We start from the raw sequence: 72,089 nt of genomic DNA, 5'->3' as shown, positions 1-72,089 counted from the left end.
CTATCAACTAGACACATACCCAGCCCTAGCATCATACTGTGATATGTTTAGTTTTAACCCTAGGTCCAGCTCCAGCTCTCTTCTTCCTCTAGGTCAGGCTGATTCGACACCTGGAAGGCTGACAACCTGACAGGCAGGTCTTGTTCTGACAGATACAGAGTTGTAGCTCCCAGGACAGCTGCTTACAGACTCTGGGCGTGTGAATAGTGGACAGTGTGTCTGTGTCAGGGTGCCAGTCTGTGAGTCACACAGGAAGGTGGAGGAAAGCCAGAGACTGCACCTTCTCAGACCCCATCAGATACAGACTCTGTCTGTTCTTACGTCACAGATGCTTCTGGGACAGGCAGGAGAATGGAGAAGGCAGCAGGAGTCTTTAAATCCTCCTCCAAAGGCCTGCTTTGGTCCAAGTTCACCAACACCAGGCTCTGAGGCTGTGCAGGGCTCCAGCACCAGTGCAAACTCTGCCCTTAATGTGCCCTAAGTCACGTATGTTACGTGTGTGCGCGCGCATGCACACGCGCACACATTCACTGCCTATCTTTTTTTAATACAGCCTCTTTCTTGCCTGGGGAACACTATGTGGGAGAGGCTGGCTGATCAGTGAGTCCGAAGATCTGTGCGTCTGTCTCCCCAGTACTGGGATCATGAACACTCTCTATCATACTTTTCGTTTTGTTATGGATTGATGTCAAGGTTGTTGAGCTTGCAAAACAAGCACGCTATCCATCGAGCCATCCCCTCAGACTGGGATCTTGAGTGAGTCTGTCACCCATGATTCAGATTCTGCATCCTCAAAGGAAGGAAGAAAATCACAGTATTCCTTAGGGAATATGAATGTCCCCACATAGATAGCACGAGGGTGGTGTGTGGGTCACTGTGTTTTTCTTTATTTTTATGAAATGAAGTCACGTTTGTTGTGCTGGTCACCAGGATGGTAACGCCACTGACTCTGACATTTTGATAGGCCTAATCAGGTCTTTGCTGAGTTAAGGCTCTCTTATCAGCAAATCCAGTAAAAGGCCTTCTGTCTTTACAGAGTATTTATCATATGTCACCATCTCCTAAGGCTTTTCTCAAAAGGCAAAGCCTCCATTCCTGAAAATGCCTAATTCTCATTTATTTGGTGTGTGTGTGTATGTGTGTGTGTGTGTGTGCACGCATGTGTGTGTATGTATGTGTGTGTCCATGTGGTGTGTGGTGTGTGTGTGTGGTATGTGTGGTGTGTGTGTATGTGTATGGTGTGTGTATGTGTGTGTGTGGTGTGTGTGCATATGTGTGTGTATGTGTATGGTATGTGTATGTGTGTGTGGTGTGTGTACATATGTGTGTATATGTGTATGTGTGGTGTGTGTGTGTGTGGTGTGTGTATGGTGTGGGTGTGTGTGTGGTGTGGTGTGTGTGTGTGGTGTGTGTGTATGTGGTGTGTGTGTATATGTATGTGTGTGTATGTGTATGGTGTGTGTGTGTGTGTGGTGTGTGTGTATGTGTGTTTGTATGTGTGTGGTATGTGTGTATGTATGCTGTGTGTGTGTATGCTGTGTGTATGTGTGTGGTGTGTATGTGTGTACAGCTGTGGGTGCACACCATTTCTTACAAGTGTTGGTGAGAGGACAGCTTGTATTCTCTCCTTTTACCATGTGGGTTCTGGGGACCCAACTCAGGTTCTTAGGCTTGGTGGCAGGCTCCTTTCCCCACTGAGCCATCATGCCTGATTGAAAATGCCAAAGTAGAGAGTGCTATGTATAAATATAGGGCACATTCCCTAAGGAACCAACTGACACGTCCCATTTCATTGTCAAGATGTTGAGAAAATGTCTTTTTTAGTTAGACAACTTCTCTTGGCTATGCATGATAAAAAATAACTAATGAAAAGAAATTCTCTATGTCTATATATTGAAGTCACCTCAGTAAATTTCATTTGAGTTTATTCTTATATAGTTTGCCTCTAGTACCTGGTAATAAGTATTAGTTATTATCTACACAGGCATCATATTCTCTCACTGCTGGTAAAGTGACTCAAAAGCAATTGAAATGTGTACGTTTTCTTATCACTCATTCTATTGAACTCTTTCTTAAAATGTATTTCATTGACTCCTACTAGAATAATACATTAAAAACAATGATATAGAAACAGACTTAGAAGCATGAAAAGTGTTGAGTCTCACTCATTTCACACAAGAATTTCAGGTATAAAAATAATCCACAAAAACTAGACAACAAATCCGTATAAAAAGGAAAATCTAGCTGGGTGAGGTAGCATTAAGTCTCCCATCCTAGCATTCAGGAAGCAGAGGCAGGAGGGTCAGAGGTTCAAGGCCATCTTTGGCTTCACAGTGAATTTGAGACCACCCTGGGTTAAATGAGACTCTGTAACAACAGAGGAAAAGAAAAATAGAAAGAAAGAGAGAGGAGGGAAGGAAGGAAGGAAGGAAGGAGAGAGAAAGAAAGAAAAGAAAGAAAAAGAAAATTAAAAATTTAAGCTAACACTATATCTTCAATTCCTATGCAATTATTACATAGGATTTATTTCTTGTGTTTGTTTAAGCCTGAGTTATGTCTTGGTTGGCAGGGGCTTCTTTGGCTTCCTGTGATCTGTACACTATGGGCAGCAACATCAAACATCATGGCACCTGAGCTGTTCCTAGGCACAGGAACACAGATTATATTTAACCACCATTCAGGGGCTGCTGAAATGGGAGGTGACTTGATGAGGATTCTACCTTGGAACAGGTCTGAGAAATTTCAACTGTGAAGTTTGGATTGTTCTGAAATGAACATTTGCAAGTCAGGCAGAGTTGGAAACTGATCTTCTAGTAGAAATTGAGAATATGAACTCAGCCCAAGATAAAGACATATGGACCTCAGGCTGAAATTCAAGTTCTGTTCTTGCTTTGTCCACTGTCCTGACATTTTCACAGGCATTCCACTAACAGGTTTTGGTAAAAAGCTACATATTTTTATTTACTGCTTTAAAAAGTTAAACAGAGCTGAAGATATGGCTCGGTGGTTAAGAACACTAACCACTCTTACAGAGGACCTGGGTTTTGTTCCCAGCACCACCTGTAATTCTAGCTACAAGGGATCAGACACCTCCTTGGGTACCTGCACACGTGTGACATTTATTCACATAGGCACACACACTTTATTTTTAAATCTTAAAAAGATAAAATACAACGATCAGTTAACTCCATAGGCAGTAACAAAATATCATCAAGTTTGTGCTGTTTGTAGAACTGCAGGCTGGAGATTGGTGTAAGTGTGTGTGCTGCTGCTGTGCTGATCGGCTGTGGTTAGAATGACAGTCATCATCCCAGGGAAAGGCCTAATCTGTGCTCTCCACAAGAGAAGATACTTCAATTCAGAGACAGACCCACTGGGAGCAAGAAAAGGGTAAAGAAACTCGAAGAAACAGAGTGAAAATGCCAGTGCTTTAGATGCATCTGACAGAGTGGTTTGCAGGACGAAGAGATGATGTGGAAGTGTGTGTGGGAAACCTGGAGCCTCGGTTCACAGTGAGGATGCTGGAGACAGCAGTGAGTGAAGCCCTCCACAGGGCAGGCGCACTGAGTACAGAGCACAGTTAGCAAACCCTGCTGTGTGACCAACCTCCTCTTCTCAAGTGACCAGGAGGGACAATCCTACCTGTCATCCAAGAGTTACCCTTCCTTCTGTCCCTTAGATTTGCCTTTTCCTCAACAATCACTGTAATGTGATTACACCACATTATAAAATGTTCATCCCCACATTTTACCTCCTGTTTATCTTAAAGCTTATTGGGCACATGATCCTACAGACACACTTGACTGTTAGTCATTTACTTTTCTAGTTTTTTCACTTTCTAGTTTTGTGGAGGGCAGCATTCATAGTTGGACTGTCAGAGGGGGTCCAGTGTTTCCTGTTTATCTGTGGCTAGAGTTGAGCTGACTCAAGACACTTTTATTTTGAAAATGAACCATCAGATTTTCTTTCTCATAGTTAAAGGGTCAGCTGAACAAGCACATATAACCACAAGTGACATTAAAATGCAAGAAGAAAAACTAGCCAGAATTCAAAGAAAGAATAAATAAATGCATCATTCTAACTAGAGGTTTCCTGACTTCTTTCTCATTAATCAAGAAAAAAATACAGATTTGAATGATGCTATCTTGACTTGATTGTTGTTGTAAAAGTGCATCTAGCACTGTAAGATCTGCATGGTAGGTTATTCGTTACTTTTTACAGAGTTCTGCTTTATTCACTAAGGTAGAGACACCATAGGCTGTAAGAGCAGTTATCCACATGATTTCAGTTAATCATTAGCACAGATGCCAGCTGATCCCCTTTATGATTCCAGAACTTCTATATATATCCACCTGAACTCTCCTTACAGGCTTGGGGGCTTCTCTACAAATAGACACTTAGATAAAAGTATAATTTTTAAATACAAGTTAATTGTCTCTATTCCTACTAATCTCCTGTTGCTGGGTCCTAATGGCTCCCTCGTTGGAGGGGGTGAGAAGGCACAGCATCAATGACACAGACACCGGGAGTCAGGTGAAAGGCAAACAGTGGACTTGTTTATTCAGTAACGGGGAAAGCCTTATATACCCTCCTCCCTGCACCCAAGCTGTGTCCTGATCTGGTGACATTTCATGGTTGTCCCTCATTGGCTAGACATGATCAGGATATCTGACAGTGCCTGTTGCTAGACCCTCAGGCAGACTCCAAGTTGGCTCATAAGGAAGTATGTTATATGAATGCCTTGGTAACTGGTTTGAGCCTTATCTTCCTGCAATCTCTAATGCTGTTTTTTGTTTGTTTGTTTGTTTTTGTTTATTCTTTTACTTTATTAAGCAATGGCTAAAATACTATGGTTGTGTATTTATGACTGTGGATGGTGGAAAAGAATACCCCTCCTGATAACCATGCTACTGTGTATGACTATGGGTGGCAGAGAAGGATACCCTCTTCTGATAACTGTGGTACTGTGTATGACTGTGGGTAGTAGAGAAGGGTACCCCCTTCTGATAACTGTGGTACTGTGTGATTAAGGAGAAAAGAGCAGAAAGTTCTAGGAACCAGAGAAAAACAATTACATACTAATGTGAAATAGGCAAGTCATGTGGAAATAATCTAGAATGAATGAACATATGTCTTACTTTTGCCACTACTGAGCTGGCAAAGGGCACACAAAGACCTTCATGTTCTACTTTTTCACTGGATTTAAATCCATATCCTTGAAAGAAATATGTAAAGAATCCAGCTAAAGGTCAAGTTCTTAGAAAATTCATTAAAAATGTCTATAGATGAAGCCACCCAGCCCTTTCTTGATGCCATACATTTTTCCCATAATGGTTTAAGCTAAAAACAAATACATTCTCCATGTGAAGCCACTGTAGGCCATTAGGTTGCAAGCACATAAAAAGAAATTGCTTGGCTAATGACTCAAGGTATTTCCTTATAAAATTTCTCATGAAGTTTTCCATTTTATTCAAATCATAAAATAAAAGCATGAAGTTGAGGAAGATAAGCCAGCTAGGTCACATGGGATCCAAACAACTGAGAGAAGAAACTGACAAGTTGGGAAAATTTCAAACTCAAGAGGGAAAGCTACTATAAGAGGGAGAATGACGAACACTATACCAAATGTGCCTCAGAGGATTCTAATGGCCACTCAGCTAGAGACAGGCAGAGCAGAATCAAGACAACCCTCCAAATGCCATGCACTGAGGACAGAATGTTGAAACTTACCCCATGACCTGCAGTGTCGGTAAGGTGGCAAATATGGGACTTCCCCTTGTGTCTCCTATCGTCAGAAGAATTTGGAAGTGAATTGTGGCTCAGGTGCTTTAGTGAGAGCTCTAGGGTCAGATGTATGATTCATAAGACAGACATTCTGCTTTGAGAGGGCAAGCTCATGCTTCCTGCCAGATGCCCTGACTCCAACCTCAGACACAGCCTTGTAGTTCTTCTGTGAACTTCTCCATCACCCCATCTGTCTTTGGTGTTACCCCAAGCAGGGTTCACTTACATATTTGGAAGAAGACAAGAGCTTCACGGCTCACATGACTACCCTGTGAACATCACATCTGCATGTAGAGGTAGAAGAGCCCTTCATTCAGCTCCATTCTACCCCAGTTATGGGCTGACAAGAGTCTAACTAGCCCAGGTCCTGCTGAGGAAGGCCATGCTCCCAGAGGCAACTCAATAATGTTTATCTCTCATGGGTCCTGAAGTGATCCTGCAGCTCTAGGTTTCTCAGGGGCAGTCTGTTAACAGTCTTGCCTGCCAATCTCCTGGGAGACACATCCATTTGTCACCTCAGAGACAAGTTCATTAACTTCTTGATAATGCCACCAGGCATTCACAGGTGTGATACTAGTCAGCCCCACTCACACGGCATTCCCATAGAAGCTTGCACACCTGTTCCCTACAATGAGCCTGTAGCTCTCAGCTTTGGCTCTGGACTCAGAAGCATACCAGCCAGTGCTGCTCATTGTGCAGTCCAAGTCCGTCCTCGCTCCCCAGTGTGTGATCTCCCTTTAGAGCAGAAGCCTTACAGGGACCCCAGGCACCATCTCTTGCGTGTGCCTCCTGACAGGCTCACCAACCACAGCCTGCACTGTGGACACCACAGCAGCTACATGACAAGTCTCCAAGCTCATTTGTTGAGCTGGTGGGACAAAGTCATCATGCTGAAACCAGTCTGCAAATACCGACAGAGCACATTGCTCTTGTAAGTGCGTGGAGAACAATTCAAGGTGGCCCCAAAATGAATAAACAAGCAAACCACACTACCACCAAAGAGCACCAATAGCCAACAATAAAGAAATGGTGATCTTGACATCTCTGGAGAAAGATGTGAACTCTTAATTTTAAAGAAGCTCCATAAGACACAGGAGTATAGAGATAGTTCACTAGAAGAAATCTAGAGGATGCATGAGCTGAAGGAGAGATTCCACACAGAACAGAAGCCACATTGAGAGTCAGACAAATTCCAAAGCTGAACAATTCAACCCCAGAGCTTCAGAGCACAACAGAGTGCTGGGTGTTTATGAAAATGGAAAGGCTGACAGACAGACATTCTTAGAGCCAAGAGGTGCAAAGACAACCTTTGGACGTTATCCGATTAGAGTAAGGATATTAAAAAAGAATGAAGAAATGGAGGTGGGGAGGGTCAAAGGGAGAGAGAAGAGGTAAAGAGCTGGCCTGAAGAAATCCTAGTGACAGGGTTGGGGAGAATGCTCAGAAGGGGAGAATGCCTGCTGAGCGAGCATGTGGACCGCAGTCTGGATCTCCAGCACCCGTGTTAAAAGCTGGGCACAACCTGAGCTTCTGTCATCCACAGGCTGTGAGGGTAGAGACAGGCAGATCTCGGGGGCTTGCTGGCCAGCCTGGCTGGTCAAAATGGTGAGGTCTAGGTTCAGTGAGAGACTGCTTCAAGAAAACAAGGTGACGAAGTGAGAAAGTCATCTAGAGGTCAATCTCTGGCTAACACACATGTGCACACACACTTGCATGTGCACGTGCACTCACATGCACAGGCACATGCACACACCCACACACACTATCAGTGAATGAATAAACACTGGTATGCCAATAGAATGGAATATTGTTTGAACATACAGGAAGAAAGAAAACCTGCCGTTGGCTGCAACACAGATGAACCTGCGCTAAGTGAAATGAGGCTGGCAGGAAAAGACAAATGTTGGACCCCACTTGCTTCAAATTCAAAGCACAGAACCTGGAACTCACACACACAAATGGTGCAGTGCCAACTGCTGAGGGCGGGAAGTGATGTGGGGAGAGGAGCAGATAGCTTCTAAGGTGGGTCACAGGGACTCTGATATACAGCACAGACACTGGTAACTGACTGTGCTGTTCACTTGCAATACAGGAGGCCAGGTATACAGTCTTCTTAACATGTGCCACCTCACAGAAATCATAACTACGGTGTGACAAATAAACTTAATTTGATTTTGGTAGTTACACAATGTGTGAGAAATGGTCACATCCTATACCTTGAATACCTACTTTTTCATTTGTTAATTAGACTTCAATAATGTTTCTAAATACTTATACCTCCTTCTTGCTGTGCCCAACTCCAATTTTTAGGATTCTTATCTGTGTTCCTGTATGTGTATATGTGTGTATGAGAAAAGCAATTTACTCATTGTGTCTATGAAATATGATTGCATTTGGAATATGACTTTGCAGGAGCTCAAGATTCTAATTTTGATGACGTTAATTTTCTGGTGTTCACACTGCAAGTCCCCACTTGTACAGAGTCACACTGAATCCACTCACTCTTGGATCTTTCTGTAAGTCCTTTATATCTCTGAGGATTTCTTCTGCGGTCTATAACTTCTCCACGTGGGCGGGTCTTTCCCCCACTGCCAGCACTGTGGAAAGCAGGAATGCCTTCTGTCTGCTCTCACCCTGCCCTTGGCAGCTCAGATAGCAGCTGGTGTATAGAAAGCACTGAAAAGCAAACAGTGGGTGAGTGAATGGGTCCATAGCAGAAATGGGTTGAGATGTGTGTAACCTTCAGGGAGTCTTTGAAGATGTCTCTCTAGAGATAACAATGTCACTGAGCTAAGACTGGGAGCTGGGAGCAGTCACTACATACAGTTCCTTACCTATGTGTGTTCCGTACATGGACAACTTGAGTAGCTCTTAAATTTCAAAGAAAGAATGAGGATACACTGTAGACTCCATTTATGTCAAGAATATTCAGGATACAAAGGGCAACATGCTGTGTGTGTCGGGTGCACGTTAATACCACCAGTGGTCCCCAACTTAATCTCAAGGTCACAGTGCGGTTCTTGAAGGCTGTCTGTCAACAAGCTCCTTCATACCAGATATTTAAATGGAATCCAGCAACTCAGCCCCTCAACTGAAAGCAGGAGGTCCCATTACTGTGAACAAAGGCCAGAGGAGAATAGTAAGAGCACATGCTTCCTTCAGAGAGCTCCCACTTCCAATGCCCTCTTGAAACCTCATCCTTGGGATGGCTTGATCTCTATAGCCTATTGAAAACATGTACAGAAGTGTTGTTCCCCAAAAGCTAATGAAATCATAAATACCACAAAATATAAAACTCCATAAATAGTTCATCTTATCTGACTGCATAGGGCAGCTATTTCAACTGATAGGTTTGTGGATGTGAAACTTTGGTTGGAAAACTAACTAGATAATCATAACAGTGGGTTTATGATGGAAGGTATCAGCAGTTATTTGTCAGAGAAAGGAAGAGAAACAGAGAGAGAGAGAGAGAGAGAGAGAGAGAGAGAGAGAGAGAGAGAGAGAGACTGAATTTTCCCAGTGATTGTCAGTTTAGATACTAAATAGGATGCCTAAATTTTTAATACACCTTTCAAAAAATTTCATTCAAAAAAGGAATATATTTTTAAGTTTTCTCCCCAAACAAGAGGTGCCTCTGGGTGTCCTCTCCTCTCCTCCACTCCCCTCCCCTCCATTCCTCTTCTTTCTCCTTTCCTTTCCTATTTTAAACCCAGGAAAAACAGCCCTTCAGTCTTCCCAAAACAAAGAATGTACACAGATCAACAAATTCTCCTCAGTCCCAGGAAAGAAAATGATAGCCCTCCTCCAAGGAGGCTGCTCACAGAAACAGCCACAATGGTGGCCATGAGTCATTCCCTCCTGCTGGGATGCCCAGGATGTTCATAGCAACTTGCCTGCTCACATGCTGAAGGATGCCTAGTCTTAGTAGAGACTCTGGAAGCTGCTTAGCAGATATCCTTGACCAGTGTGAGCAACCCTTATGAGAAGAACCATCTTACTAAGAACCAATGTTGTTTTTTCAGTTCAGCATCTAATGGGGCAACTGGGACAGGGCCAGGAAACTTGTATACTGTTGAGCCTCAGACAGGGGAGAGGCCACTTCCCCCTTATTTGGAGAGGTAGGGGGTGTATCAGGTTGTAGGTCTTAGCCAAGCTGTGCTGATGAGTCCTCCTCTTACTTCTATGGTTGGAAACTGATGATCTCAAAGTCTGAAGGATGGAGCAATGGCCACTCAGCTGGGGACATGTTTCTTTAAATGGTTTCTGTTGACTGTGAGGCAACCTTGCCAGGAGAGAGGCTCAGTAGGTAAAAGGCCTTGCCCACAAGAGTTTGATTTCTAGAACCTCCATAGATGTGGAGGGAAGAAATGAACTCAGAGATGTCCTCTGACCTTCATGCTGCTGTGGCACACCTGCCCACACAAACACAAACGAGACAGAGACAGAGACAGAGAGAGAGCACTGCCTGAGAATCCCTTACTGAAAGTGCTAGGGATCACAAGCGCTTCTAGTTTGGGGAAGTTTTAGATCATGGGGTATCTGAATGTACAATAGGAGATAACTTAGAAGTGGGAGTTGAGTCTAAACATCACATTATTCGTGTTTCATATGTGGCCTACCCACAATTCAGGAAGGCGATTTGATACAAAATGTTTTCCACACCTGCATTTGATTCTTGATGTCACAAGAATTTTCCACTTGTGGCATCATGTCCACACTCAAAGACATTGAAGTTTTGGAGTATTTCAGATTTGAAATTTTCAGAGTAGGGACACCAGGCCTGTAGATAGTGCACAGCCAGAGCTGCAGGCAAGTGATGAGCCCTCCAGGACCAGCTGCTGCAGGTCCAGGCTGCCTGTGGATCATACTCTACACTCCTTATGTACAGATGTATGTAAGGATACCTCAGCAGGCCCAGACTGCCTGTGGAACATATTCTACACTCTGTATGCAAGTATATATGTAAGAATGTGAGCCTCCTGGGGGCAAAGGAGAATTCACCTCAGTGTCGGTAATGTTTTCTCAAAGTGGCCATCCCATGGAGTTGGGTGATGTAAAATTGGTGTGGTGTGGGTGGGGTCAGGGTCAAGCTAGCGGGGGCTGAGAGCCTCATTCTCTCATGGAGCAGTAGCAGCAGGGAAGCAGACACGAATGCTTTTGCCAAGCAGCCACAGGCTTCCACACACCCTGGAGAGCATTCCCTTCTCACTACTTTTTTCTCTGTGAGCATTTTAAACCCGGAGTGAAACTTTTACTATCTTCCAGTAACTCACTGAAACTTTGGATTAAAAAAGAACCTGGACCCCAGAAACCAAAGGAAGCAGATCCTGGGGACAGAAGGCTCATGCCAGGGGTACTGCCTCCAATTTTGTGTGAGTGACTCCTGAAGGACTTTTCTGAGTAATTTGCTCCTTTGTCACACTGGGCCTGATGGTTCCGGGGTCCCAGGATGCTCACTTGGCACTTAGAAGAATACCTTTAGAATGTTGTCATCTTAATAAAAGCTTCTCTCTAACATACTGCCATCTGGTTGCACATGGAAAAGAGGTGGTGGGCCAGCATACTGTGGAAAGATTCTCTGAGTGCCTGGGTGTCAGCCAGAGCAGAGAGAAACGTGACACCCCACTGTAGCTTGGGCTGCTGTTGTTCCACACTCTGGCAGTGAGTATTCCCAAGTCAGAATTCTAATAATAAATCCAAAATTTTATCTTCTGTGAAAGGAATGTCCTGAGCCTGCTGACAGGTGGGGAAACAGATTTGGAATGAGCCAGGGGGAGCGGGGGTGGGGTGGGGGAGGAGAGTTGGGGTGAAGGGGGTGGGGGGAGGAGTTGGGAGGGGCACTTCTGAGAACCGTGGCACTCAGCAGCTGTGGTTCTAAATAGACACTGAGAACACACGTGGGACGTGAGCTAATGTTCAGCAAAGGGAAAAACTCCCACAAGTTCAGAATGGCGTCGCGCCTCGCGCAGATGGTATGTGTTTCAGCTTAAGTGGTACCTGGCCTACTCTGAAGCAGACAAGGTTCATCACCCAGTCTAGGAAGCAAGCCTGCCTGGCACCGTCACACAAGCCTGTGGCCCAGGAGTCTGTGCTGGGCCTTCAGAAACTAGCAATCCTGGCTTCTTGGGCTTAGCTTCTGAGATATCCAAGGACAAGTCCTCTCTTCTTTCTTGTCATTGTGTTGACATTATGTTCATGCATTTGATACACAGACTCAAAAAGGGGCAAGCTGTCACATACCTTCTTTAATTTTACTTTGTAGCAAATGATGAGTAGTTGGAGAGCCTCAAATTCTATTACATTTCGTGAACTTCAATGCTGGCTTAGCTCTGCTGAATCATTTAATGGTGCTTTGCTTTCATAGAAATCATAGGAACATATATATATTATAATATTAGTCTGTGATGATCATTAATGGATCTGCTACCACATAATTTTATGATTATAACAAACTGATGATTTGAGTTTTGTTCTTAAACATTTCAAGGCTAATTTGTTTTGGTTTTTTTGTTTTATTTTGGTTTAGTTTGTTTTTTTGAGACAGGGTTCCTGTGTAACAGCTCTGGCTGTCCTGGAACTCACTTTGTAGACCAGGCTGGCCTCGAACTAACAGAGATCTGCCTGCCTCTGTCTCCTGATTGCTGAGATTAAAAGTATGTGCTGCCACCGCCTGACGCAAGGCTAATTCTTGTGTCTATTACAAGAAGAAATCCAAAGACCAATGACATGCCTTTTATCTCCCATGCTGAGTCAATTAATTCAACCTGGAAATAATGGGCTGCAGTGAACATTGGCTCAATATAAGCTGACGATTACAAAGATATATATATATATTGAAGCAGGGCAGTCCATGTAAGACCAGGGTAAGATCCATCAAATTCTCTTTGGAAATTAAATCACAAATGACTTCTTTCCAATCAGGCTCACTGAATTATCATCAGGGCTAGCTGTCAATTCCATCCACCTCAGATGTTGTGGGTCCACAATGTTGTTTTCTGTCGGCAGAGGAGGCAGAAAGCTTTAACCTACACACTGATTTTCAAAGGACTTCACTATCCTAACCAGAATGGTGAACGTGAGATCACAGAACTTGAGATCATTAAATATTGAGGAGGCAGGCCTCTAGGCAGCAAAGACAAATGTACCAATTACCTCATTTCATCTTAGGAATGTCTCACCTGCTTTACAAGATGAATAGCGCCTACCCCTTCGGACATGTGAGCACAAAGTGGGAGATAAAATGCCAGCTCCTAGCCCCCACATCATGACCCTCAATGGAGTGGTATGTACTCCTGTGCAGGGAATGGGGCTCCTGGTAGCAACTCCGTAGTGCTGTAAACATTTCTCCAACCATCTCAGGCAGCTGTGTTGATAACAAGTGTTTGAAGCAAGTAAATACAAGCTCTGAGCTATGGATGGTCCACCTGAATACTCTTAACATCGGTTTGGCAAACAAGAGCCCTTTTTCCAATCTGCCTTCAAATGCTGCGGGGAAGTGTGAGGGCCCCAGTGTGTCCACACACAGCGCTGGCCTTGAAACTGTTTGTTATTCTGCTGTGTAACCAAGCAGCAGGGCTGATTAGCCCCTGACCTTTGGCAGACGGCTGAACCTGGGACACAAGAGACAGATGCTCAGGGTCCTCGCAACTAATTTACTGCCAACAACAGTGCATCTTCCTTAGAAACAGAGAGCGGCTTTTTGACGTTGAAAAGGGAAGGTTTATTCAGCTGCCTGAAACTCAACAAGGCCTCATAGCTTGATGGTGGACAAGGCTGCTAACTAAATCCAGCCTAAGACTGGCCCCTGGACCAATGTGCCTGCTTGGTTTTATGTTCACATCCACAGTCTCAGTGGGAAAAGACAGGAAACCTTTGAAAATATGCTGTTTCTCCACACATTGCTATTTTATCAACTAAGAAAAAATTTAAATTATATTCATAAGCCAATTCAGCATCTCTTTATGTCTCTAATTCATATACATATAAACTATAGAAAATGAGGAAACACTGCTTCCAGATGATTCTGAGACTTCCAGACTTACACTGAGAAAACAACTGAATGGCCACCTTTCCCAGAAGTCTGTCTTGGTGCTTCTAGTGTATTCATTGAGGAGACTTTAGTTAGCTCTCCAGTAAATGGTTCAGAAGCAGTCAGCCATCAAAAGATGCCAGTATCCTCCGCTCAGGCTCAGGGAAGAGGGCTTGACTAGTGTGTACCAAAACTTAAGAACTTCTCTAGTGCTGGTTCCTTAGGATGTGACTGACAGGATTATTTCACCTGCTTCCAAGTGTGAGAATTAGGTGGTCAGTGAGTGTGGTAATTTGAAAGAAAGTGGCCCCCAAAGGGAGTGGCACTATTAAGTGGTGTGGCCTTGTTGGAGGAAGTGTGTCACTGTGAGGGCAGCCTTTGAGGTCTCTTTTGCTCAAGCTTCCCTCAGTGTGACAGTCAGTTGACTTCCTGTTGCCTGCAAGATGTAGCACTCTCAGCTCCCGCACCATGCTCCTCATCGTGATGATAATGAACTGAACCTCTGAAACTGTAAGTGAGCCACCCCAATTAAATGTTTTCTTTATAAGAATTGCTGTGGTCATGGTGTCTCTTCACACACACACAAAAAAAAAAAAGCCCTAACTGAGACAGAAGTTGGTACCAGGAATGGGGTATTGCTGTGATAGGCCTGACCATGCTTTTGTCTGAAGGAATATGGACCTTGAAACTGTGGATTAGGAAAGCAGCTGAACACGTTAAGCACTGCTTAATGGGCCATCCAAGTAGGAATATGGAAGACAGTGGTGCTGAGCCTGATTTGATGAACTGTGGGGTGCTACTTCAAGAAGTTTCAGGGGAGAAGAATTTTAGCATGTTGCCTAGAAATTGTTCTTATGATATTTTGGTGTCTGCTTTTTGCTTTTGTCCAAAAAGTTTGCCCGAGGCTAAAGTAAAACATTTTGGATTAATTTCATTGGCAGAAGAAATCTCAAAACAGCCTAGTATAGACTCTGTCCTATAGGTTTTATTGGTAACTCTAATAAAGATTTATACTGAAAAGGAACTAAAGAAAAACTTAGAGCCGGGTGCAGTGGTGCACACCTTTAATCCCAGCACTGGGAAAGCAGAGACTGGTGAATCTCTGAGTTTGAGGCCAGCCTGGGACAGTCAAGCTTAAGCAATGAAGGAGAGAAAGCTAATGAAGCTGTAATTGAACAAGGGGGCCATGTTTGGGCCCCAGTAAGCAGCAGAATTTGGCAGCTTCGGCCCCATGGTTCTGGCATTAGAGTTAAGGATAGAAGAAATGGGTTATGGAATTTGTCTCTGTACCTGAAGAAAGCAGCTGAGGCCAGGCATGTGTCAGGGGTGTCCCTAAATGGAGGTCTAGAGAGGCCACTGCTTGAAGCTGTGAAGTTGAAGCCTGGATTGCCTGCTGAGGAGAGCTGCTATTAGGGAGTGGAACCAGTCCAAGAAAGAAGTGTATTGCCATCAACAAAGCTGAACAGAGTTGGAGATCTGAAGAGTTTTTTGTCATCATTCGTGGAGCTGCAGAGTTTTGCATTTGCCCAACTGGTTTTTGGTCTTGCTTTTGTCCAGTATTTCCTCACTATGCCCCCTTCCCTGTGTTTTAGAATGGTAATGTATATCCTCTGCCATTATATGCTGAAAGTATGTGATCTGCTTTTTGATTTTGGTTTTTCCAGAGGAATCACAGTTAAGAGATTGCCATGCCTTTCAGAAGAGACTTTGACTTTGGAACAAGTTGGAGACTGTTATAGACTATGGGGACTTTTGAAGTTGGACTGAATGCATTTTTTGTTTTTTTTTTTTTTGCATTATGATATGGCTATAAGCCTTTGGGGGCCAGGGAGTGGAATGTAGTGGTTTGAAAGAAAATGGCCCCCAAAGAGAGTGGCACTATTAGGAGGTGTGGCCTTGTTGGAGGAAATGTGTCATGTTGGGAGCAGGCTTTGAGGTCTCTTTGCTTAAGCTTCCCTCAGTGTGACAGTCAGTTGACTTCCTGCTGCCTGCAAGATGTAGCACTCTCAGCTCCAGCCCCATGTCTGCCTGCAGGCCACCATGCTCCCTGTCATGATGATAATGGACTGAACCTCTGAAACTGTAAGTGAGCCACCCCAATTAAATGTTTTCATTTACAAGAATTGCTGTGGTCATGGTGTCTCTTTACATGATTAAAAAAAAAAAAAAAAAAAAAAAAAAAAAAAAAAAAGCCCAACTAAGACAGGGACCGAGAGGCAAGAAGCACAGTCCAGCACACGGGCAGGGGCAGGTTCTTGGCACCTTTAGCCACACCTTGATCTCAACACACAAGTTTTCTCAGTGTAAGTCTGGAAGTTTCAGAATCATCTAGAAGCAGTGTTTCCTCCTCATTTCCTATAGTATATATGTATATGAATTAGAGACATAAAGATGCTGAATTGGCTTATGAATATAATTTAATTTTTTTTCTTAGTTTTAAAGCAAAGGCACCAGAGTCCAGTTCATCAGGGGCTTCATAGAAACAGACCAACAAAACTGGATCCTTATACCTGAACTAAGCTTCTTTGAACATGGTAGCCAAGGATATCAACATGAATGCACCTGGTGCCTTCAATGCCATCACTAAATTAAGCCAGGTGATGAATCAGATCAGAAGATGTGGTCAAATGAGGCATGGGAAACTATGGATGCCAAGCCAATCCCGGCATTTTACACCATCGTTCCCTGAGCTTTGAGAAAGAGCCACTAAGATTAGGCAGATTTCAAACTAGAAGAAGCAACTGTCTGCTTCAAACCATTTAAAGTGCTGCCTTCCGTACTGAAGTATCAATGAACTATGCTCTCAGCCCTGTTCACACTCAGTGCTGATCACACTTGCCTTAAACTCAAATAGCTACTTATGGTTTCTTTTTTCTGCAGGGAGACCTCCATGACCTTCAGGCCTTCATGCAGACCAGGAAGACTCAAAAAGTACTTTTTCAATCCACTAAAGAGAGAGAGATACCAGAAACTTCAAAGTGTGAGTTGAGAACCTGTGAAGTCAAAAGTAGCAATTGACCAAAGGCTCCCAACAGAGGCCCAGGCCATCTCCACAATACCTTTAGGGCTGGTGAGAAGGGCTCAGCAGGTAAAGGTGCTTTCCACTGAGCTGGAAATTGCTCTGAAGTATATGCTGAATGTTGGGGACGCTGTGAATGAGGAAACCTGCTTCCAATTAGTTCTCTCTTGAGAACAGCCTTGCTTCAGATATAGTGGCATCAAAATCAGCCATTGCTGTAGAACAAACTTGGCTCTCTCCCTTCTCTGTCTCCTTGGGCATTTTTCCCCAGGTGAAGTCCAGGTCTTGATAAGCCCATGTTGATAAAAAACTAACTGTAACAGAAAGAAGGGCAGCTATTGGCTACAGTATGTTTATGGTTGTTAGTGTGGCATGCTATCATATATAAATAAAATCATTGTTAAATACTTACAAATGCCTAAAGATGAGAAATTATGAGCCATAAAGCCAGACTCCAAATTCCCCCACGTCTTCCTGGCCTTCCAGAACCTTAAGAATTTGCTTCGCATTTTTAAAAGGCTTGTTAGACCTTTGTGAGGGTGCCAGGGAGTACTTCTGTAGCTAGTGGTGGGGGGCCGCGGGAAGGGGTCTTTGAGGGAGGTGCACTGACCCCTGGCATCACCTCTAATAGAGAGACCTTGAGAGAGTGTGGAAGTTTTATTTTCATTAATTAAAAGAAAAGGCTACCTTAAATGTTGTACAATGTTAAATGCTGTACAATGGAATGTAGGAATTGCTTTTGTAGTTAACCTACTTTCTTTATAAGACCCAGGCTACCAGCACTTCATACAGCTTTCTAAATAAAAGAGGGAGATGGTGTTGCCCATGAATACAAGGGTCTACCACGCTACAGCCATCCTGGAAGGAACGAGGGCATTCTAAAGAGACACTGTATCCCTCCCTTTGGCTCTCAGATGACTGAAACAGTGGACCCAAAGAAGTTTTCATTTCCCCAGGAATCCCACACTGGGAGGAGAAAAGGACTGGCCTGGTGCCAAACAGAGGAGAAGCTTGTCACTCTGAAAGAGATTGCATACCGTTCTGACAATCTGTCCTTGAAGGAAAGTATAGCCAGTCATGTACCTATGATGCAATGATGTGCAGGATCACACCTTGAAGAGCTTAGGGTGCTGGGCCAGTCACCGGAGCCACCTCTAGCCAGAGGTGTCTAAGTTAATTTTCTTCATTGTCTTGTGCCCTAAAGGAATCAGGAAAAAACAGAATGGGCATAGGTTTACTAAGGACAAGTGAGAAAGGATACCTGAGATCCTTGGGCTCCCGATTGAAAAGAATTTCATGAGGAGACAATGGGAAGCATTGATGGCGTTCATTAAAAGACATTTTAAACATAGAATTTAACCATAAGAGCTAAGAGAAACAAATACTCAAGAAGACAGTAAGAGACACCTGAGAGCCTGGGTGTGGGCTTCTGGAAGGAGAGTCCCACTTCATTGTCCTTACAACCATCATCTGCAGGATTTTAGTGATTTTAAAGTTACTGTATGAAAAGATGATTAAGGAATTTAAATGAGATCAGTGGGTGGTTCCTGGCAAGATTATGACTGATGAGGTAGGAATTCCTTGAGTTAGGATGTCTTTACTGTAAATAAGGCTAATAGTTTTATTAGTGAGACTACAGAAAACATCTGTCAGAGGTGTGAAACTCTAGCCACAGTTGCATTCATTCAAGTCTGCAGCCTGGTTCACTGTTCCTTCCATATAAAATACTTGTATGTAAAAGGCATGTCTACTCTATGTTGCCAACCTCCAAAGCAAATGTAACTGTGCTAAAATTCTTGCTTCTCATCTCAGAAGATTCTACCAGTGTGGTGGTTTAAACAAGACATTTCCCACTTAGGCTCATGTGTTTGAACACTTGGAACCAAGCCCAGTGGTGCTGTTTGGGAAGGTTAAGGAATCTTTAGGAGGTGAGGCCTTGATGGAGGATACATACCACTGGGGAGGGCCTTGAGGGTTAATAGCCTGGCCCTGCTTCCTGCGCCCTCCCTTTCTCCCTCCATCCTTCTCCCCCTCCTTCCCTCCATTTCTCCCTCCCTTCTCCCTCCTCCCTCCCCCATCCATCCACCCACCTATCCATCCATCCATCCATTCATTCACCAGTCCACCTCTCTCTCTCTCTCCCCTTCCCATGTGGGGATGAAATGTAATCTCTCGGCTTCCAGGTCAGCTTCACACCCCTGCTATTGTGCCACCTCTGTCATGATGGACTGTGTCCTCCAAGGAACTTCAAGCCAGAATAGAGCCTTCTCCAGGTTGCTTTTCCATCAGGGTATTCTATAACAGAAGAGTAGCTGATACAACCAGACTATGGAGTGAGGTGCTCTGGATATCGCTCTGTATAAATAAACACTGATTGGCCCGTAGCTAGACAGGAAGTATAGGTGGGACTAACAGAGAGGAGAATTGAGGGAACAGGAAGGCAGAGGGGGAGACTGCCTGTAGCCTCTGCCAGGACAAGGCAAAGTATAGATTAATAGAAATGGGCTAAATAGAAGAGCAAGAGCTAGACAATGATAGGCCTGAGCTAATGGCCAAGCAGTTTAAATAATATAAGTGTCTGTATGTTTATTTTATAAGTGGGCTAAGGGACTGCCAGGGCTTGGCGGAACCTGGAGAGAAAACTCTCCAGCTACAGTGAGGGGCTCTTTTTCCTTGTGCCCATGATTTATTTCTGTCTTTCTGCCCTGCCTCAACTCTGATGTAGTGTCTGTTCAGGTCTCCAAGGAAATCTACAATTTCTAATAGATAACTTTTTCATGTAGTGGTAAGTGGCACGCATGCATGATTAAGTGAGAATCCAATTTCTCTAGAGACAATGGTGAGTTAGCTCTGTATTAGGGCAGAGCAAAGTTCTTCCCAGCCATCAAGTGTTCAGGCCTATATTGGCCAAGCTCCCCAGCTGTACCAAGTCTGTTTTGTCAACGTGGACAAACATGCTAAACCTGGCTGTTACAGGTGACAAGAGATGCTCAGGTCTGCTTCAACCAACCTCAACGTACAGGGCAGCATAAGCCTGCTCAGAGTCAGGGAGACATGACAGGAGAACATACTTCACTTGTTTTCCTGATGGAATTCTCTGTTAAGTGGGTGGGAAAGGCCTGGAAGGGACCTTACTGAAGAGCTGGTGACTCAGGTCAGCTCACCTATAGGGACACATCTGTTGTTGACAGAATCCCCTAAACTCTGTCTTGAAGCAACAGATAAAATATTCCAGCAATCCCAGCAATCCCTGGAGTGATTTAAAGAACCAAAAACTCTGGTGTGTGTGTGTGTGTGTGTGTGTGTGTGTGTGTGTGTGTGTGTGTGTATGTGTGTGCATGTGTAGCGCCAAAAGAGGTCAGAAGGGGACAAAAGATCCCCCAGGACTGGAGTTACTAGTGAGCCTTCCAGCATGGGTGCTGGGAAGTGACCTCAGGTCTTCTGTAAGAGCAACAAGTGTCTGAACTGCTGAGCCATCTGCCAGTCTCATTCATATAGAACTTTTTATGGTTTGTGCCTTTAAAAATTATAGTAAGCACTGAGCAAACAGTTTCAGAATGAATACTGTTGGGCCTGGGTAGTTAGTTATTCTGCAGAGGTATGCTTGTGTTCTGCAGGGGCCTGAGAGGTTTTCCGTAAAGTGTAAAATGACCCTTCCTTTTCAAAAAATTTAAAAAAATCTGCCTTTTAAAATTTTATCCCCTATGTAGTTATCTTTGAAAAATCAATTTTTTTCTTTATACTGACTGAAAATAAAAGGAAAAAATAAAACTCAAGGTATTATTTCCCTAGGATTTTAAAGGCAGAATCCTGATATATTAAAAGGAGAGGAAAAAATAGAAGATCTCCCTTGGATGCACAAATATACCAAGGGGTAAATAAACCTCCAGAAAATGATTTTCTTTCCCCTACGCAGATGTTGCCAACGGACCATTTTTGGTATCCAAGAACAGACTCTCACCTGTGCTAGATTCCCATCCACCAGTCTCAATCCATCCCTTGAAAATGAAATCACTTCTCTCTAACTGTACCTAAGGTGTTTGCAGTGGGAAATGGACTCATTCACCAGCACTGTAGCAAAGCACACCAGGCTGACACACTTATGCAACATAAAGGTTTATTACACAACACTGAAGGCTGCAGTCAGGATTTTGGCTGTGTCAACAGCATTGTTTATGCTGAACTGTTTTATTTCTGAAGGCAACCCTGTGGCTCCTGGTTGGCCATCCACATATGGTCTTCATCTAGGCATACCTGCTTCCCAGTACCTTCTCATAAGGACACCAGTCATATCAGGCTAGAGCTCACCAAAATCATCTCACTTTCTCTTCCTTAAGGGCGCCATCTCCAGATACAGACACAGTCTGAGGCACTGCAGTGTAAGACTTCAGCACCCAGGTTTCAGGCAACACAATTCAGTCTGCTCAGGATATACCCTTGAGAGGTCAGAGCAGCAGTTATACTGGGCATTGCTCCCCAAGCTGCCTCTCCGCCTGTCCTTGCCTGGCACACTGGCTTCCTCTGCTGTTGTTACCAGCTGTGTGTGTGGCCCCTCTGGATAGCACAGTTTCAGACAGCTCTGTGCTTTGTCCATCTGGTCCAAGCTCTAGAGTGCCTAACCACTCAAGGCCTCATTGACATGGTCTTAACCACACATTGTAAATCCCCAAACTGCCTCCATCTCTCCCCCTGAACACACCAGGCCCTTGAGCATCACTAAAAAGAATCCCACTCAACGAAAAGAGAGCTTGCATTTTATTGCAGAGTTAACATGAGAAAAATTACACACTGCATCTTTCAGATGCTATGCTGCAAGGCTCTGATCCCTGATAGTCTCCTAAATTCAAATTAAATTCTCTCTCTCTCTGTCTGTCTCTGTCTCTCTGTCTGTCTCTCTGTCTCTCTGTCTCTGTCTCTCTCTGTCTCTCTCTCTCTCTCTCTCTCTCTCTCTCTCTCTCTCTCTGTGTGTGTGTGTGTGTGTGTGTGTGTGTGTGTGTGTGTGTCTGTTCTCTCATACCCATCCTAGGGGAAGGCTCTTCGAGTAAGACTCTTCCTATTGTAAGTTCTTCAGCTTTGCTGACTTAGATATATTAATAGCACATTGTATTAACACTTGCTTAAGGGTGGGTGGGGGCAGTTGCTAATGTTTTCGGCAAGCTGCCTGTCACAAGGTATTTATAAGCCCAGGACTTTCTATTCTTTTCTATTTGTGTGGTCCCCAATGCCACCATGTTTCTCTAATTTTAACGTATGGGTTTCCTCAGCAACTTCATCTGCTATCCATGGACGCTGTGTCGAGAGTCTGCAGGGAGCACAGTAACATCTGCACAGGGAAACCAGGGAAGTAGTTGTCTGACCTACAGCTATGTGTGCATGCCCTGTCCTCCTAAGAGTCCCGCCCACACTGCCTGCAAGGGGGAGCACTATTGAGGATGCACACTCACTGCAGAATTATGATCTCAGTGTCCACTCTAGATATGCAAGATCATTTGTGTTTCAACAGAGAATTTTTCATTGGATGAGCTTGAGCTTTGTTGCTATATTTTTATTTGGTATATGTGTGTGCATGTTTGTGGTTATGTGTGTCAAAGCACTGGGGAATTGGTTTTTTACTTCCACCATGTGGGTCCAGGGGATTGAGCTCAGATCATCAGGCTTAGTAGCATGTGTCCTTCCCTGCTAAGCCATCTCAGCAGCCCCGTGGTTTCTCTTCAGTCTCTTGAGCTCTCAACTAAGCTATTTTGACCACCCACTAATGGTTTATTTTTATATCCTGAAATAAACATGCTCTGGATCTCCCAGGAAATGCCTCGGAAGTTGGTACATATGTCAGCTCCCTTCATTCAGTTCCAAAGGGAGAAAAGATCTTGTCTGAGCATGCTTGAGAAGATCCACTGGGTGAGGAGGACAGAGTCATGGCCATGTTGGAGCTATGCAGCCTCTGCTGTGTAGAACAGTCCTACAGACATGCCAAGGCATGGGGCTGTGACCTAAGTTGAATCCACAGTCACCACCTCACAGAGCATGGCTTGGCCAAGCCCACCTTGAACATGCTCAGTGTGTCACTGACTTCTTGTCACTGCAATAAGGTACTGACGAAGCAGCTGCAGGAGGGCAGGGTCTATGTGGGCTCTCAGTCACTCTGAAGCCCCAGTTGGCTGGGAGAGGTGAATGCTGCTGCTCAACTCCCTCTCTCCTTTTGCTTCAGTCTGGGACTTGGGCCTATGTCATGGTGCTACCCACATTCAGGGTTTGTCTTCTCACCTCAATTAACCCAATCTAGAAAGTCCCTAACAGACATGTGTGGAAGCTGTCCCCAAGGTGATTCCAGATCCTCTCAAGTTAACACTTAGACTCTTACCCTTGAAGTTGTACAAAACCATCAATACAGTGACCACTTCATAATAATCTGTTGAACACTCCATATGATTCACCAAATGTTCTACTGAGTCTACACCACTGTAAAGTCCAAAAGTCACAAGTCAACCTCTACATTACACACATCAACACAACTGTGGCATTACACACTCATCAGCATGCTTGGCTTCCTGGAGTTATGGCTGCAGAGTGATGCATGTGTCACTCACCTGACACATGAGACAATATTCACGAGACAGCTTTCTCTCACTCATCGCCAGTTTTACAGACAATTGCTCAATCTAGAGAGACTTTCAAAGCAGTCACACTGATGACTTCACATACAACATGAAAGCTGAGAGCTTGGTAGAGTCCAGAAAGTTGAAAATAATTTTACTTTCTGGTTAGAATCCAAGGGCCTCAAAGGTTCAGACTATAGTTCCTGGAACCAAAGGACTCATGAGTAGAGTTGAGGACTAGTGTATGATTGCTGTGGTTAGTGGACCAGAAAATGTATTTATCATTAATTACTTAAGTTCTTCAAAACTGAAAAAACAAACACATACACAAGAACACACCAAAACACATACCTCCTTCTATATGCTTGTATGATTTCAGGATGAACTTTCAGTTGGACTGATTTCTTTCTCCTTGTAGATATCACCATTGTGACTTCTTAGGAAGACTTGCCGTATTCCCAGCCATCTTGGATGAGCAATGAAAACAAAGAAGGCCATTCCAGTTTCCAAATTAAGCAAAAATTGAAAAATATTTCACAAAACTAAGCAGGGTGAGCAGGCACATTAGTGGGGACACTAGCGACTGTCACTACACTGCTGTGGCTGCTTCAGAGGGACAGGACACATATTGTTAGTTAGGACTGTGAGTCAGGTGTGGGGTGCACACTACAACCCCAGCACTCAGGAGGCTGAGTCAGGACAATCATGAGTTTGAAACCTATGCTATGAGATGATGTCTTGGTGACTTTTCTTGTGGCTGTGATAAAGTATCCTGACAGAAGCAACTTAAGGGAGACAGGTTTTATCTTGGCCCATAGTTCTGGGTTGCAGTCCCTCAGAACTTGGAAGTTACAGTACAGAAGCTTGAGGAGTGCTGGTCTCATTGAATCTGCAGTCAGGAAGCAGAGGGAGATGATGCTGGTGCTCAGCTCGACCTCTCCTTTTCACGCAGTTTGTAGCCGGGAGAATGATGCTGCCCTCCTTTAGGGTCTTCCCACATCAGTTAATCTAGTGAAGACAGTCCCATGGATGCCTAAAGAATTCTACAGAATTCCTCCTAGATGTCCCTGGAGGCTTTTCTCCTGGGTGATTGTAGATCCATTCAAACTGACCATTCATATATTAACGTCATAGCAAAGCTCTAGATGGGAGCCTTGGCATTCTGTACATTAAGAATTTAGGGGCATGTTCTGCTTATAGCATTTTCAAAGTGGCAGATTTATTGAGACACATCCCACTGAGAGGAGAACCTGCCATGGCATTGCCATTTCTTAAACACCTGAACTAAGTAAGCTATTTTCTAGAGTAGTAGACTTCCTCTCTCCAAAGCAGGGACCCTAAAAGTCCCTAATGACTGGGGTTGCTATGGCTTAACATTTTAAGGAACTTACACAGAGCAGTGGACATACAGCTGAAAGAGTAAATCATGATTTAGCCATGGTGACCTGGCTTCCAACTTCCAAGATGTGAGTCCTGGCAAGCAGGCCCCGGTCCTCATAGCAAGCAGCAGTGCTCCAGCTCTGCACCTGCAGCTTTCAGCCCAGCAACAGAGTCAGGTGATGCCGCCATAGTTGTTAATATTCTGATCCACCCCTTGAAATCCCACCCCTTGATGCCGCCCTGCATCCTGATTCTCATTCTAAGGAAAAACTCCTCCCCTTCCTCTCTCTCCCTCTCTTCTGCTTTTCCTCCCACGAGGTGCAGGTGCGCACCCTCCCTCCTCTCTCTCTCTCTCTCTCTCTCTCTCTCTCTCTCTCTCTCTCTCTCTTATCTTTCTCTTCATCTCTCTATTATAATAAACTCTCCATGTGGATACAGTGTCTGGGTTATGAATTACTGGCCGCCGATGCTGACACTATGCCCACATGGTGTGCATGTGCCCAGCATGTTTCCCTGAACTTGCTGGATACCCTCAGGGGTCTCCCCCCACCACATAATAATTCATAACAATAGTCAGCAGCTTCTCTGCTGGTGTTACCACTCAGAAATGGGGGAGATCATGAAGCAGACATATGGGTTCAAGATGTCCACAGTAATATTATTGGAATGACATTCTGACACTGATCTGGTGGAGAGCACTGGCTGCTCTCGAAGAGGACCCAGGTTCACTTCCACCCTGTGGCTCACAAACCACCTATAATTCCGGTTCCAGGTGATCTGGTTGCCTTTTGTGCCCTCTGTGGGCAACAAGCACATGCATACAGACACATCCATGCACATAAAACAAACAAACAAACAAAAAACATTTAAACATTCGGGAATTATCATCTTGGCCAAAGTTAAAGCTGAGCTCTGATTTTACCTTCAATGATGGTGACTGATGATCTCTCTTGGGGTGTGGCCAGTTCTGGAGAAACGGAGCTTCTTAAGCTCCTTACTCTGCTCAGCTAAGGAGATATGTTTGCTTTCTTTGTCATATTTTTTAGTATTAGTGGGGGTAGGTTTTTGTTTTCTACTTTGGAAAATGTTTCCTTTGCTCTGTGAGGGTAGGAAAACAATTCCACACTGCTGTTGTGTTCCTGTGGAAATCGGTGCTTCACAGGTTCAGATGCTCTAGCCAGTGATGCTGCATTGAGCTTATTTTGTAGGTTTCCACCCTGTACTGCACATAAAGAATCCTCCCACAAATGATGAGAAACTGGCCATTGGTGTTTTGTGTAGGCAGAAGTTTCTCTCCTGCTTGCCTGTTCCCAAATATCCAGCAGCAGCTTCTTAATTAATTGACTCTGAGTCTTAATATTACTTATAAATGCTCAGCAAGTAGCTCAGGCTTATTACTATCTAGCTCTTACATTTAAATTAACCCATAATTCTTATCTACATTTAGCCACATGGCTTGTTACCTTTTCTCAATATGACATTCTCATCTTGCTTCCTCCATGTCTGGCTGGTCACTCCTTGACTCTGCACTTCCTCTTCCCAGAATTCTCCTGGTCTGTTTGCTCCACCTATACTTCCTGCCTGGCTACTGGCTGATCAGTGTTTTATTAAACCAATTTGAGTGACAAATCTTTACAGTGTGCAAGAGCATTGTCCCACAGCAGTTTTGTTTATGCATCTGCTTTCAGACAAGCTTTAAATGCTTGTTTCTTAATCATTTAAAAGTTTCTAAACACTTCCAGATTGTGTAAGAATCAGATTGTTCCTAAAGGATTATTTCTTTTTATTTGATGTGTATGGGTGTGTAGCTAGTGTTTTCCTGCCTGGCCCACAGTCAGGACAAATCTTTCTCACTTGCCAGTCCCACAGCCGCTCAGACCCAACCAAGTAAACACAGAGACTTATATTGGTTACAAACTGTATGGCCGTGGCAGGCTTCTTGCTAACTGTCCTTACAGCTTAAATTAATCCATTTCTATAAATCTATACCTTGCCACATGGCTCGTGGCTTACCGGCATCTTCACATGCTGTTTGTCCTGGTGGCGGCTGGCAGTGTCTCTCTGACTCAGCCTTCCACTTCCCAGCTTTATTCTCCTCCTTGTCCCGCCTATACTTCCTGCCTAGGCACTGACCAATCAGTGATTTATTTATTGACCAATCAGCAACACACTTGACATACAGACCATCCCACAGCATGGGTGTTTCACCAGCATGTATGTATGTATATGAACCATGTGTGTGTGTAACATTCTTCAGGGCCAGAAGAGGGTGCCAGATCCCCTGGAATTGGGGTTATAGACAATAGTGAACAGTCCTCTACAAGAGCAACATATGCTCTTAACCACTGAGCCATCTCTCCAGCCTCAGTCACATTGCCTCTTAACTATTTTAATGGCTCACTATAAATTTGTTAAGAAAATAAAGAGGAAATATGGCTGTCAGTACGTTTGCACCATAAAGAGGCTATCAGCAATAAGACAAAAATATCTTTTTGGCATCTTGTATAATTTCAGCATTGTAAAAACTCAGTAAAATGTTTAAATTAAAAAATATAAGTACTTGGATCACAAACAGCTGATTTATTTTGTTGTATTTTATACCTCATAAGAATTTCCTCTTTGCCAACTTTAATAATTTTATCAGAAGTGATTTCTTTTACAAACATAAGGTTAATATGCATATAGCCAGGAGGGCATGATCAAAGTCTTAGCTTAAACGCTATTGGCATTCATGTGATTTTTGCCTTCAGCATAGCAATCCTAAAGACCCTATAGTCTTAATGCCAGAATTGCCTTGTGTTTGAACCCCAAATTTTATGAAAATTATTTTAGTATTTCCTTGTATGGGTGTGAGAAACCATGCAACAGTCAGTTGCTTGCTTCTTAGTTTCGTGCCACCAAGTTCACATGGAAGCACTCTAACCCTGCTATAGCTGAAGAGATGGCTCAGTATCTTTATCATTATTGTTATTTTTAAGAGATTTTTCTACTCATTTTACATACCAATCACAGATTCCCCTGTCCTCCCTCCTCCTGCCCCCCAGCTCTCCCCACAAACCCACCCTCCATTCCCACCCCCTTCAAGGCAAGGTCTCCCATGGGGAGTCGGCAAAGCCTGGTACATTCAGTTGAGGCAGGTCCAAGCTCCTCCTCCCTGCACCAAGGCTGTACAAAGTGTCTCACCCTAGGAACTAGGCTCCAAAAATCCGGCTCATACACTAGCGACAGGTCCTGATCCCACTGCCTGGGGGCCCCCTAAACAGTTCAAGCTAAACAGCTGTCTCACCTATCCAGAGGACCTAGTCCAGTACCATGGGGACTCCACAGCTATTGGTCTACAATTCATGCTTTTCCACTAGTTTGGCTAGTCATCTCTGTACGTTTTCCCATCATGGTCTCAATGTCCCTTGCCCATAGCATCCCTCCTCTCTCTTATCGATTGGACTCTTGGAGCTCGGCCTGAAACCTGGTCATGGATCTCTGTATCTGCTTCCATCAGTCACTGTGATGATGAGGGTTCTATGATGACAGTTAGGGTATTCAGCCATCTGATCACCAGAGTAGGCCAGTTCAGGCACCCTCTCGACTACGATGGCTCAGTATCTTAAAAGCACTTTCTGCTTGCACAGGACCTGTGTTTGTTTGCAGCACCCACTTGATGTGGCTCAAAACCACCTGTAACTCTAGAACCAGGGAAATTGACATCCTCTCCTGGTCTCTATGATCACTGCACACATGGGATGAAAACACACACACACACACACACACACACACACACACACACACATACACTGCCATTCTGTTGTTGCTGTTTTTAAAGCTTCTAACAATAGCAATGAAAGTAGGAAATGCTGTAACCTGAATGAAATCTTCATCTTTTCAACATTTGTGTCTAAACTCAAATATAAATTTGTTTAGCTCAATCTACTTTTGGAAAATCATCGTAATTATGCATCTATTCTTGAATTAAAACGAATCGAGAGTTTTCCAAAGCAGAGCTTCAGTGGCTGGATCCGTGGTGCTCACACATAACCGGACACCTACAGGAGCTAATCCCACAGAAGGCCTCCCACAGCCTCCCCTATTTGCTTTCACAATAACCTGCATCCAAGTCTGTAGCTGGAAGCCAGGCTCCTTACAGCTTGGTAAGAGTGCTAAGTCCAGCTGTAAAATGTCCAAGTACTTTAGCAATCTCCTCCATTTCCACACTCAACAGTCATTTTCATGTTTAAGTATCAAAACCTTAGAGGCTGCTGAGGACGAGTCAGACAGTGACAATGTGACCTCTCTCTTGTCTTTGTTAGACACCACACTTAAGGAACTCGGAGCTGCGGCTTATTGTCCAGGGACTAAAAGGAGCCAACAAGCCAGTGGAATAAATGGAATAATTTGAAAATGAGCCGCCAACATCCTGAGTCCCACCCACCCATACGAGCCACAGGCTATCGCTATTTTTGTAGACACACTCCCACCGCTAAAACCTGCAATCAAATGAGTCTTCTTCTCTTGCACATCCGTCTCCCCTTCTGCCCACTCTGTGAGTGACCTTGATTCATTTTCTTTAGCTTGTGTCTCTGGAATTACCTTGTGTGTATCAAAACATCCTATTAGTACTTGCTTAGTCGCTTGCCAGTTTCTGTCTGTGCTGTTCTTTCAACCCCCAACTACACCCTGTATCTCACACTTCCTGTAGTGTCTGGCTACACCCTATATCTCACATTTCCTGTAGTATCTGGCTACACCCTGTATCTCACACTTCCTGTAGTGTCTGGCTATGCCCTGTATCTCACACTTCCTGTAGTGTCTGGCTCATTTTCTACATCCAAAACAATCTTAAACAGAACCACTAGAATAAACACTAGCTTAAAAGCAAGAAACCAAAGTTCATTGTGGCATTTACCTCCTAGAGAATCTCAGGTAACCTCAAGAGGGGCAGATGGCAGCTTATTAAACATGAGACAAACGCCTGATTAACTTGGTGCTCTTGCCTGTGGTAATGAGCACCTTCTTGAATCTTCCAGGAAATTTTCTCTCCAACTGATCTTCATCTCCACAGCCAATCAAAATATTCTTAGTTGTGCTAGGTTGTCAACACATTATGCTAGCTCCTTCCTCCTCTCTGTCCCTCAGAGGATTCGAAGTCTTCTACCCTGATCATCAAAGAAGTGACAGCCATCATCCCCTCTTAATGACAAACCATCAGGAAAGTGAGGTTGTTCAAGACTATTGTTTGTCAGAGGGAGGCAGCCTGGAAACACGGAAGTGTTTAGGGAGGGATGCTGTTATTTCTCTTTTCCCACACACTTCTTGCTCCACGTAATGTTCTTTAGTCTATTGCCCCAGGCCTTATCAAAAAGTCTCAGGATGTGACCAAATCTGAGCCATTGACTGTCTTAGTTAGGATTTATATTGCTCTGAAAAGACACCATGACCATGGCAATTCTTATAAAGGAAAACATCTCACTAGGGCTGACTTACAGTTCAGAGGTTTAGTCCATTATCATAATGGCAGGAAGCATGGTGGCATTTAGGCAGACAAGGTGATGGAGAAGGAGCTGAGAGTTCTACATCTGGATCAGTCAGCAGGCAGCAAGAAGAAAGGGAGAGATTTGGCCTGGCTTGAGCTTCTGAACCTCCCTAACCAAACCACCCCCAGTGACACACTTTCTCTAGTTAGGCCACACCTACTCCAACCAGACCATATGTCCTAATCTTTTCAAATAATGCCACTGCTCTGCTGCCTCGTCATGAATTTAGCTCTGGCTACCTGCTGGGCATAGAAAGCTTTTGATTCCCCCAGAGTGGAGCACTATCTGACCTTGTTTGTGTTAGAGCTAGGATCGTATGAGCAAAAGCTACAGTCATGTGTTCCTATTCTGCTCCTGGCCCATAAACAAGTAATGTATTTGTGGAAACATCTTTTGATGTTTTATGGTTGATATTTTATCTTATTTGTCATGGCTGCTTAGTATGGACAGTGTGTTTTAAAATAGTCTTTCAGGGTGCCACCTTCTCCCATGATGGTGTTTATGATGACAAATTCTCACATCCAGTCACACATTCTCAAAAACTGAGAAAGAATAAGATCTACTCAAGTTCAAGGTCACAGTTTATCCCTTCAAGAGCATCACTGAAAAAATTGAAGGCATAACAGTATCTGCTGTGGGTGTGTGGCTCAGCATCGTGTCTCAGTCTAGGTCTAGTAGCCTCCCCCAGCTCAGCACACATGGCTGTACACTGTCTCCAGACATAGATAAATGTCTTTTCAGGGAAGAGAAGTCAGCAGTATCACCTGAGAATCAGTGACCCAAAGTAACTCCAAAGGAAGAGAAATGTCTGGAAAAAAGCACCCTGGATTGGGGTTGGAGGATAGGGACATGACCCCAGGGCAAAGCCCAGCCTAGAAATGTGAAGCTCCCTGGGTAAATTCCCAATGTCATCAAGCCAAACCATGAAATGCACTCAGTGATTATCAGATTTGTTAGACAGAATGTCTCTTTGTGTATATAGATTTATATTTTGCATAAAAATAGCATTTTTGACCAAAAAAGTTGCATTGCTGTTTTAACACATTTTTTTAAGTGTGATCAGTAACAATTGAACATAGTGTGTCCTGGTTACCATCTGTGAGGGAGAGGCTGCCTCTCATATAGAAGTGTCAACTAACCTGGCACATACAGTGGAGAAACCCAGAGACACTGCCTTAAACAAGGTGAAAGACAGGACACATGGACACACACACACACACACACACACACACACACACACACACACACAATTGTTGGGTAATTTACAAAGTATGGTGACATAGAGTAGCAACACTTCCACATATTATGTCAGCAATTACACTCCCTCTGAGAACTCATTCCCAAATGATGTTTTTATTCATAAACCTAAAATACATTTAATTCCTTCATGCAAGAAATCATGTTTTCATTTATTAGTCTTAAACTAACAGAAAATAAATTATATTGGAATGACTATTCTTTTCAATGAGTTAATGGTTGTACCATCAGAAAACTTACACTCCCTTTCAGTTCGTTAAAAATATATTATGTCAAGCATACAAACAAAACATAACAAAACGATCTTGAATTTTATTGTGTTCTCCTTGGAAATAAGTAATTGCTTTTTCTAGGAGACACAACACAAATAAGATATTTCCAGGAGGATGCTCAAGACACTGCAACTGGTGTGCTCCTAAACACTTGTGGATGATATTTAGGAGCATGTGAGATGTTCAGAGCTCATGCAGAAAGCAGTTGACTCCTTGCCCTGCACATAAACCCAACCATCTTTGGAAAACTTGTCAGCAGACTGTGACATTGTTTGTGGGCGTGGGTTACTGGGGTGAGTGTCAAAGTGGGAAGCACTTTTGTGTTTATGGTAGTTTGAAAGAGAATGACCCCCACAGGCTCATATGTTTGAATGCTTGGTCCCCAGTTAGTGGAATTATTTGGAAAGGTGTGGCCCTGTTGGAGGAGGTATGTCACTGGAGGCAGGCTTTAAAGTTTCAAAATCCCACACCATGCCAAGTCTCTCTTTCTGCCTGCTGCCTGTGAATGTAAAACTCTCAGCTACTGCTCTAGTGCCGTGCCTGTCTGCTTCCAGCCGTGATGATCACAGACTAACCCTCTAAAACTATAAGCAAGAACTAAATTGAATGTTTTCTTTTATAAGAGTTTCCTTGGTCATGTCGTCTCTTCACAGCAACAGAACAGTGGCTAAGACAGTCTTACCACACACAAACAGCAAGAACAAGTGGTTGGCTTTGTTTTGCTGTAACTCTCCTTCTACTTCTTGTCTGTTTTTCTATTTCTTGTTTATTTAGTTACATGCACAATTTTGAGAGAGGTCTCCAGAAATACCACACTCATGCTGTAGTGGAGTGCTTTGAAGCTTCCAGTATTTCTCATCTTACTGTGACCATTTTTTCCCTTACAATAAACAAAGCAATAAAGTAAAAATGTAATACAGCGTGATGCATTTGCAAGGTGACCAAGGTCAGCCTTTATCTTTGTTCTATATCCTTTAAATACAAACTCAATAATAAATTTCAACTCTGGCCAAATTCAGTTGGGAATGAGAACAACATGACCCCAATGTCACTGAGCTGTACAGAAATTATCATAAAGTACAATCATCAATTCACTCTAATGGATAAAAGAGAGAATGAAAAAATTCCATTACTTTTCTAATAAAAATCACCTCAGATTTGCATTAAATCATAGCCAATGTTCATAAACATATGTGCCCAAATTGGTGGAGATATTCAATATATGTAATTGGTACATTTCCTGTGTAGGTCCAACTAACATTTGTACAATTGAGGCCATAAGAATTGTCCTGAATATTAGCAGAATTTCTTCCTTAGCCAACTCATGCTCAAGATGGAATTTCCCTTTAGTCATTTACCCTCTAAGAGTACACAGACCCATTTCATTGCTATTTCTGAAGTGTCGTTTCTTAGGAGACAAAATTGCCTTGCTGAATCATCTGCCCCCACACTGACAGGACAAGATGCAGGCATTTCCATGAGGGCCCGACTCACCCCAACATCTCCTCCAGTTTTTCTTTCCTGGGCCATACAAGCATCTTCAAGTTGCATCCTGCCATTAATGGAAGATGGACATTAGCAACTGTGAAAGGCAATACACGTAGAGAAGACAGAAGGGAGAGGGCAGGAAGAGAAAGGGGAGGAGGGAGGAGGGAGGGAAGGTTGAGGAGGAGGCAATAAAAGAGAATGAATGCAACATTCATTCCTATAATCATCAGTCTTGCAGCCCACACTGACTGGTTGGTTCCTGCATCGGTTCCAACAATCCCCACACTCAGGCAACTGTGATGAGTTTCCTAGCTTGGATTGTCTGAGCTTCTGGCTATAGTGAATTAATAACTACAACCTGACTGGCTGTCTCAGATAAAGACTTCTCCTAGAGATGAGTGCTGAGCTGATCCCACAGAATGAGATACCTAGTGAGGCAGCGGTGTGAATGAGGAAACCCACAGTACCCACTATCAGTGAGGAGGAGACATGAGAGGGAGAATGGCTTATGGGCATCTCTAATAGACTTCATGAGAAATTCCCTACGGATCTGTACTCGGGGAGAGGATGGCAAAGCTGGAGCGGGCAGAGCAACAGGGCTAATGTCATGTCTCATTTACCTCCTGAAGACCTTTGAACTGGAGTGGGGGCCTTGAGTGGGTCAAAATGGGCAGCTTTGATTCTCCCATTTGAAGCTTCCACTGCACTCGGGCTCTGGGAGGAGGACTGAAGCTCCCTTCTCTGCAAGTGTGGGAATTCCCAAAGATCTGAGAATGGAAACTGTCCAGAGGACACCAGCAGAGCAAGCCTTTCACCAATGGGACCTGAGAATGGCAACTTCTGCCCTAACGGTAAACTGTGCCCTCTGTGGCCCTCAGTCCATGAGGATATTGGGCTTCCATAGAGACCCGAGATCCCCGTGTCTCTTCTAACATGGGGAACAGGGGTTGCTGTGGTTGATACTTCTCTCAAGTTAGACTAACACAGAGTAAATCCTTCTTCCTTAACCTGTGTTAAGTTGCTCTCCAACTCCAGAGAGCAAAGTCAAGCCACATCATCATTTAACGTTTTGAAAAAATAAAGTTTGAGGCTAGTAGCTAAGTGACAGTTATGTGACATCACCCTCCCTCATACCAATAAAACAAACAAAAATAGCTTCAATTGAGAAAGAGAGAAAAAATCATTTATAAGCAGCAACCAAATAAGGAAATGAGCAAGGGTGGACATGACAGGCAGTTGGAAGACCTCCAGTCAGCATGATTGTTCCAGAACCAACACTAACAAAAGAGATGACTGCAAAATCTCCTGGCTTCTCACTAACATCTTCCATCCAGAAACTTCTAGACCAAGGTGTAGGCAGGGTGTTTCATCAAGCCCACTGTCCAATTCCCAAATAACCACACAGAGACTATTAATTATGAATGATCGGCTGATAGCTTAGGCTCACTACTAACTAGCTCTTACAACTTAAATTAACTCCTATTTCTTATCTAAATTCTACCATGTGGTTCATGGCTTGTTACCTCATTTTCTACATATCCTGCCTTCCCTGTTTCTGGCTCGTGACTCCTCAGACTCTGCCCTTCTTCTTCCCTGCTTCCTTCTAGTCTGGCTCTCCCACTCAGTCTCTTCCTGCCCAGCTATAAGCCAGTCAACTTTTATTAACAATGAGAGCAGCACATCTTTACAGTGAATGATAGGATTGTTCCACAGCAGTGAGGAGAAATAGGTAGCCCTTTTGATGATCTTACTTCTACTATCTGGATAGTTTGAAGTTTTACATCAAATCAGTCCATATTAGTGTATTTAAATAATCATTATTTGTATAATAATCAGACATAAAATCAAATAAGACATAAAAAATACTCCATTTGGGGACTAGTAAGCCAGCTAGTTAAGAGTGCATGTTGACCTTGAAGAGGTTAATTCCCGGAATGCACCTGACAGCTCACAACTGTCTGTAACTCAAGTTGCAGGGTATCAAGCACCTTTTCTGACTTCCTTGGGTACCAGGCATGAGGTGGTGCACAGACTTACGTGCAGGCAAAACAATCATCATCATCATCATCATCATCATCATCATCATCATCACAAATACTTAAAATACATAATGGGACTATCTCCAACATATAACATTATTAAGTTTTATTTTATTCTAAAGGTACATAATGAAGTAACAAAATTTCCCTGATATATTATGCTACATCTTTTCAACATAGTTTTATGGCCAAGGTAATACAAGTGACAGTGAACTTTTTTTTTTTTTTTTTTTTTTTTTGGTTTTTTCGAGACAGGGTTTCTCTGTGTAGCTTTGCGCCTTTCCTGGGACTCACTTGGTAGCCCAGGCGGGCGGTGGTGGCGCACGCCTTTAATCCTAGCACTCGGGAGGCAGAGCCAGGTGGATCTCTGTGAACTTTTTTTTTAAGCAAAAACGACTTACTTATTTAACTTTTGCTTCATTGTCTACTCTCACTCTTTGTTTTTATGTTTTCCGACAACCATGCAAGGCGCTGTGGGAAAACCCCTGGCAGCACCTGCTCCCAGCACAGATGACAGCAAGTGCTCCATGGGGATGGTGTGTGAGGTGCCCCTGTGGGCAGCCCCTTAGGACCTACAGGATAGGGTTGATGCTGTGTGGTGCCAAGAGACTTGAGGGAAACGTGCTGTGGACTCCTGCTATACTTTAAAGATCTTCTTAGCCTCTAAACATCAGTCTCCTTCTCTACAAATTAGTAACCAGTGAGGCTCTAGTGAAATCAGTTTATAATGCACTGTGGAGACATAAAGGTACCAGGATGTTCCATTCCCACCAGGAGCAGCTGCTTTGGAAGCAGGTGACTTAATCACTAGGGGATGAATAACTCCTCTAGGAATCCTTGAGCATGCTTAGTGGGTAGGAGGTATTCATTTCTTGCCGCAAGAGATGGAGGCAGGGAGGAACATTGAGAAGTACAATTGGTGTGGGAAGAATAACCCCACTGGGGAACTGTGACATCATTGTTGATTGTCTCAGCAGAACCTGGAACCAGCTATGAGAGGAGCCTCTGAGCATACGAGAGATTATCCAGGTTTGTTTAACTTTGGAAGACCAATGATGAAGGAAGGTGGCACCATTCCCTGGCTGGGGTCCTGGGATGCATAAAACGGAGAAAGTGGGCGTGGCCGGCACTCCACCTTTCTCTGTTTTCTTACCCGGGGTGAAGTGGGACCAGCAGGCCTGACTTTTGACACCAGAACTCCTCACAGTGCCTGTCCTTCAAGCTGTGGGCCCAAATAAACTCCTACACTGCTTTGTTTCCAGGTGTTTTATGACAGCAACGGGAAAAGTGGTGAGATGGGGACAGAATCTACACAACACTGGAGATGGTGTTCATGTGGAATTGGGTATCTTTTAGTGCTAGCACTCCTTTTTCCAAGTGAAAGACCAAGACAAATACTCCAAAGCAGGTTCAGTTTATTCCCTGCACTGTGTTAGAGCTCACAGATTCCTACAGGTGTGAGATGCCAACAGCAAATTCAATGAGCAGTGAGAATAGCGGTGCCGCGAGAGGATGCTGGGCAGAGCAGGATTCCTGACAGCTGGCATTTCAGTCAGGGAACAATGGATGTGACCGCTGCAGACAGGAGACTTCTGTTAGGGACTCAAAATGCACAGACTTACTTCTTAGAATATAGCAATTCTCCCAGAACGTAGAGGTCCCAAGTTAGCAGTTATCACACACAGAGACACACAGACACACGCACGCATACACACATACACACCAAAACCACCTTAGTACAGATTTCAACATTGTGCCCTCAGATGTGTGAAACTTAAAAATTTAATTCAAAAGGCATTCATAAACAAGATCTATGAAACAGACTCCATGTTCTACTACTATTTTTTCTTGAAAATAAATTCTTTTATCATACATTATATCCTGACTATAGTTCCCCTCCACCATTTCCTCCCCCCCTTCCCTCCCCTCCAGATCCACTCCCTTTCTGTCTCTCATTAGAAAAGAACAGGATTCTAAGAGATAACAATCAAACATGACAAAATAAAACATAGTAAGATGAAGCAAAAAGTATCATATCAAAGTTGGACATGGCAACCCAATAGGAGGAAGAGTCCAAAGGACAGACAAAAGAGTCAGAGACCTATTTGACTTCATAGCCAGGAGTCCTCTGAAACTACTAAGCTAATAGCTACAATATGTGCACAGAGGACCTGGTGCAGACCTGTGTACGCCCTATGTTTGCTGCTTCAGTCTTTGTGAGCTCATATGCGTCTTGTTCTCCTGGAGTCCTCAATCCCCCCCCCCAACTCTTAAAATCTTTCCCCCTCCTCTTCCATGGGATTCTCTGGGCTCTGAGGGGAGGAATTTGATAGAGATCTCCAATTTAGACTCTATCTCCACATAATGTCTAGCTGTGGGTCTCTGCACCTGTTCCCATCTGCTGCAGGAGGAAGCTTCTCTGATGATGACTGGATAAGGTACTGATCAATGAATACAGCAGAATATCATTAGGAATCATTTTATTAATTTTTTTTCTTTAGACCAGTCCTGTTTGGTTTTACCCCAGGTCTCTGGGCTATCTAGACTCTGGTTCTTGGTTACCCAAGTAGTATCAGGTATGGGATCCCTCTCATGGAGTGGGCCCTAAGTCAAATCAGATATTGGTTGGCTACTCCCACAAGTTCTGTGCCACCATTGTCCTTGCATGTTTTGTAGGCAGGACAGACTGTAGTTCAAAGGTTTTGTGGCTGGATTGGTGTTCAAGTGTAACTTTATAGTCATCGTTTTTTAGGCTAGGAAAGTTTTCTTCTGTGATTTTGTTGAAGATATTTTCTGGGACTTTGAGCTAGAATTCTTCTTATTCCTCCATGCCTATTATTCTTAGGTTTGGTCTTTTCATAGTGTACTAGATTCCTGGATGTTTTTGTCAGGAGTTTTTTGTTTAGTATTTTCTTTGATGGTTGTATCCATTTCTTCTATCACATCTTCAATGCCTGAGATTCTTCCATCTCTTGTACTCTGTTGGTGAATCTTGAAATTTTCATTTCTTTAAGTTTGTGTTTTCCTTATTGCTTCTATTTCCATTTTCAAGTTTTGAACAGTTTTAGTAGTTTCCTTCAATGGTTTGCTCGTGTTTTCTTGGATTTATTTTTAGGAATTCATTCTTTCTTCCAATTTTTTGTTTGTGTTTTCCTGGCTTTCTTTGAGGAATTCATTCATTTCCTCTAGTTATGTGCTTTCCTGAATTTCTTTGAAGGATTTATTTGTTTCCTCTTTAAGGACTTCTATCATCTTCATAAATTTGGTTTTGAGGTCTTTATCTTGTGCTTCAGCTGTGTTGGAATATTCAGGGCCTGCTGCGGTAGGTTAGCTGGGCTCTGGTGGAGACTTTGCCCTCGTTGTTACTGGTTACGTTCTTACACTGGAGTCTAGGCATCTGGGTTTGGGGTGATTGTAAGTCTAGGTGCTGATTTCTGGATTTGTCTTTGTTGGGTGGGTGTTTTGTTCCTTGGTTTCTGTTTCCTCCCCAGATTTTTGGAGAGTGTGATAGCTGTATGTTGCATGTTTCCTTGGCCTGCTCAGCTGGTGTGTTCACAGGGTATGCCTGATGGTATTGGAGGCTGGGATACTGGAACGAAGTGGAAGTAAGGTTAGAGAAGGTCTTTGTGATGCCTTGAGGATGGGGTCAAAGATGAGAGGGAGACCATGGCATGTTTCCTGCTGCAGAACTGGGGATGAGACTGGGGGAATTAGATCTCAGGACCAGTAGGAGAGGTGTGAGTCTGCTTTCAGCCTACTTGTTGTCCTGGGAGGAGAGGCCCTTGGGTTAGTGGGAGGTGCCTGCTGGAGTTGGGGTCTGAGACAAAGAAACAAGTGGGAGGAAGATGGTCAGAATTGGAAGACCTGTCGGGTCCACAGGAGATGGGAGCAGGGGAGTCAGAGAAGGCTGCCACAGGGGTTCTGCTGCAGGGCTGGGCATGAGACTGACAGATCTGGAAGAACAGAAAAAAAAGAGAAGCTCTATTGGCAGTCTCCTTGGTTTTCACGGGCGTGGTCTGTGTTCCATGTTATACTCTTATTTGTGGATCTGATACTTATTTCCTAGACTTCATCTTTTATGGAAAAGGGAATGTCAATGAATTATTGAATCTATGTAGCACAGTGGGTTAAGGCACTTTTTGCAGGTTGAATGACCCTTTCTGAGGTCACCTAAGACCATCAGAAAACACAAATATTTACAGTACAATTCATAACAGTAGCACAATTACAGTTATGAAGTAATAATGAAAATAATTGAGGCTCACCACAACATGAGGAACTATATTAAAGTGTCACAGCATTAGGAAGGTTGAGAACCATTGAGGTACAGTGACATTATAATGTGTGTCTTGTATCCATAACAACTGAAATCATGCTTGCAGCTGGAACTCCTAAAATGTTTTCATATTTTATTTTCTTTATTGTGCACGCGTCTATTCATATGTATGAAGGCACATACAAATGGAGACCAGAGGTCAATCTTTACTGTCGTTCCTCAGGCACCATCCTCCTCCTTTTCTGAGACAGGGTCTCTCGCTGACCTGGAGCTTGTTAGGTGAGCTAGGCTTGCTGGCTGTCAATCCTGGGGGATGCCTCAGGCGGTCTTCAGTTTCCAGCTCCCCAGTGTGGGAGTGGGTGCACACCTCATCACAGCAGACTTTTGTTTGGGCTCTGAGGATTAAAGGCAGGTCCTTGTGCTGCAATTTCAGGGCTGCACTGACTTAGCTGTCCTCTCAGCTCCAGGTTTCACAACCTAAAGCCATTGAAGTGACCTCTAACATGAATCTCAGCTGAAAATACCCCTAAGGAGCAAAGAAATGTCATTACCTTCACATTTGACACTAAGATTTTTCTCATAGTCAGCCCCAGCAGCCCACCAGCTGGTAAGAGTCCTATGGGCAGGCTGCTTCACCATCACCTCCTCCCATCAGACTCTATAACTTAGAAGATCCACTCCATTGCCTAAACCCACCAATCCCATCATCCTCCCCATGGCCAAACATACCTGAAACATCAGCAGCCTCTAGAGGCATAAGCACCATCTGCACCATTTGGAAGAAGAGCCCCTAGAGGCACAAGCAGCACCTGCCCCATTTGGAAGAAGAGCCCCTAGAGGCACAAGCAGCACCTGCCCCATTTGGAAGAAGAGCCCCTAGAGGCACAAGCACCACCTGCACCAATTGGAAAAAAAGCATCCCCCTCCCCCACCATGAACAGCCCTCTCCAGCAACATCAGCAGACCCTATAGACACAAGGGTCACCCACACCAGTTGTAAAAACAGGTACAAGCAAAACCTACACCAGTTGGAAGAACAGACTCCATAGGCACAAGTAAAGCCCACACCAGCCAGAAAACCTGCAAGATACACTGGATCTAGGCATCCAACCCCCTACAAACCTCACATCCCTACTCTACCTGATAACCAGACAATTACCAGAACCCTTGACCATTTAGGCCAAAAGACAATAAAGGAAACAGATAATAAAGGAACCAAAGACCCATCCAACAAAGACATTAGAAGAATCAACACCTATACCTATAACTATCCCAAACTCAGATGTGCAGACACCAGTGCAAGAATACATTCAACAACATAATGAGTAATATGACACCACCAGAAACTAGTGATTCTACAACAGCTAAACCTGAACATCCCAATGTAGAAGAAGCATAAGTAAACAACCTTAAAAATAACTTTATTAAGATGATAGAGGTCCTTAAAGAGGAGACAAAAAAAAATTCCCTTAAAGAAATCCAGGAAAAGACAAACAAAAAAATAGGAAGAAATCAGTAAATCCCTTAAAGAAAACCAAGAAAAAAAATCAAATAGGTGAAGGAAACAGTTCAAGACTTGAAAATTGAAATAGAGGCAATAAAAAAACCACAAACCAAAGGAACTCTGGAAATGGAAAATCTGGATAAATGAACAGGAACTACAGATGCAAGCAGAACCAACAAAATACAAGAGATGGAAGAGAGAATCACAGTCATTGAAGATATAATAGAGAACATAAGTTCATCAGTCAAAAAAATGTTAAATCCAACAAATTCTTAACACAAGAATAATAGGAATAGAAGACAGAGAATTCCAGCTCAAAGACACAGAAAATATATTCAACAAAATCATAGAAGAAAACTTTCCCAACCTAAAGAAGGGCATGCCTATGAAGATACAAGAAGCTTACAGAACACCAAATAGACTGGACCAAAAAAAAGTCCCCTCACCATATAATAATGAAAACACTAAATATACAGAATAAGGAAAGAATATTAAGAGCTGCAAAGGAAAAAGGGCAAGTAACATATAAAGGCAGACCCATCAGATAAGACCTGACTTCTCAATGGAGACTCTGAAATCCAGAAGGACCTGAACAGTCATCTTGCAGACACTAAGAGACCACAGATGCCAGCCCAGACTACTATACCCAGCAAAACTTTAATCACCATAAATGGAAGAAACAAGATATTCCATGACAAAACCAGATTTAAACAATACATATTCACAAATCCAGCCCTATAGAAAGTACTAAAAGAAAGCTCCAACCCAAGGAGGTTAGCTGCACCAAGGAAAACACAAGTAGTAAGTAATCTCACACTAGCAAATCCCAAAGAAGGGAAACACACAACACTACCAACAAAAGCAACAAAACCAGAAAATAAGAGGAATTAACAATCACTGGTCATTAATATCTCTTAATATCAATGGACTCAATTTGCCTATAAAAAGACACAGACAAACAGAATGCATACTAAAACAGGATCCATCCTTCTGCTGTATACAAGAAACACATCTCAACTTAAAAGACAGACATTACCTCAGAGTAAAGGGTTAGGGACAATTTTCCAATTAAATGGACCTAAGAAACAAACTGGTATAGCTATTCTAATATCTAACAAAATAGACTTCAAACTAAAGTTAATCAAAAGAGATGGAGAAGGACAATTCACATTCATCACAGGAGAAATTCATCAAGATGAAGTCTCAATTCTGAGCATTTATGCTCCAAATACAAGGGCACCCACATTTGTAAAAGAAACATTACTAAAACTTAAATCATACTTCAAACTACACACACTAATAGTGTGATACTTCAACACCCCACTCTCATCAATGGACAGGTCTGCTAGACAGAAACTTAACAGAGAAATAAGGGAACTAACAGATGTTATGACCCAAATGGACTTAACAGACATCTATAGAACATTTCATCCAAACACAAAAGAATATACCTTCTTCTCAGCACCTCATGGAATCTTCTCTAAAACTGACCACATACTCAGTCACAATGCAAATCTTAACAGATATAAACAAATTGGAACAACCACCTGTATATTATCATGGCTTAAAGTTAGAATTCAACAACAACATAAATTACAGAAAGCCTACAAACTCATGGAAACTGAATAATGCTCAACTGAATCACCAAAGGGTCAAGGAAGAAATAAAGAAAGAAATTAAAGACTTCCTATAATTCAATGAAAATGAATATACTACATACCCAAACTTATGGGACACTATTAAAGCAGTACTAAGAGGAAAGCTTATAGCACTAAATGCCCATATAAAGAATTTGGAGAAATCTCACACTAACAACTTAACAGAACACCTGAAAGCTCTAGAACAAGAAGAAGCAAAATCACCCAGGAGGAATAGATGCCAGGAAATAATCAAACTCAAGGTGTAAGTCAATAAAACTGAAACAAAGAGAACAATACAAAGACTCAATGAAACGAAGAGTTGGTAATTAGAGAAAATCAACAAGATAGACAAACCCTTATCCAAACTAACCAAAAGTCAGAGAGAGAATATTCAAATTAATAAAGTAAGAAAGAAAAATGGAAAAATAACAACAGACAATGAGGAAATCCAGAGAATCATTAGGTCATACTTCAAAATTCTGCACTCCACAAAACTGGAACATCTAAAAGAAATGGACAATTTCTGAATAGGTACCACATACCAAAATTAAATCAAGACCAGCTAAACAATTTGAATAGACCTATAGCCCATAAAAAAATAGTATCAGTCATTAAAAGACTCCCCCAACCCCCAAAAAAGCCCAGGACCAGATGGTTTCAGAGCAGAATTCTACCAAAGTTTCAAAGAAGAGCTAATATCAATACTCCTCAAATTGTTCCACACAATAGAAACAGAAGGAACATTGCCAAACTCTTTTTATAAGGTTCCAGTAAGCCTGATACCCAAATCACATAAAGATGAAACAAAGAAAGAGAAATACAGACCAATCTCTCTCATGAACATTGATGCAAAAATACTCAATAAAATACTGGCAAACTGAATCCAAGAACACATTTAAAAATCATCCACCATGATGAAGTACGCTTAATCCCAGAGATGCAAGGATGGTTCAACATATGAAAATCTGTCAATATAACCCACCACATAAACAAATTGAGAGAAAAAAAACACATGACCATCTTATTAGTTGCTGGAAAAGCCTTTGACAAAATTCAACACCCCTTCACGATAAAGGTCTTGGAGAGATCAGGGATACAAGAAACATACCTAGATATAATAAAAGCAATGTACAGCAAGCTGACAGCCAACATCAAATTAAATGGAAAGAAACTCAAAGCAATTCTACTAAAATCAGGAACAAGACAAAGCTGTCCACTCTCTCCATATCTATTCAATATAGTACTTGAAGTTCTAGCTAGAGCAATAAGACAACAAACGAAGATCAAGGGGATACAAATTAGAAAGTAAGAAGTCAAAATTTCACTATTTACAGATGATATGACAGTATACATAAATGACCCCAAAAAAATCTACCAAGGAACTTCTACAGTTGATAAACTCCTTTATTAATGTGGCAGGATACAAGATTAACTCAAAAAAATCAGTAGCTCTCCTATATACAAATGATAAACAGGTTGAGAAAGAAATCAGAGAAATAATACCCTTTACAATAGCCACAAATAATATGAAATATCTCAGGATAACTCTAACCAAACAAGTAAAAGACCTATATGACAGGAACTTTGAATTTCTTTGAAGAAAGAAATTGAAGAAGATATCAGAAAATGGAAAAGTCGCCCATCTCATGAATAGGTAGGATTAACATAGTAAAAATAGCAATCTTACCAAAAGCAATCTACAGATTTAATGCAATCCTCATCAAAATCCCAGCATAATTTGTCACAGACCTTAAAAAGAGCAATACTCAATTTCATATTGAAAAACAAAAATACCCAGGATAGCTAAAAGAATCCTGTATAATAAAGCAACCTCTGGAAGCATCATGATCCCTGACCTCAAGTTTTGCTATAGAGCTATAGTAATAAAAACAACTTGGTATTGGCATAAAAATAGACATGTGGATCAATGGAATTAAATCGAAGACCCTGACATAAATCCATACACCTATGAACACCTGATTTTGACAAAGAAGCCAAAACTGTGCAATGGAAAAAAGAAGCATCTTCAACAAATGGTGCTGGCATAACTGGATGTACATATGTAGAAGACTGCAAATAGATCCATATCTATCACCATCCACAAAACTCAAGTCCAAGTGCATCAAAGACTTCAACATAAGTCCAGTTACACTGAACTTGAGAGAAGAGAAAGTAGGAAGTAGCTTTGAATGCATTGACACAGGAGACCACCTCCTAAATATAACATCAGTAGGACAGACACTGGGAGCAACAATTAATAAATGGGACCTCCTGAAATAAAAAATCTTCTGTAAGGCAAAGGACACAGTCAATAAGACAAAATGACAGCCTACAGAATGGGCTAATCTCCAAAATATATAAAGAATTCAAGAAACTAGACATCAAAATAACAAATAATCCAATTTAAAAAATGGGGTACAGACCTAAACAGAGAATTCTCAACAAAAGAATCTCAAACGGCAGAAAGACATTTAAGGAATTGCTCAACATACTTAGTCATCAGGGAAATGTAAACTAAAACAATTCTAAGATGCTTTCTTAAATCTGTCAGAATGGCTATGATCAAAAACACTGAAGACAGCTCATGCTGGAGAGGATGTGGAGCAAAGGGAACATTCCTCCACTGTTGGTGGGAGTGCAAACTTGTATAGCCACTTTGGAAATCAGTATGGCAGTTTCTCAGAAAATTGGGAATCAATCTACCTCAAGACCCAGCTATACTGCTCTTGGGCATATACCCAAGGAATGCTCAATCATATCACAAGGACACTTGCTCAACTATGTTCATAGCAGTATTATTCATAATAGCCTGAACCTGGAAACAACCTAGATGCCCCTCAACCAAAGAATGGATAAAGAAAATGTGGTACATATACACAACGGAGTACTACTCAGCAGAGAAAAACAATCGCATCATGAAATTTGCAGGCAAATGGATGGAACTAGAAAATATCATGAGTGAGGTAACCCAGACTCAGAAGGACAAACATGGTATGTACTCACTCATAAGCGGATACTAGATGTAAAGCAAAGGATAACCAGACTACAACCCACAGCTCCAACGAAGCTAGCTAACAAGGAGAACCTTAAGAGGGATGCATGGATCACCCTGGGAAGGGGAAATAGTTGAGATCTCCTGGGTGAACTGAGGGAGGATAAAAGGGGAGAGGACACAGGATGAGAACATGAGGGATCAGGATGGTTGAGTTGGGGAAGGGACAAAGAGTGGGAGCAACAAAAGAGTTATCTTGATAGAGGGGGCAATTATGGGGTTAGGGAGAAACCTGGTGACAGGGAAACTCCCAGAAATCCACAAAGATGACTCCAGCTAAGATTCCTAGAAATAGTGGAGAGGGTGCCTGAACTGGCCTTCTATAATCAGATTGGTGACTACCCTAATTGTCGTCATAGAATCTCACCCAGTAACTGATGGAAGCAGATGCGGAGATCCACAGCCAAGCACTGAGCAGAGCTCTAGGAGTCAAGTTGAAGAGAGGGAAGAGGGATTAGATGAGCAAGGGAGTTCAAGATCATGATGGGGAAACCCACAGAGACAGCTGACCTAGGTCGTGGAAGCTCATGGATTCTAGATCAACAGCTAGGGAGCCTGCATGGGACTGACCTAAGCCCTCTACATGTGGGTGATAGTTGTATAGCTTGGTCTGTTTGTGAGGTCCCTAGCAGTAGGACCAAAATCTGTCCCTGGTGCATGAGCTGGCATTTTGGAACCTATTCCCTATGGTGGGATGCCTCACTCAGCTTTGATGCAGGGGGAAGAGCTTGGTCCTGCTTCAACTTGGTATGCCATGCTTTGTTAATTCCCATGGGAGAGGCCTTATCCTTTCTGAGAAGTGGATTGGAGGTGGGAGTAGAAAGGAGGTTGAGAGAGGAAATGGAATGAGAGGAGAGAGGGGAAACTGTGGATGGGATGTAAAATAAATAAAAAATTTAATTTAAAAAAAAGATTTTTCTTCTAGAGACACCAGCTTTATTGAACACTAAATCACAGCAAGGTCTAAGCAGGTTTCTGATTCTCCTGCCTCCACAGAAGGTCTGTGTGTCTTTCAGAGAGAGGTCTCGCCAAAAGGAGATGTTTAGGTTCATGGAACAAGCTAGGAACAAACGAAGAATAAACAGAGATCAACAAAGGCATCGTTGCATGGATTCTGTGGTGTTCTTATAATACAAATCAGTGAAGCTTCCAAAATATCCATGCAGAAATAGCATATCATTATTAGGAACCAAGATAAGAACACAGCCTGGAACCTTTCAACTTCATTCAGCAGGTTTTAAATGGTCAGGAGCTCTGTCCTTGGAGTGGAATTGAGTCAACTGGTTGGTGTTCTTGAGAGTGGGGTAGTTCTGAGATAAATAGCAATGCACCTGACAACAGTCAAGCTCTCTGCTGGAAAGCCACACAAGACCCCTAGTTGGTTCATCAGAGTGGCTCCAGAGGCATCTTCATAGACCCTCCAAGGTAACCTGTGTTCTAAACAGTACATCAGATGTTTGTGCAACTCCCTGCAGTAAGAAATGCAGCAAGACTTAATTTCACCAAAGACCTTTCTTCTGTTTAGTTTCCTCATTTTAATCTATGTCACATTCAAAGACTATGCACTACACACATGCACCACCACCCCACACACACACGAGTTCTTTGTTCTCCACACAAAGGGAAAAAAATCAAAAATTTTTGCTTATTCACCACCCTTTACGTTTACTGTGTTGAAGATACTGTGGGAAGTGTAGAGAAGAAGTGAGTTTACCTTTGATATCTCTCTTGTTCATTGAGAAAGAAAGGTTTTTTTCTTGTTAATGGATGTTACATCATAGGGTGCACATTACCAAAGAGGTATAAACTGTGTTATGGAAATACAACGTGAAAGACAACAGAGTCTGTTTGGAAAAGTCATCACCTGCCCAAAGAAATTTCCAGATAAAACTTGAGGCATGAGGAGGAGGTAGTCTTTGAGAAGGGTTGGGGGGAAGTGATGGTGGTCGGAGGGTGGAAGAGTACAATCTGAACAAAGGGGGCTGGTGTGGCCAGATGCACAAGGTCTGATGTGGTCTACATGTCCATTTCCAGCTGCCAGCTGCCAGACTTCTAATCAAGGAGAAAAGAAATCTATAAAATCTACTAAAAGTTTTTTTCTTAATTAAATACTTTTTAAAATTCCAGCTTCTTGTTGAAATTGTTAAATATTTAAATATTCTTTTTTTTCCCACAGCAGATAAAGAGTTGTGCTGGGTTCCCACATTGTGCTCCTGGGGAACTGCATGCAAATCTCTTACCAAATTTTGCACAGCAAACAGCAAGAGTAAATAAGACAACAGAAACTTGGCGTGGCAAGTTCTTCAGGCTGTATTAGAGAGACATGGCTCCCATCAGCTCAGGTTGGAACATGTTTACACAAGATGAGCCTTCGACCATTTAAGATTTCACTCATCATCGTAATTACAATTCTGCCTGTTTCTGAAGGCTTCATACTCCAGTCCTCACATTTGGCTCAGTGCTGACACTGGGGTTTCCCTTCAAATCCTCATAAGAACTGGAATCGGGTTAAACCAGTTTAGCAGGCTTCCAGGAGGCTGAGTTGCACTCTCCCACACTGCCCTGGACTCCAAACACTTGCCCTTAAATTGATGAGTGCTGGGACTGCAGTGTCAACATTCTCAGGGACACTGACACCAGCAGCAAGCCTGGCCTCCAGCGAGCTCAAAACGAGTAACCCAGTAAGGTGCTGTGTTGCAATATGACTTCTCTGCAGCTGACTTTGGAATGACAACCGTCAAGCCATGTCTGAGTGAGAACCTCTCAGGGCTTCCTGAATTGATAATGTGGTATGTGTTTCTTAAACACTGTAATAATCATTGACCGATCTCCCTTCAGATAAGCTTTATTAGGAGAGAGACTTGTGCCATGGCAGGGACACCAGCAGGCCTTGGAATGTGAGAGCAATTTGAGGGGAAAGAGCATCCTGTAACAGATGGCATGATGGGAACTTAAAGGGAGAGAGGAGTCTCCTTTCAAAACCTGGAGAGGGACTCAACTAAGAGGAATAATTTAAAGTACATTGTAAAGAGACAGCTACCATTACCTGACATGAGGAGACCATGAGCCATGACAGCCAAGAGTCAGTCATTGATTCCCACACACTATTCCACCCGAAGACATGGTGAAAACACAGCTATGCATCACCATGGAGCAAGGACCAGGGAGGATGGGTGCCACTTTCTAGCCTGCAGAGCTGGTCTTGGTGGCAGTGACTTCTAAATGTCATCTTGACTTCAGTGGATGGAATTTTGTGACTCAGAGCCTAAGTGTTTCCATCACTACTGGCAATGCTTTTGGGGCACTGTGGGACTTTAAAATTCCTAGCTCCTAAAGACAGAGCATGTGACGTGAGATGAGGGCTCTAGAGAAGGGTCACATCTTACATACGATCCCTGAAGCTGAGCAACAACTGGGTATCAGTCACATGATGGAGATGGGGAGAAAGGTATCTTTTGAAGTCATGTGGCTGAATGCCTGTTTGCATCCCTGCACACGATGTACAGAAAACAGAGTGAATGCTGTGGCTACAGCTGGGCTGGAACAGTCCACAGGGCTCAGATCGCTCAGGAATAAAGTCTATGTCAGGGAGCCAGGAGTCACTTGCTAACTTAAGATCCAAAAACTGAGGAGAGAGCCAGAAAGCAGTGCGCATTGGCTTTGGCCCATAGCCAGTCTCAAAGGACCGTGTAAAAAAGAAAAATAAAAGGGGAGAGGGACAGAAAATAAGAAAATAATAGCGGAGTCACCTGTTGATTGACAAGGCAAAGCAGCCAAAGTCAGTCAACCTGGGAATTTTTCCTGCATTGGATAACTGAAATTCTGATCTGGATCGACATGGCTACTTGTAAAGTCTATGGTAGAATGGCAAGTAGGCATGCTCTGTCTTCTTCTTTGCTACGGAGAAAGTTGGGGTAGTAGTGGAGTTACAGCCCCGCCTACTTGCTCATATGTTTGTCTTTCTCTGGGGAACCTTCATCAACAAAGCACCAACTCCATATTGTCCCAACAGACAAAAGGACACACACAAAATACTACTCTATTGAAAAACAATCTCAGAGTCCCCTGTCTTCTTTCAAGTGTTTATTTTTTAAGTGTGTGTTAAAAACAAAAACAAAACAACAACAACAACAACAAAAACCAGCAGAAGAAACTCAGAGCACTACAGACGAGTAAGCAGGACAGAAGGAGAGACAACCCCAGGTCCCCAGCAGAAAGCTCTTGACTACAGAAGCTGAGCTGCAGAGGCCTCTGGCCATCATGAAGTTCTTGTCCTAGAGTTTATTTGTATCATGTCCCCCTCCTCCCAAGACTCGGGGATCATTGAAGGGTTGTAGGAGCCAGAGGTGGAGTGACGAGGAAACTGGATTTTGGACATAGTAGGACAACTGCACTCAGAGTGGTTGTGACAGCACACACGCACTTGTGCATGCTCAAACCAGATGCACAGAGCGGGGAGGTGAGCAGAAAGTCCCAGCCAGATATGAGGAGCTATTGGGAACTGACAGCTGCTTGGAGAGGGGAAGAGTCAATTTTCTTTAAAGATGTGGGCTCTGGCAGGACTAACAGGCTCCAGTGTACAGGGCATACTTACTATACTCTAACAGAATTCGATGTGTTTAAAAAAAAATGAGAACAAAAAGTTGGTTAGGTATGGAATGGGAGTGGATTTGGAGGAGATGAGCAGGGAGATAAAAATGTTGAAAATAAAATGCATGAAATTCTCAAATAATTAACACAAATATATTTGAAGAAAATTTGCAATAAACTTGAGATAAAAGTAACTAATAGCTCTCTAAAAATTAATGGCAGACATTATTTTTTAAATCCCAGGACTTCAGAGAATATAAACAATACAAACACCAAAACAACTGTAAAATCAACACCAACAGTAGACATAGAATAACTCACTGAAGAGAGGAAACACCAAAGTCATTAGAAGAAAAAGAAGTCACAGTGTGCGTGTAAACAACAGACATTGTATCCAAGGCTATGCAAGACAGAAGAGGATGAGGTATGGGCTCAGAAATAATGATAGAAAGAATACTTCCACCCACAAAGCATGTTTCAAAATGAATTTAAAAAAAAAACTTTTTCTCAAATAAAAATTAAGTGAAACTATAGTCATTAATGTTTGAATGACGAGCAATGTTAAAGGGCAGACCTTAGAGAAGGAAAGTTTAATACAATAAAAGACTCAGAACTATTCAGGAAAATAAATAATAAAAAATGGAATAAACAAAGCTAATTATAATATTTGTTCTTTGTTTTTACTTGATATTAAGGAAAACTGACCATAAAATCTGAAAAATTTGAGCAATAAATATAGTTATTTATTGTTAACATCAGACTGCTGGGCTTCCAACCAAAGGAACAAGAGAGAAAATGGAAACCAAATAAGTCAGGAGGGGTGATTCAGTGGGTAAAGGTACTTACTACAAAGATTGATGGCTTGAGCTCCATTCCTAGGACCCATAATATGGAAGAAAAAAGTTGCCTCCTGAAGGTTGTACTCTGCCCTCCACACATGTGTCACAGAACACACAACCACACACACACACACACAACCATACACATGTAAAATAAATAAAATGTAATATTTTTTAAATAAATCAATTATCCTGTGAGAGGAAACAAAATAATCAATGAAACCAAAGCTTATTCTTGAAGCAACTGATAGAATTTATAAGCTTTTATTCAGATTAATCAATGAATTGACTAAGAAAACAAAGCTTATTAATTATAAGGGTGACATCACTATGTAGCCTACAGATATTTAAGAGGATATAATGAGATGTTATGAATCTCTAAACAACTATATGTAATCACCTAACGAGAAGGAAGAAATAGAAAAATTCTCTACAATTGTGGCAGAGATGACAGTAACCTCACATGTGGGTAATTTAGCAAATAATATTTTTTCTTTCTGTTGCATTTAAGATCACTGAAGATAAGGATAGCCTGGATAAATGGAGAGTTGGTGGTAAGATGTTAAAATGAGGGGGCTGGAGAGATGGCTCAGTGGTTAAGAACATTGGCTGCTCTTCCAGATGACCAAGATTCAATTCCCAGCACCCACATGGCAGCTTACAAGTGTCTGTAACTCCATTTCCAGGGGATCTGACACCCTCACACAGGCATACATACAGGCAAAACACCAATCAATGCTCATAAAAATAAATTATTTTTTAAAAAGATGTTAAAAATCAAGGACTTGAGACCATTTAAAAACAAAACAAGGAATACACATAGTAGAACCTCCTCTAATCCCAGCTGCAGGAGGATGAGGCAGAAGGGTCCTAAGTTTGAGGCCAGCCTGGGCTATGTAGTGAGACCTTGGCTCAAAAAACAAGCATAAATTACAAATTTAAAAAATTTAAATGAAGTAAACAGATACTTGTAACATCAGTTACAGAGGTTGTAAATGTTGACTTACAATTATGTTGAAGTTAAGTAACAGAGGCATGGGTTCAGCTGCCTGTAATTATACCCAGTAAGTTGGTAAGAGAGCCCAGTTTAGGGTGGCTGAGTGCGAAGAGGGAGGAGAGCTATGGGCTAACCACAGCCCTCTGGTTGGGCTCCAAGACAGTCATCAGAAAATGAAAAAGACAATACAGTTTCTAGTTACCCGTGTACTATAACTTTTTTTTGTGATTTTTTTTTCTCTACTCAGCTTGATACAAAACTATCCTAAAATAAATGTCTTGGAAATTGATTTGATATGCCATGCACTTGTCCTATACCCTTGCTAGATTTAAAATGGTGTGTGTGTGTGTGTGTGTGTGTGTGTGTGTGTGTGTGTGTGTGTGTGTAAGGGAAGAATGTTCTGTCCTTTCCTGTCTTCCTCCCTTGAGACAGGATAAATTACTAAACCTAGAGCTGGGCTGGGCCAGAAAGCCCTAGTGATCAACCTGACCCTGTTCCCCACAGCCCTGGGGTTACAGGCACACACGTGGCCACACTCTGATATTTTTTTACGTGGGTGCTTGGGATTTGAATTCAGGTTTTCCTGTTTGGTCAGTAAGGAAACACTCTTACCCACTGAGTTGCCACCCCAGCCTCATTTCACAATATTTATGTTTGGCCAATAATAGTATACTACTATACATCATACTAAGGCTTAGGAAGTTGGTGAAAAGCAGAGATTCTTATAAAATATCGGCATACATATGACTGTCAGAGTCAGTCGTGGCAATGATAAAACTAGTCTTCCCTTCAGCAGAAGCAGAATATTAATGTTACTGGAATTTCCTAGTCCACTCAGACACTATTCGTCTTCTATGACGATGTCCTTAAGCAGGATTGCAAGGTAGAAGCAGACATGAGCACACAAGCCTGTGTGCCACAGACAGCCTGTGCCCACAGACAGACACATCAGATGGTTTGGGCTTTTAAAACCCCACATTTCGACTCACAGAAGCTAACTGCATTTATTTCTGAAGGCAATTCAGTTTGCATTCCATTTGGTAAAATGCCTTTTAAAGTGCTGAAACAAAGCCAGTTGCAGTTCAGATTCCTTCTAAGCAGAAAGGAAGAAACTGCATCTATTCACAAAGTGCACACCACACCAGCAAGAAACAAGGAATGCTGCTTTGCACATTTGAAAGCTCTTCTACAAACAATCCGGAAACTGGCTCTATGGAAGCCATTCCCACAGACAGTGAATTTTTGCTATTTTATTTCAATATTTCCTACCAGTAATGACAATACTAAAATACTGTAATTTAATGCTCTGTTGGAATGTTGCTGAGGAACTGAGTGGTGAGCATAATCCCGAACTCATGAATTTTCATGGAAAGAATAACTAAATCTTAACAATTTTTATAGTTTGTTGAACTTCAGAAGAAGTCTGAAATCATACTGATAGAGGGGAAATTGGAGTCCTCTTTGGGGTTTTCAGTCTCATTAACAAAAGAATTTAAGAGTGGACCCAAATGGAAGCTCAGGAGCGATTTCATTAGAGTTTAAAAGATAAGCTCCAGGGCAGGCAAGAGGTGAGGTAGCAGCTGCTGCCTGGGGGAAGAGGACACAGGCGGTGGGGAGAAAGGTCATGCTGTTTAAGCTGGGTGGAAGTGGGGAGGTACAACTCTTAGAGGAAGAGTCAGGAAGCTCAAAGGTTAGGGAGAAAGGCCAGAGTGTTAAGGAAAGCATGCTTAGAGGGAGAAAGGTAAAGGAAAAACTTTGCTCTTCTAACAATTTAGAATGTTGAGCAGACATGACCCTTACATGGCTGTAGTCCTAAGCGTCTGCTCTAGGGCTCGAGATTCTGGGTAGGAAAAGTTCAGTATCTCATTTAAGGAATAATGATTCCACCCATCTCTTTACCATGGCTAAAGGAGAGCCCACCTTCCTAAGAGTGCACAATGAATGGGTACCCCAAGAGAGATGTTAGATCTCAGCCCAGGTAGGTTTCATGTGTGACCAGGAGCTTCTCTGCACTAACAGTACAGTATGTAGTGTTTGACTGAGAAAAATTAATTATTGAGTACTTAACTACAACCTGAGATTAAATTTATAGAATCAATTGGCACGTTGAAGTTCCCATTAAGACTTAACGTCCAGAGTACGTGCTTTCCCATAATTTCCTATCTTAGCTGAAAACACAAGGATTCAGGCTAGGTCTCCCATGCTCCCTAAATAATTAAAATCAAGCATTTGCTCAATATCAGACTCCTTGTTCTTATAGTTCAAGATCACACTAAAGTCTGTAGAGTCATTAGTTAGCAGCATCAAAGAATAACTTTCCTGATTTTATGCATATGTAAGTAAAAAATACACATTTATTAACAGTCTCTAAATTCTCTGTGAAAATATGGTGAAAAGTATTACCAAATACACCTCCACTGGAATCTAAAAGTTCTCAAGGGCATTGAGGGCGACTTTATCTATTGTGAAAAGGTAAATATAAATGAAATTATTAACAGATTATTTTTCAGCCAAGTTCCCTAAACACTAACATATTGCTCAGTAATTAATTCTCTTAGTGTTCATGAGAGCAGGAATAACTCTGTACTGAGGAATTTTGTTCAGCTAATACCTGAAGTGCAGCCTTTAGGTATGCAGCTAAAAGGTCAGGGGGATTGTCCACAAAGGTGACTACCAGTAAAAGGTGAAATGTTATTATATTGAGTATAAGATATCTGTCTCACTAAAATTTTGTGATGTATCAGGCTATTTCCATGTAATTTAAAATGTAGTAAACTAGTAATTTTGACTAATAATATATGTACTTCTTCAAATTCAAGGGAACATATGACATAATTCTGCTCACTGAGTTACCTACCTAACACCAAATTTTATAAAGCTTAAGCCTCTGTACTTGGTTAGATATTAGCTATGTACACACACACACACACACACACACACACACACACACACACACACAAGGGTGCATGCATACACACATACACAGATTATATATGTGTTTGTCTGAAATTTGGATTACTATATGAAATGATGAATACACTAAAATATACATGAATTAAAACAATTTTAAGCATTCTTGTAAAACTAAATCCCAATTAACAATTGGTTGGTTCATAACATTGCCTTTTTTGTATTTTAGTTGCCCCAATGTTCAATAATAGTATGTTTAAAATATAAAAAAACATTTTTAGAATAAAGCCAATAATTAATTAAAGAAAGAAAATGAATTCATGTAATTACAGGTATAAAATGAAGAAACTTCTGTGGTTGAAATCAAAATCATTACAATCATTACTTTTATGTTGCTACCACAGAATGTCTCAAGGGAAAATAACTTAAGGGAGAAAGGATTATTTTGGCTCTCAGTTCCCAGGAGGTGTGTGTGTGTGTGTGTGTGTGTGTGTGTGTGTGTGTGTGTGTGTATAGGGGTGTGTGTGTGTATGTGTGTGTGTACGTGTCTGTGTCTTTCTATGTCTGTGTGTCTGTGTGTGTAAATCACCGCAGAAGGGACATAAGTTCCTCTTGGCACCCATGAAGCAGAGTGAAAACAGGAAGTAGACCGGGCTATAAAACCTCAAAGCCCGTCCCTGGTGATGTGCTTCCTCCAGCAAAGCTCCACCTTTTAAAGGTTCCAGAACATTCCCAAGTAGCACTGACAGCTAGGGACCAAGTGTTCAAAGACATGAGCCTATGGACGATGTTTCTCTTACAGACCACAAGGATGGTTTTTCAGACAGCCTTTTCATTAAGTTACTTGCGTAGTGAGTTCACCTCACTCTGCCAGTTTAGAAGACAAAGCAGTTGAGCTTTGAGGATGATGACACATTTGAGGATCTGAGCAGATCAGTAATCAGTAAAGAGATAAATCAGTATAAAATTTCTCCCATCAAAGAAAGCTCAAGATCTCATGGCTTCTTTGATGAAGTCTACCAAAATTTTTAAGAATAATTAATTAGAGCCATTCTTCAAATGCTTTCAAAAAAAGTTTAAAAGGAGGAGAGAGAAGAGGAGGAAGAGGGGGAGGGGGAGGAGGAAGAGGAAGAGGGGAATAATCAAAACTAGGAACGTTAGTGTTCTGACCTGCCCCTTGGGGACCCCCCAGCATCCTCCTGATGCCATCTTACATTCCCTTTAAGAAAAACTCCCTCTTAGCACTCTCTCTCTCTCTCTTTCTCTCTCTTTCTTTCTCTCTCTCTTTCTCTTCCTCTCTCTCTCTCTCTCTCTCTCTCTCTCTCTCTCTCTCTCTCTCTTCTCTTGCCAGAGGTAGCACCATGAACCTCTCTTTCTCTCTTCCCACTTCTCTCTTTCTTCTTATCTCTCTCTCTCTCTCTCTCTTCCCTCTTTTTCCCTCCATTCCCTCTCCCTTCCCCCCAGCCCTAAAAGAAACTTGCCACATGGACAACGAGTCTGCTGTGTGAGTAACTTGTCACCATCCACAGTGCCTCACTGACTGCAGGGCACCTTGGCCAACCCGCCGAGGCCTCCCACGTTCTGTATCATTACAGAGGGGAAGGAGGAGGTAGAGGAGGTAGCTTCCAAACTAATTTTGCAATCTAGCAAAGCATTGGCACTAAAGCCAGAAAACCAAAAGAAATGAAAAGATAGCCTGTGATTCCATATCCTTAATGAACATCGGTGTCAAAATCTTCACCAAATTCTAGCAGATTGAACTGAAAAGCACTTTAAATAAAAAAGAGGCTCAACACGTGTGAGTCAATAAACATGATATACCATCATAACAAATGGAGACTGGAATAGGTGAGTTGCTAACCAGCTAAGAGAGAAGCCCATGAAAACTCAATATTCTTTCCTGATAAACTTTCAGAAACCTAGGAATGAACTTCGACACCACAATGATACCAGAAGGGCGGGTCTGTTAGGTCCTCATACTCAGGGAAGGAAACCCTGAAGATCTACAGAATGGCAGCTCTCCTTTCTCATCTATTCCAGTTAACAGATTACATGGTGTCCTAGCCAGAGCAATCAAGGAAGAGAAGCAAAGGAACAACATTACATTTGAAAGGGAAAAGTTAAATTATCTCTCTTCACCAATGGCATGATCGAATGTTTTTAAGATGTGGAGAATCCACTACAACTCATTAAAAATGGTTTTTTAGATGGGGAAAAATTGAGGAAACAAAACAATGTACAACAGGCAGTGACTGGGAGTTGGAGAAGGAGGAGGAGGAGGAAGTAAGAAAAAAATCCATTTAGAATATCACAGAAAAACAAGAAAAATTTAGCATTTATATAGGAAATGAAAAGCCATCTTATTTGTGGATTGAAAGTTAGATATTGTTAAAAAAAAAAAGAAAAAGAAAAAATACCTGTACTACCTGAAGTAACATGGCCCTATCACAACTTTAATTGCGTTTTCACAGAAATCTCTTTAAAAGGCATAAAATCTAAATTGAAATGCAAAAGACCTCAAATAATCAAATGAATGTCCCCAGGAGACAAAGGGTGGAGCTGAAGGCATCTCACTCAAGGATTCAAAGCTTTACTACAAAACGGTTGTGATTAAGATGGTGGATACTGTTGTAAATGCAGACAAAAGGCAAGCATGGAGTCAGAGAGCAACCACAGCCCAGAACACACAGTGGGGAGAGCCCCGTCTCTTTTGTGTGTAGTGCTGGGAAAGTCAGAGAGCCTCATCTAGAAGACTGATTTTGGATGCTTATAAAGCAGGTCATAGAAAAAATGAGCTCAAAATGTGTTAAAAATGTCATGTATGGTGAGCCCTCTAAAAAACATGGCATATGTAGGCACAGACACACACATACAAAACAATAATAAATAAAAACATAAAAATAAGTATGCCTATTCACAGATACATACTACAGTAAATATGAACAAGCTAATGAAAGAATGGATGAGATTTTTGTAACATTTCAAATATTCCAGTGTACATGAAAAACTACTTCAAAGAAAAGCTGCAAGAACAAGAGAACAATCTTAAAAAGTGGCAACAATTACAATCAAGTACTTTGCAATCGAGGAAGCACAAAATTACCTTCAGTCAGAAAAACATAGGTTAAAAACAGATCTCATTTTAACTTTTATGCAGACGAAGAGCAAAGACGACATGTCTTGGAGAGTAAAGAAGGCATAAATTATGCTGGAGCTCTTCCACTCTTCCAAAGAGAGATGTCCTCACACAACTTGGCAGCAGGAATTCTCAGGATATTTATCTGAGTGTTACATGTAGCACCTGGGAGTTGGAGGCAACCTGTAAACACAAGCAGATAAAATGTGTAGATGAAAACATGAGTGTATATAATAAAAGAGAAGCATGGGCAGGTGTGTGTATATCTGATGACATGGGTGGATGCCAGAAGCATGTGTTTACTTGAAAACAAATTGAGATGTACCCTACAACATTTAAAATAAAATACACACACACACACACACATACACACACACACACACACACACACACACACACACACATTCTGTAAGAATATGTATACATTTAAAAATAGCACCAAACCAAATACATCAGAATTGTGCCTGTGGTTTTTATTTTCTAATGACTAGCAAACAGCTCTGATACTGAGCACCTAAAACAACATTCATTTTTCTCATAAATCCCTCCATCAAGAATTTAAGCATGGTATGAGTAGGTGCTGTAAATGAATATTTTCTGTTTTGGCCACCCAGTCCCAAATAACTGACTCAGAAGCTGAATATGAGTTATACTCAGTTGATAGCTCAGGCTTGTTACTAGCTAACTCTTACACTTTAATCCATAATTCTTATCTATGTTTAGCCACTTGGCTTGGTACCTTTTCTCAGTAGGACATTTTCATCTTGCTTCTCCAAGTTTGCTGGCAATTCTCTGATTCCTCCCTTCCTCTTCCCAGAATTCTCCTCGTTCTTGTGTTGAATCTCTTCCTGCCTAGCTGTCAGCCAATCAACTTTTTATAAGCAAATGAGAATAATACATATTCAGAGTATAGAAAAGGATTGTTCCACAACAAGGTGCAATCTCACTTACTTGGCCACAGAGGCCATTTGTTGTTGATTGGGTTGATTTGTCTCTTTTGAGACTTCTCTATTCCTAGGTCCCACAGTCCTAGTGTCCCTAATATGCTGGGGTTTCCACAAGCTGCAGCTTCACCAATGGCCTTCGGCCTCTCTGCATCATCTCTGATGCTGAAGAAGCCCGTGCTCATTTGGCCACGTTGGCCATTTGTGCCCCAGGGTCTCAAGCTCACTTTCTAACCTAAAGATCACTTCCGGGAAGCCACCATGCTAAGGTCTGTGTCCCCATGTAAGGCTAGACATCTCTCCCAGTCATTGTTCCTCTCAGCAAGTAAGTGGGGTCTGGACTGGACTCCTAGTCTTTCCTTTAGCCTTTTCCAAGTATGTAGGAAGAAGGAGACATTAAGATTTCAATGGCCTGCATCTTACCTCTGACCGACCACCATCATCTCATTCCTCATTAGGCCCAGGAGAAGAATGAGGTAAGTCAGTAGTTTACCAGAAGTTTGGACTTTCCTTCTGTGAGTATGGTGTTAGTTTTTTAGCTGCCAATGTTAGTTTTTTAGCTGCGTTGTGTTCTTACCCAGCAAGGAAATGCCACGAAACACGACAGAATCCGCTAACAAAGAGTTTTATTAAAGGTAAAGGGACAGAGAGTGAACAGGCCTGCGGGAAACACGTGTGTGGAGAGAGAGGAGCCGGGAGCATGGCGCCTGATTTTAAATGCTGGGCGTGGACAGATCAGCGTCACTACTACACGCAAGCGCGTAGGTCACATGGCCACGTTGCGCGCTTATGTGGCCAGTGAAACGTCACGCATCTCGGTCACGCGAGATGCCCTGACCCGGAAATGGCTATCCTGACCTGGGCCTGGCTAGGCGGAAGTGTCCGCCAGGCATATGCGAACACGCCTGACCGTGGGGGCGTGTTGTAAATCTTTCATATGGGACTGCAAAGGTTCAAGATTCACAAGCGCAGGAATTCAACCCCAGAGCAGCTTAAGGTATGTGCAGGGACCAAGCCAAGCTACTTCCCAAGTCCTCTAAAATCACCAAGAGCCAGGAACAGCCAGGCTGCACATCGCCCAAACTTTAGAATTCCTTTTCTGCCACTCTTGGAAGTCATTTTGTTCTTGAACTTAATCTTGAACTTAGTTAAAGTGATACTAGATGTCACTACAAAATATTCTTCTGGCAAAAATATGAAATGCCTAAAATTTTAATTAAGCAGTTTCTAGAATTTCAGGGAAGGGTGGTTAATACAGTTTAAATTGCCTTTAAAAATAAATAAAGGCACAGCTATGCTTTATGAAGGACAGCAGTTTGTATGCTCATTCTTTGTAGTATAAGATGGAATGTAAACACATACCATTGTTTTAAAGTTGATTTTACTTTTGAGAAATAAAGCATTATTTGTGATTGGGGAAAGACTATAGTTTATAAATACCAGGATGCAAACATGGCTAAACCCAGAAGTTCATGCTGAAATGTTAAGAAATCACAATAAACAGCTTTACAAAGGAATGTATTGCCAAAGAGACACTTTAAAAAAAATCAACGTGTGTGTGTGTGTGTGTGTGTGTGTTCTTATCCAACTGAAAGAGATTTTTAAAAAGCTCTGAAATCTGTAACTATATATTACAATATAAATCACATTATATGTGATATATATAATATATCACATTATATGCAATATATAATTTATCACATTATAATATTAGGATATTTACTCAAGCTTTCCTATAGAAAAATATTATTTTCTTTTCTTATTTTATGTGTGTGAGGAGAAAGAGAGAGAGAGAGAGAGAGAGAGAGAGAGAGAGAGAGAGAGAGAAAGAATTGCTTACCAAGGCCAGAAGAGGGTGGTGAGTTCCATGGAGCTGTAATTACAAGTTATGAGTGCCTGATATGGGAGCTGGAAATCCAGCTGTGGTCCTCTGCAAGAGCCAAAGGCACTTTATCCAGGAGCCATCACTCCATCTCCACCCAAGTTTTTCCATAATGAAATTTGGGGCTATGAGTCCTCTCTTACGGTTTGAATATGAAGTATCTTCCATGGTCTTGTGTACTGAATGCTTGGTCACAGCTGGTGCTAATTTGAAAGGCTTTGAATACTTTAGGGTAGTGGTTCTCAATCTGTGGGTCAAAATCCCTTTGGGAAGTGAACAACCCTTTCACAGGGGTCACCTAAGATAATCGGAAAACAAAGATATTTACATTACCATTTGTAACAGTAGCAAAATCACAGCTATGAAGTAGCAATGAAAATAATTTTATGGTTGGGGGTCACCACAACATGAGGAACTGTATTAAAGGGTCGCGGGGTTAGGAAGGTTGAGAACCACCAGTTTAAGAAGTGAGACTTGGCTGCAGGAAGTAGGTCTTGGGGGACATGCCTCTGAAGATGATGCCTATTCCCAGTTGATCCTGTCTCTCTGCTTTCTGTCTGCTGTGTGGTAAGTCATTTCTGCCACATTCTTTTGATGTAAATTATGTCTCTGTCTCACCACAGGTCCCGAATCAATGGAGCCAGGAACTGTGGATTGAAGCCCCTGAAAGTGTGAACTTGTAACCAGTCTCCAGACCTTAGCACAACTGACACCATGATGGAAGTACTTTTCAGGCCTTGGAACCCAGCAGGTAGGCAGCACCACCTGCCGAAATGAGAACCAAGACCTAGTCCATCAAGTCCACAGTTCTGGGCAAGTCCCTAATGTACTAACGTTGCTTTTTGGCTTTTGTAGTTCTGCTTCTGGCTAACTGTTCTTACTAACTGAGGTGTGTCAACCCACGACGTCCTCTTTGTACTTTAAAGCTCACTCTAAAATAAGCTTGGGACTGTACTCGGGTCCTGAACACCCAGTGTAGTCACCAGCCAGCTAATAAATACTTTTTATTAGTTGGAACCTGTGTCTGGGTTGTCTTCTCTGGTGAATTCCTCATAATAAAATGACATACATAACCCACCTCCTTGAGTTGTTTGTGTGAGGTGTTGTAACAGAGTAACAGAGCTAAGAAGACAGAAAATGGGTGTCGGAGAAGTAAAGCAGCTACTGTGAAGCAGCCACCGTGACTCCATCTACCCAGCTGGCTCTCAGGCCTTTGGAACTGCTTTGTAGGAGGAAGTCAGAAAAGTTTGGGGTGTAGGATAGAGAAATACAGTTGGTGATTCTGAGAGGAGCTCAAGCCAGAAAGCTGACAGAATGTGCAGAGTAAATACTCCATTCTTGCCATTTCAGATGGGGCTAAGGACTGTCAGGAGTTAGAGTAGATGGCATTCCTCACAGTGGCTAGAAACAGGCCCACTCCCTGCCGACACCCTATGATTTCATGGGAGGCTGAGTTTAAGAGACATAGAATCAGCCTGAGGATATGGCTTATCTGGTGAAGGATTTGCACGATATAATCCCAGCAACAGGGCAGTGACAAGGAATTCCCAGAGCAAACTGGCTGGCCGTTCTAATTAGCCAGAGTTGGCACTTCTATGAGAAGCTCTCTCTCAATGTGTAAGGTGCAGAGTGATCCAGGAAAATACACAATACCAACCTCAGCTCTGCATACATACGTGCACACATACCTGCATGCACTCATACACGTGTGCCCACACACATGCAAACAGGCCTATACACAACCACACATAACACCATGCACGTGCATATACCAAAAATGAATAAAAATAATGGACTGGAGAGATGGCTCATCGGTTAAGAGCACTTGTTATTCTTGAAGAGGACCCTGGTTCAATTCCCAGCACCCACATATCAGCTCACAGCCATCCACAACTCCAGTTCCAGGGGATCCAATGCCCTCTTCTTACTTCCATGAGCACAAGGCACACATGTGGTACACAGACATATATGCATTAGATAGATAGATAGATAGATAGATAGATAGATAGATAGATAGATAGATAGATAGATAAATGGGTACACTAATTAATTATAACATCTAAAACTTTCTAGATAAACTAATGCAGTAGATCCTTAGCTCCCACAAATCTAACATCTAAGAACATCATTAAGAAGCACCTGACTTACAAACATCATTTCCCCACTTGCTGTAACCCAGCTTCCTGCTGTCCCAGCAATGTATTTGGTAAATGCCTTGGTTTAGGACTGAATTTTATTCTGTGATTGTAAAAATCCCTGTAACCTCTTTCATGGTAGAACAACGCACATTTGGAGCAAATATCAATGCATTTGTCTGGGCCATGGTCACTCATATTCAGTTCAGAATAAACCATCTCTTATTGCCCATGGAAAGAGAGTTGGTTTTTGTCCACTTCAGTCACAGTTAATACAACCCACAGATCCTAGCTAAGTCACCCTTCTCCACAGATAGCACTTCCCATGATTTCAACTAGTTAGGAAGCTAGATGTGTATCAGATGGACTCTTTCATCATAAAAGCTTTGCTCTTCCTTAAGATTTAAAATACCATATGAAAAGGAAGAGATAAAAATACCAGAGCTTCATTGTGGCTTGCTTTTTTGTGCTGTTGGGTTCAAAATATGTGGTCTACCCCTGGCCCTGTATGGAAGGAGACATGGCATTCTTAACTTCTCCAGAGATTACATATGATGGCCCCTCCTCTAAGAGTTAATTTTACAGGGTCTGTCAATTGCCTGGAAAGCTGAATCACTGAAAGACACAATAAGTAGATGAGAGGAATAATTACCCCCTTAATGAGGTAATGTACCTATCCTCCCAGGAGCTCCCTCCTAAGTAAGCCCATCTAACTTTCCTCCTTCTCTCTTTCTGGTGCTTCTTCCGATCCCAGGCCAAATTCTAAGCATGTTTGTCCTGACACCAGATTCTCACAGTTCTCAGCAGTCCTGCCCCAGCCCCACCCTCCCAATGCAGCTACTCAGTGACCTCCATTGCTAACTTGCCTGTTTTCTTGGGTCCTACTTCAAGGGCATGGCTTTCTTCCTTTTAATCCTTCTTTTGCAGGCAACTCCCAAGATTTACAGCATACCTGCCCTGTTGCTGTTTTCCTACCCAAGTCTAACAAGATACCCCTTCCCAGCTTCCTGCTGAGTCTGTTTTTAGATTCTTTTCCCAATGAGACTAAAAAGCCCTGATTCCCAGGTAACTATCTTCTCTTCTCGAATTCCTTCCTTCTTAAACCTACTGACTAACTCACAGGAAATGCTGAAAAGCCTGCTAGGAACCCTACTTCTAAGGACCCTCCTTCCTCCTGATGTAAGGTGTTCTTTCTTGTGGATGCTCTGTGTTGAGAGTGTTCTCCCTTGTCTGCTCAGCTTATGCGGAGCAAATGTTTCTACTGTATAGGAGACAGGATAAATACAAGTGCATTATCCCTCTGAATAGCCGGTGCAGGAGGTTTTCCGACCATCAAAAGCTTCCTATTTGTTATTAAGAAACAGGGTGTATGGTTTTCTTTTAAAGACACAGCCACTGAAAGCTAAAATCATCCATTCTTAGTCTTCGAATATTTCAAAGTTCAGTCTCTATTGTTCACTCTCTATTCTCAATCTCACTCAAGTGTGCCTCATGTTCAGGATAACTCTAGCTCTTGATCCCTTCTTAACCATTTTATTTAGAAGCATATTTATCTGACTACTGAAAAAGCAACCAAACCCTTCTGTTTTAAATTCAGCCTGTCTTCATTCAGAGCCGCTGAGCCTGAATGTCAATGTGCTTCCTCGGGTCCCCAGATGACTTTGTTGCACTTATGTGTTGGTGACAGCTAGTTGCTGGTTCAAATTTAAATTTTCTTTGCCTGGGCTATTTAAATTATAATTGGCTCTAGCAGTCAGTGGTCAAAAGAGCCCCTGGTTACAGAATGTGTATTCTTTAAAAATAATAACAGGGGAAACATCACTACAGCAGAAACACCAAACACTGGGAATGGAGCTCACACGGTCTGATGAGCATCTAGACACATGGAACGTGACAAAAATTTTATCTTGCCTTGTGGCAGAATTCACGAGTCTCTCCCTGCTCTTGTTAGTGAGCAGGCAGAAAATCCCAAGGAGAGTGGGAGTCACAGTTGGGACTTTCGATTTTATGATTATCTCACGCGTGATTTTTCTTTTCTTTTTTCATTTATGTAATTTGGGCAACACTCTGAAAACACCTTTGGAGTTTTGAATATTTGATGTGTATTGGTTTCCTGCTGTAATAGAACTAGTGCAGTGTTCTGTGCCCATTGTCTTTCATGCCGTGCCAGTGGTGGCCCCTGCACTGTGGCTTGATTCTGCTCAGCAGCGAAGGATGGAAACTGCTCCATCCACCTCTCAGGGGTTCATGTGGGGCTAGTGGAGACTACACAGGCAGAATAAGATTGAGATGAAATTCTTTTATTTCTTGTGGTAATTAGAATGGAGGTGAACTGAATTCTGATGAAAGGCTTGGGCCACAGCTATACCTTTTAATTGCAAACTTTTAAATAATTCTGCAGGTTCCAAGGCCCCACTTAAGAAAATCTACATCTCCCTCCAGCCTTTGTCTGTGCCTTTAGCCACAGACATGTGACAGTCCCAAGGAGAATTTATCTTTGTATGTTGGGATTCAGAGAAAAAGCAAACAGATATTGACAAAATAAACTCAGGAAAGAGGTTTCCCTTAGGAGCACCTTTGGAATTTTGAATGTTTGATATGAATTCGTTTTCTAGAACTTTCTCTTACATACCACACAAGGTAGTAAATATGTGGTAATGCCTTTGATAGAATTATCTAAAGGATATATCAATTAGTAACAATTTGGGGGATTGATAATGTATTTGGTAACCAGATATTTTTCCTTTATTATTTGCTAAGAAACTTTAGTACTGAGAGAGTGTACAATCCTAAGGTCAATGTCTTATGGAATGAAATACTAAAGGATTTAGCATAGGTCTAAGAATTAAACTATAGTAGTGGAACAGTGGGAGGTACATGTGACCAGCAACACCAGCTAAGGAATCTTTCCTAACACCAGGATAGAATCTATGTTTCCAAACACAGAGGAAAGAAGCCAGTTCTTTATTGTAGGGCAAAGTGGTCAGAATTAATAATAGCCTCTCACCATGCTTAGATACAGCCCAAAGTACAAGGTCGTGAGTGACTTCATCAGAACCCAATAAGACATTTCAAAACCATGGCTTCTGGAGTCTGGGAATCCACTCAGAATTGTCTGTTTTATTGCCTGGGGTGGTGATTACATTACAGCCAGAACATTTCCAAGCAATACATCATCTCAAAAGGTATTCATTCTTTCTTCTTCTGCAATTTGGTGCTCTAAAATGAGCCATCCGTTTTGAGTCATCCCTGAGTCCATTTTGATGGTACCTGAGTTAGAAAAATGGGGGTGAGGGGCAGCAGACAAAGGAGAGAATACACGTGTGCTTCCAGGGTCTGCTTTGAGCTAGAGATTTAACAACCCTCAATAATTTACTTTACTATCACAGCTTTGTTCCAAGGCCAAATACAGAGACCAGAGTGTGTTTGAAATTGCTCACTTCTCCATTCTAAAGCTTTCTCCTCCCTTGTACTTCCCCACTGCATGTGTGCGAGCAAATGCACACACACACACACACACACACACACACACACACAGTCTCAGCTTGTCTTCATAATGCATATTTAACTGACTTCTATCTTACTTAAATGTAAGTACCTTTGCAAACACACAGCAGAACTTATACAGACTTAAGGAAACCTAACCCAATTCCACTCAGCCACTCTCGGGACAAATGTCTCTTGAAGAAAATTTCTCCTCCAAGAGGAACTTCCAGTCCATTTATGTTCAGTGCCATCTGTAACTCGCCTAGTTCACAAGCAGTACTCTCCTGAGGGAGACCATGGCGGACCACCGCAAAGGATGTAAAGCACGCACATGGAGAGCAGCCCAGATGAAGCAGGCTCAGGTGAGAGTCAGACACAGATCTGCAAAGATGCATCGTATTGTGCCGCCGCCCAGTTCCCAGCATCAGGACCAGGGAGAGCAAAGTTTAGCTACAGCGGACAGCATTCAACCTTGCTAGACCTGGAGGTGATACCTGAGTAGCCTTTATTGGCTACATTTGCCTTTATATAAACTGCCGTCCTCACAGACTCAAGGTCTTCTTCTGTTGTCTTTGCTCCCAAAAGTTACTGTTCATGAAAGCTGTCTCCTGCAGTACCACTCAAAGCTACTCTGTGTGATCACCTCATGCTTTGTCTGTCTGTCTGTCTGTCTCTCTCTCTCTCTCTCTCTCTCGTGTGTGTGTGTGTGTGTGTGTGTGTGTGTGTGTGTGTGTGTGTGTGTGTGTAAAATACATAGGTTTTATACTTCTGCTTCTTTTCCTCTTGCTAATCTGTCTTCAGTTATGGAGTGCTATTCTGACTAAGAAACCACACCAAAAAAAATTTAAAAATATATTATTATATAATATAATAAGTTTATGGTAATTTGGTAATTTTCTTTTTTAAATAACTTTTATTACTTTGAGTGTGTATGTGTGAAGGTGTGTGTATGTGTGTGCATATGTGTGTATGTGTGTGCATGTGCATGCATGTGCATGTCTGCGTGTATGTATGTGTCCATGTGTGAGTATGTGTATGTGTAAATCTGTGTGCAGTGTATGTGTGTGTGTGTGTGTGTGTGTGTGTGTGTGTGTGTGTGAAGTTGCTGGAGCTGGTTCTCTTTTTCCTCTCTGTGCATCCTAGAGGTCATCAAGCTTAGGAACAAGCACCTTTATCTGCTGAGCTGCTCGCCAGCCCTCTTCTTATTTATTTTTTCCAGAAAGACAAAGCTTCCAAAGTAGCACGTGACTCTGAGAGCTGACTTCACTCCTAAGAGAAATCATCACATCTTGGGTACCTCAGCCGTTACCAAGGAGTTTTGCTGTATCTGTATGAGCAGAAAAATACGCAGTTTGTCCTTCATTTAATTAAGTCCTGTTTGATGCTTGTCAGGTACTATTAGTGGGGTTTATCACAAAATCCTGGGTTCTGGCAACCTCAGCAAGGTAGACTTGGCCACCATGCCAACGTGCCAGTTAAAGAAACTGATAGTGGTAAAAAGCAAGGGTTTGCCATTGTGGTCACATTGGGAACAGGAACAAATGCAAGGGTCTAGTGACCCCAGGATGGCTGTGGAGGGTACTGGCATGAGTTCAGATTTAGACAGAGGGAAGAAGAATGCAGGAGCACACAAACTGGGTCAAGGTGTGACCCGTGACCAACCACACCATGTCTCAGTTCTGGTCCTGCAAGGTGCTCCAGTAGGTTGTTCAAGTTCCATTCCATTCACACTAAGGATGCAGCCTCTCCTCCTGTGTCCTCTGAGGATTTACCCTTCCCAGCATTCAGAGCGATTCAGGAAAAAAGGTCACCTGTGTTTTCAGCCTAGCAGACACAGAATGAAGGCAGAGACAGGAGGCTTCCACAAGCTTCCAGGTGCCTCCTGGGCACAGCCAATGTCTTGATTCTTTTAACAAAGTAGCCGCTATCTGCCTGGCCACCGTGCTATTCCCAGTGGACTAAAAGAAAAGCTTCAGATATTGATTACCTAGGAGCCACCTGACAGTTTGTGCTAATAAGGTGACTCCAGGGGTCATCTTCAAATAGTTAGTGCTGATTAGGTAACTCAGTGTGGGGGCTGGTCATGCTAATTAGATATGGCTTTGAGGCACATCTTTGGCAAGGAGAGGAAGAAGAGGGGCTGGAGCTTGTGCTCAAACACTAGGCAAGGATTCAACCAAAGATGCCCACATCATGAAATCCCAGTACATCTGCTTGATAATCCTCAGGTACATTTCCTGTTAGCAGTGTTCCAAGCCAAGAGAATGACACCTCCCAACCCATCCCACCCCATACCACCCCTTCCTACCTCACCCCAACCCACCCCCAGACCATAGTAAGGCTTCATTCACTTCTGTTCCTGGTTCTGGCCCATGCGTTCGTCTGTGTCTTCCTTGATTGTCATAAATGCAGCAGTAAATATAATTGGTCTCAGTGATTCCTGGGAGTCCAGCAAATTGTTGAAACTGAAACTGGTTTGGAAAGACACAGTTTCCTGGCAGAAGCAGTGGGATGGGAGTCAGAAAAACACCTTGATTGTAGAAGCTCATGTTTTTTAGAGACCTCTATCTACTAAGATGACACCAAGACCCTGAACTCCACAGCAGAAAAGAATTTCAGGACAACTCATTATGAAGTAGAGTTGGAGTTCATTAAGGAGAAACTTTCACATAGACTTAAGCGAAAGAGAGGTACTCGGGAAGAATTAGACACACCCAAGCATGGGGGTGCTTCTCAAGAGAAAGCCACTCTTCACGTATTTACCTCAAACATATGTATGACATGGGTAGATGCTGAAGTTATAACTCAAAGGGTGGCGAAGAAACTCATACCATGGCTCCTACAGTACACCAGACGGGATGTGAGCTGATGAGGTAAAACCATACCTTAAGAGGGTTTCATGAGAAGTCAAGATATGTCTGCATCAACAAAAGTTTATAATCTTGTTTGTAAGAGTCCCGCCAAATCAGGTTTACATCTGAGAAAGGAATAAGCCATAAACATATCTGTTGACTGTGCTTGGCCCATATTCCTGAGTGATCCCTTTCAGCTGGAAATAAATCAATTCTCCCTCCATATTTCTCACTCAAGTTCCGTTATGACCAAATGGTTTTGTCCCCCTGCCCCAATTTCTCTGCTAAAGCTCTGGTAACACACTCACAGATAAGGAAGTGTAGTAGAGACCATGGAGGACAGTTCTTGATGACTCTCCTGCAGGCTCATCCTTAGCTAGCTTCCTTTGGCAGCCCAGGACCACCCGGCCAGGGAAGTGTGCTGCCCGCAGTAAGCTGGGCCTCCTATAGCAACAACGATGAAGGCAATCCCCCACAGACATCTGATATAGGTGCCCCCCTCAATTGAGACTCCCTCTCAGGTGACTCTAAGCTGTGTGAAGTTGACACTTAAAGCTAAAACTAGGACAGTGGCCAAATACATACCAGTCTTCATTAAACTTGCCAGTTCAGGTTGTCCCAGTTTATGCAGTGAGTAAGGTGAGCCACTGGATAAATGTGGGAAGTCAGAATCAAGCGGACTGTCTGCATGAGCCCAGGTGTTGGCAGAAGACTTGTTGTTTCTGAGGTTGGAGACTGATATCTCTAAGGCTATGTTTTACTGTAAGAGAAAAACAAGAGATTGCATTTGCATTTCCTCCCTGCTCTATAATTTATTGAAGAAGTAAAAGTTTATTGGCTAATATAAATTTGCTGACTATTTTAAAATTTGCAAACCTGGAGCTCACTAAGCCTAAATCTTACTAAAACAAAACATGGACTCCTACAAATCTATGGAAACCTTTCATAACTAAATAACTGAAGAAGAGCTCTAGGGAGAAGGATGTTGCTATGTGGTAGAGCATCAGCCTTGCACATCTGAAGTCTTGGATTTAATCTCCAGCATGAGAGAAGGAGGGGAGTGTGTTAGTCAGGGTTCTCTAAAGGAACCAGATAGAATGAATATCTATCTATCTATCTATCTATCTATCTATCTATCTATGTATCTATCTATCTATCTATCTATCTATGTATCTATGTATCTATCTATCTATCTATCATTTACCTATCTAATCTATCTTCTATCATCTAGCTATATCTATACATACACGTACACACCAACACATACACATATACATTATTTATGGGATTTATTGAAGTGGCTTACAGGCTATGGTCTGGGTAATCCAGCAATGGTTATCTCTTACAGGAAAAGGCCAAGAATCCCGTGGCCGTTCAGTCCATGAGAATGGATGTCTCAGCAGTCCAATAGGAGCTGGTGTCCCAGGGAATTGCTAGAGAGCTGCTACAAGTCTTCAGTCTAGGTTGGAGTCCTGAAGGAGTAGATTCTAGCACCAGCGAAGGAATTTCTCAGTGTCAGGATAGATGGGCTTGCCAGCAAGAGTGAGGGCGAGAAGGCAAAGAGCTAAAGCTTCTTTCTTCCTTGTCCTTTATGTAGGCTGCCACCAGAAGGGGTGGCCCAGGTTTAGGGTGGGTCTTGCCACCTCCAAGAACCCAATGGGGGAAAAAAATCCCTCACAGGCATGCCTAGTTGCTTGGTTTTTATTTGATTCCAGACACAGTCAAATGGACAACCAAGATTAGCTATCTCAAGGAGGAGGAGGAAAGAAGGAAGGGAGGAAGGGAGGGGGAAGAAAGAAAGAAAGGGAGGGAGAACAAGAGAAAGAGAGGATGGAAGGGAGGGAGGAAGAAAGGAAGGAGCAAGATATGGAGAAAAAAATGGTAAAGATCAACAGAGGGGAAGAGAGTGAAGGAAGGGTGGGGAATGAGGAATTACTGGCTGAAACCTTGTAAATTTCCAAAGAGGAAAACAGTCATGCTTTGGAGGTCCATCCTAGAGAAGTTAACTAAATGCTTGAGTAAGAAAAAGCAGAGGATATGATCACTAAGCCTTTGCTTCCTGCCCACAATATCTCATTACCAAAGGGACAAACCCAAACTTTAGACCCAGTCACACCTGAAGTTGAAAATGTGGCTTCAAACTTCACTAGTCTCATCCATGCTGATCTCTGAAAGCACTAGTCATTCAAACCATGCGAAGTATTTCAAGCCCCGAGCCCAGGAGCTGACCCACGACCTTGCCTGTGGGATTCGAAAGTTCTGCGCACTACACCCAGAAACATCAGCTTCAATATGTACGAATATGCAAAGCCTGCCTTACTCCATAGTCACTGGAGAAAGTGGACTGACTGGTCTCTGTCTCAAGCAGACAGTAGGTGGCAGGTGCAGAGCCCCTGGCTTTGGGTGGGAGATCAACACTCCAGTCATCTCTGCTGATAACCTCGACTCTTCACA

This window comes from Peromyscus eremicus, chromosome 6 (genome assembly GCF_949786415.1).
Source record: "Peromyscus eremicus chromosome 6, PerEre_H2_v1, whole genome shotgun sequence".
Lineage (NCBI taxonomy): Eukaryota > Metazoa > Chordata > Mammalia > Rodentia > Cricetidae > Peromyscus > Peromyscus eremicus.
Note: the sequence above shows the minus strand (reverse complement) of the source record.